The sequence below is a fragment of the Nelusetta ayraudi genome, unplaced genomic scaffold (assembly GCF_046127955.1).
Source record: "Nelusetta ayraudi isolate G7.1 ecotype Tasmania unplaced genomic scaffold, CSIRO-AGI_Nayr_v1 ptg000007l, whole genome shotgun sequence".
Lineage (NCBI taxonomy): Eukaryota > Metazoa > Chordata > Actinopteri > Tetraodontiformes > Monacanthidae > Nelusetta > Nelusetta ayraudi.
In genome coordinates, this window is record NW_027466057.1 from 3,730,772 (window position 1) to 3,792,565 (window position 61,794).

General features: G+C 43.9%; 8 protein-coding genes and 4 non-coding genes across 18 annotated transcripts; 3 read left to right on the forward strand and 9 right to left on the reverse strand.

The window, feature by feature from the left end:
* Positions 1-16,939: 16,939 nt before the first annotated feature.
* On the reverse strand, positions 16,940-19,646 carry rpl13a (ribosomal protein L13a). Its single transcript, XM_076017948.1, has 7 exons — positions 19,559-19,646; positions 18,818-18,890; positions 18,492-18,557; positions 18,188-18,289; positions 17,719-17,804; positions 17,467-17,526; positions 16,940-17,194 (listed from the first exon to the last, which is right to left on the reverse strand). The coding sequence occupies exons 1-7, from the start codon at positions 19,577-19,579 to the stop codon at positions 16,985-16,987; spliced, it is 618 nt and encodes a 205-aa protein (XP_075874063.1). The 5' UTR covers positions 19,580-19,646; the 3' UTR covers positions 16,940-16,984.
* Positions 17,351-17,426, reverse strand: LOC142883486 (small nucleolar RNA SNORD50). Its single transcript, XR_012926058.1, has one exon. It is a non-coding gene; the product is annotated as a small nucleolar RNA SNORD50 (small nucleolar RNA).
* On the reverse strand, positions 17,903-17,976 carry LOC142883485 (small nucleolar RNA SNORD50). The gene has a single exon (XR_012926057.1). It is a non-coding gene; the product is annotated as a small nucleolar RNA SNORD50 (small nucleolar RNA).
* Positions 18,365-18,447, reverse strand: LOC142883483 (small nucleolar RNA Z195/SNORD33/SNORD32 family). Its single transcript, XR_012926055.1, has one exon. It is a non-coding gene; the product is annotated as a small nucleolar RNA Z195/SNORD33/SNORD32 family (small nucleolar RNA).
* On the reverse strand, positions 18,628-18,707 carry LOC142883484 (small nucleolar RNA Z195/SNORD33/SNORD32 family). Its single transcript, XR_012926056.1, has one exon. It is a non-coding gene; the product is annotated as a small nucleolar RNA Z195/SNORD33/SNORD32 family (small nucleolar RNA).
* An 884-nt stretch (positions 19,647-20,530) lies between the features above and the next one.
* On the reverse strand, positions 20,531-21,673 carry atp5if1b (ATP synthase inhibitory factor subunit 1b). The gene is made up of 3 exons (XM_076017949.1): positions 21,514-21,673; positions 20,986-21,098; positions 20,531-20,806 (listed from the first exon to the last, which is right to left on the reverse strand). Exons 1-3 carry the CDS (start codon positions 21,577-21,579, stop codon positions 20,665-20,667), a joined length of 321 nt encoding a protein of 106 aa, XP_075874064.1. The 5' UTR covers positions 21,580-21,673; the 3' UTR covers positions 20,531-20,664.
* A 749-nt stretch (positions 21,674-22,422) lies between these two features.
* Positions 22,423-26,773, reverse strand: zmpste24 (zinc metallopeptidase, STE24 homolog). Its single transcript, XM_076017961.1, has 9 exons — positions 26,390-26,773; positions 25,792-25,938; positions 25,500-25,703; positions 25,190-25,342; positions 24,878-25,019; positions 24,574-24,749; positions 24,303-24,407; positions 23,831-23,974; positions 22,423-23,750 (listed from the first exon to the last, which is right to left on the reverse strand). Exons 1-9 carry the CDS (start codon positions 26,495-26,497, stop codon positions 23,526-23,528), a joined length of 1,404 nt encoding a protein of 467 aa, XP_075874076.1. The 5' UTR covers positions 26,498-26,773; the 3' UTR covers positions 22,423-23,525.
* rlf (RLF zinc finger) lies at positions 26,519-38,233 on the reverse strand. Of its 3 annotated transcripts, XM_076017954.1 has the most exons (9): positions 37,744-38,233; positions 35,906-36,060; positions 35,032-35,113; positions 34,244-34,379; positions 33,933-34,135; positions 32,845-33,005; positions 32,599-32,740; positions 31,537-32,347; positions 30,687-30,893 (listed from the first exon to the last, which is right to left on the reverse strand). In XM_076017954.1, exons 1-9 carry the CDS (start codon positions 37,921-37,923, stop codon positions 30,823-30,825), a joined length of 1,941 nt encoding a protein of 646 aa, XP_075874069.1. In that variant the 5' UTR covers positions 37,924-38,233; the 3' UTR covers positions 30,687-30,822. The 3 variants fall into 3 exon arrangements, with proteins under 3 accessions (XP_075874067.1, XP_075874068.1, XP_075874069.1); XM_076017952.1 differs by having other exon boundaries at positions 26,519-32,347; positions 37,744-38,207; XM_076017953.1 differs by having other exon boundaries at positions 26,519-32,347; positions 32,845-32,981; positions 37,744-38,205.
* A 523-nt stretch (positions 38,234-38,756) lies between these two features.
* Positions 38,757-39,788, forward strand: znf593 (zinc finger protein 593). The gene is made up of 4 exons (XM_076017950.1): positions 38,757-38,923; positions 39,019-39,227; positions 39,346-39,408; positions 39,496-39,788. Exons 2-4 carry the CDS (start codon positions 39,037-39,039, stop codon positions 39,620-39,622), a joined length of 381 nt encoding a protein of 126 aa, XP_075874065.1. The 5' UTR covers positions 38,757-38,923; positions 39,019-39,036; the 3' UTR covers positions 39,623-39,788.
* Positions 39,789-40,450: 662 nt separating this feature from the next.
* selenon (selenoprotein N) lies at positions 40,451-45,559 on the forward strand. The gene is made up of 12 exons (XM_076017959.1): positions 40,451-40,859; positions 41,468-41,585; positions 41,686-41,816; positions 41,928-42,140; positions 42,217-42,341; positions 43,010-43,147; positions 43,230-43,311; positions 43,491-43,679; positions 43,758-43,863; positions 43,990-44,102; positions 44,192-44,293; positions 44,395-45,559. The coding sequence occupies exons 1-12, from the start codon at positions 40,671-40,673 to the stop codon at positions 44,560-44,562; spliced, it is 1,674 nt and encodes a 557-aa protein (XP_075874074.1). The 5' UTR covers positions 40,451-40,670; the 3' UTR covers positions 44,563-45,559.
* On the reverse strand, positions 45,125-55,246 carry LOC142883239 (oxidation resistance protein 1). 4 transcript variants are annotated; one of them, XM_076017956.1, is made up of 16 exons: positions 55,104-55,246; positions 54,176-54,392; positions 53,101-53,297; positions 52,762-52,844; positions 51,531-51,677; positions 50,939-51,112; positions 50,351-50,482; positions 50,069-50,253; positions 49,664-49,971; positions 49,414-49,564; positions 48,296-48,506; positions 48,076-48,192; positions 47,238-47,390; positions 47,053-47,148; positions 46,836-46,909; positions 45,125-46,536 (listed from the first exon to the last, which is right to left on the reverse strand). In XM_076017956.1, the coding sequence occupies exons 2-16, from the start codon at positions 54,274-54,276 to the stop codon at positions 46,401-46,403; spliced, it is 2,265 nt and encodes a 754-aa protein (XP_075874071.1). In that variant the 5' UTR covers positions 54,277-54,392; positions 55,104-55,246; the 3' UTR covers positions 45,125-46,400. The 4 variants fall into 4 exon arrangements, with proteins under 4 accessions (XP_075874071.1, XP_075874070.1, XP_075874072.1 ...); XM_076017955.1 differs by having other exon boundaries at positions 50,939-51,115; XM_076017957.1 differs by lacking the exon at positions 55,104-55,246 and having other exon boundaries at positions 50,939-51,115; positions 53,101-53,341; positions 54,176-54,389.
* A 589-nt stretch (positions 55,247-55,835) lies between these two features.
* Positions 55,836-60,175, forward strand: mtfr1l (mitochondrial fission regulator 1-like). Of its 2 annotated transcripts, none has more exons than XM_076017962.1 (8): positions 55,836-55,995; positions 56,847-57,009; positions 57,179-57,286; positions 57,398-57,507; positions 57,716-57,927; positions 58,284-58,671; positions 58,935-59,092; positions 59,256-60,175. In XM_076017962.1, exons 2-7 carry the CDS (start codon positions 56,995-56,997, stop codon positions 59,050-59,052), a joined length of 951 nt encoding a protein of 316 aa, XP_075874077.1. In that variant the 5' UTR covers positions 55,836-55,995; positions 56,847-56,994; the 3' UTR covers positions 59,053-59,092; positions 59,256-60,175. The 2 variants fall into 2 exon arrangements, with proteins under 2 accessions (XP_075874077.1, XP_075874078.1); XM_076017963.1 differs by having other exon boundaries at positions 57,200-57,286.
* Positions 60,176-61,794: the final 1,619 nt, after the last annotated feature.

Here is a 61,794-nt window from a genome sequence, read left to right on the forward strand (position 1 = left end):
AACTACAGGTCAAAAAGCCTTGAGGGATCATTTAAGGTTGTTGAATGTTGCTCACTGGGATGTCTGAACCCCAAGGAGGCGGCGGGCAGAAATGGGATTTGTACGTTCCCGCCGGCTGTGCGCCTTCTCCAGAAGCATCTGTTGCAAATTTGCACTTCTAATTATGAATAAATATTCGACTCCCCCGTCATCTCTCCAGGCTGTTTCAGTCTGCGTCACCCGGGCCGCAATTTGCATCACATACGACTTTCCAAGAGCCCACACGTTAGCATGCGACCACTGCAAAAGATCAAACGCGTGTGCCCATAACTCGTCATAACAATAACGTGAGTCGAGGCCTGTCGGTGGCTGCCACACGGCCTGCAGACAGACGGGCTCCTGGTGTCCCGTTTGGCTGCCTGAATATTGTGATGAAAGGAACTAATGCAATTTGTTGTGACTCAAGGTCACATCACGCATTGAAATCGATTGGTGCAGCTTACATCGCATTTGTATGGATGCCCTGCCGCAGACTTTTTTTTTTCTCTTCCCCCCTTTTGTGCCAGCCCGTGTCCAAATTGCACATTCACCTCAGCGATTCCTATAATTTGCCGGTCATGCATTTGTGCACTCCCTCACAATGTGCCTCCAGTCGACCACGGTGCCTTAAATGCAATGGGAAAAATGAGCCAAATGCACATATTTAAACTTAAAGGTGCCACATTATGCAAAATTTACTTTTACCAATGTTCCCCATGGGTCTCTACTGTTAAGAAAGAGAGATTGAACAGAAATAACCAGAAATAGGAAAAGTCCATCCAATGTCTCATGTCTGCTAAAGTTTTGAGAAAATGTTGGTAAAGAGAATCTGGTAAAGAGATTATATGTGATGTCCGACAGGGCACTAATACCTCATAGTTACAGTCAACTGATCATCAGTTTCAACAGTGTTGGAACAAAGCATTTAGTTAACTTTTTTTCAGCAGGCTGCAAACAGAGGGTTAAAGCTTTTTTTTTCTGAAAATCAAGATGTTTTCTCCAAGGTTTCCCCGTGTTGTGGTGTGGAAAAGAGAAAAAACAAATGCCTGAAATTGTACATATGTATGTTTAAGAGACATTTGACCTTTAACCTCTCCCTGTAGTGGCGATTTTTTTTTTTTTTTTGTTGAATCTCTCATAGAGCTGCAGACGATCAGGATTTTCTCCCAACAGCCCTAAAACCTCAATCACGCGCTGACGTTAACATGCAGAGCCCTGGCCCAGCTACTTTTTTAACCCGAGTCCTTTTCCCCGGTGAGATGGTGATTTATAGTATTCTAAGGTCTTTTTTCTTCGCGGAGCAGCAGATAATCTGCCCTGCTGCCACTGCCCATTCTGAAGTCGGAGTCAAGACCGACGGCGGCGCGAGACGCAGAGGAAAGACAGACGAGCGCGAGCGGAAGGTGCTAATGAGAATGTCTGACACCGGGAAGCAATTTGAGATGTTGGCACCGCTGGCCGCAATCACCAGTCATGATTAAAGGGCCAAATTTGTTTTTCCTCTCACCTCATCCTGCCTCTCTCCAAGCTCATCTCTGGCCCGGCCCGGTCCAAAGCTCAGACTAATAAGTTTCATCATGGGAGCACGACGACGCGTCTGCTGGTCAGAGCTGGCAGCCAAAAGAACACTCAGGAAGACGCAGAGACACAACTGCTTTAACGAGAAATGGGATATTTTCTTTTAAAAGCGGCGACTACAAGCTGAGCGCCAACGCGTCTGTTGCAGTTGTTCCGGCGAATTTCCCAAGGGAGATTAATAAAGTATTCCAATTTTGGATTCTTGCCTGTAGTTTTAATTTTGGTTGCTCGGGGAAGTTCTGCAACTTAAGAAATATGTGCAAAAGCGGAGAAAGCACTGGCGAAAGCACAGGAAAACGGACCGATCGATGAGCGTACAGTAGACACTCACACAACGCATTATCGCACTCGAGAGAATTCAATTATCAACAGTCTTGCAAGTCTCACCATCGATTTGTGGTGTAATAAGGCGACTAATGTGCCACTTGCCAGCTGGCAGCTCGTCTAGCGCTGCGCCGCGGTGTTTACTCATTTTCCAGCTTGACGAGCCTGAAAAGATTCAGATGTTTTGTTCGTGTTTGTCTACGGCCTGTTGTTAAACTGCTTTCAGATCGACATTTAGATTTTTATTTTTTTTTTAGATGATCATTTAAAAAAATGCTCGTAATGTCTCTCTGAGGAGCTCTGGGGATATTTATGCAGCAGCTGTTTGTGCAGGGTTATTTTTTTTTCACTGTGGCAGTTGAAAATAATTCCGTTCGTCATATTAACGGATTTTAAAACAATCTGTCGTTGCCGTTATAAATCAAATTTGCAGTTCAACACAAGGTAAGAAAACACAATGAGTTAACATTGTTTTAAAGAGCGATTTTTGTATCACTCTGTGAACCGACTGGTTAATGATAAGCAAATGGTTTTGGATTGGACACGGCTACGGCTACTTTATCAGGTACACCTGTACAATTGCTCGTTGACTAATCAGCCAATCACATGGCAGCAACCCAGTGCCCTGAAGCAACATCTTTTCTCTGTTTGAAACAACCAGCCTCCTCTTTTTAAGGGTTAAAGCAAAAAACCAACAAAGCTGAACTTGTCCGTGCTGCATCTCCTCCCTCCCCACCAAACCCTCTCCCCGCTGCCTCGCCACTCGCCTCCAGATCACACAAGACCATTATTTTTCTCTCACCATGAGGGATTTTACCCCTTTTAAATTGCCTAAGGATTAAAACTTTAAGCGAACCCTGTACTGTAGGAGGTATGGGGAGAAAACCTGCGCACCAAACTGCCCATTTACAGTATTTCGGGGATTAATTTGAAAAGTAAATAATAAACGCTACAGAGGGAATATCTGCTAATGAGGGGAAGGCTGAGCTTTGCACAGCTGCGTAGGAACAAATACTGTCTTCTTTTCTTTCTTTTTTTTTCAAAAATAGTTCACTCTCCCTGCAGTGTGTCAGACTCGAATCCATCAGTCAGTGTTTCTGCATCTCTGCTCGGTGTTTTATTTCTACATTTTTAAAGGTAGAGGGAGGGAACCAGAGGCAGTGGGTGAAAGAGAACCTTTAACAGAAGAAGTCTGTGAGCGTGTTTGTGCACCTGTCACCATCCCCTCGTTTGTTTATCCCCAAATCCAACAGAGATGAACAATAGATCTATTCAAGGCCCGTCTCGCGTTCCTCACCTCACAGTCGATGATTAAAGTAAGCCGCACTGCCCGGAGCGCCCCGCTTACTCATTTTACTTCCCCTCCTACCCACGCAGGCATGAAAACACACGCAAGCACACACGCACACACACACACACACAAAACAAAAAACACCAGCGGAGTGTTTAATGTCTCCGGTGTTTGCTTTTTAAGAACAAACTCAAGAAAAGGAGAAGAAAACATCGATATTTCATGTGGATTTAGTGAGAAACAGTCCTGACCTGTGGACTGAAACCAAAGCTCCAGTGGATGTACAATTCTGCTCTTTGCAAAATTCACTCACACTTGACCGCAGAGAGAATGACAGTCATTCACACCTAGGCTACAGCTGCTCCACATTTGATTTATACATACTTGTTTTTTCACGTCGAGTTGTTTACTGGCACCACTGAACTCCCAAAGGTTCCCATCTCTGAGTGTGATTTTCTAGTGTTGCCTTGCACAGCAACAAATACTGGAAAAGTGAAGAGCTTGATAGGGGTGCCTCTTAATTTTACTGGTCCTCCATTTAACAAGACTTTCATCCATATTCAACAGCAGGCTTTTGACTCGGTGTTTTGCCTGCTTTCACAGGAGCAGTAAGGCCACATGGGCAAACCTTACTATTAAAATGGCAAATTTTAGGATGCAGGTAAGGGACAATTAACCCAAACAGCTCATTGGATTTGCAAAGACCAACATGTAATGCAACAACATTGAAACCAGACAATAGAATAACTCCAGGAACTCCCCAGGATCTGGAGAATAGAATGTCTGTACGCATCCAAACTTGAGCCAGGTTCAAGAGCCACTTTGTTGGTGCGAGCAAGGTGTTCCTAATAAAGTGGCCACTGAGTGTACTTGGAAAAGTCAGCAGCTGAACAGCAGGTAGAGCTGTGCTGATGGGAACAAAGTGCCCCCACCTCAACAGCTGATCCTCTCACACTTCCCTCTCAGTGATTCCTCAACCAGCTGTTCACGGGAGCAATCACTGCCGACTTGTGTGTCGGGGAGCCCCAGATTTAATATTCGATGACTCAGTGCACTCGCCCCCTTGTGCTTCTTCCCCACTTTTTTCTTTCTCTTTTTTTTTTCCAAGGCTGTCTTTTTCTGACCTGAGGCGCTGCTGGCCTGCCGCAGGGAGCGTCAATGCTGGCGCACGGCTCCTGCCTTTGTGCTTGTTTAGAGCCGGGTAGCGGGCTCTCAGAGGGAGATCCTCTGACATGATGACATAAAGCCTGAGGAAAGACGGACGGATGAAGGGCATAAACTGCACTTCGAGGCTCCTTCGCTCCCCTTGCCGTCCCCACGCCCAGAAACACGCACAGCGGGATGTTTATGGATATCCGTGTTGCCCTGTAATCATGCAAATGTGTTGTGCCCATCGCATGCAATAAAACGCAAGTCGTTTCTAGCATCCGCCCATCCCTCGTTCTCAAATGGGCCCCATCCTTTCCCGCTTGAGTGTCTCTGGATTTCAAACCTCTGTGTGTTTGATGTCATTAGACCTCAGCAGATTCCTCCCACACAGTGGCCGTGGTTTAAAGAGGGGTCTTGCGACAGGGAAACGAGAGTGGGCTCACAGGAGACAACCGCAAAGACACTGGCGCTTTAAAGTGTTAAACTAGTAACAAGTCACGCACTGACACTTCTTATTATCCGCCGCTCCCGTAACAGTGAAGCTAAATTGCTATTCCTCTTTTTTTTTAACCATCGAATAAAGTTCCTGTCACCCCGCAACCCTACCCAGCAGCTAAATGGATCAATTGTGGAACATTTTTCGATTCTGCATAATTGGCTACCCGAGGTATGTAACACTCTAGGGGAGAGCACTTTAGACGGAGGCAACCCAAGACCTCTGAACCCTACGCCTCCCCTCATGGAGACACTAAAAGGGTTTCGCCGTGAAGTGTTCCCCTCAGTACCCTCATGAGAAAGATTTAATTGCAATGGGAATTAAGTTAAAGTGGTTGGGAACTAATTTCCCCATTTTAAATAAGCTCCAAGTGAACAACTTCAACGGACAGGACATGCGTGTATTATGCACTGGGCAGAACCCTTACCAAGGCCACGTCCAACGCACCCGGAAGAAAAATTGGGAAAGAGTTCATCCTCATCCAGCAGCGTGAAGGATCTGTCAGCCCATGTCAAGCACATGCCAGAGCAAGAGGCATCCATTAAACTTTTGAGAGTGATGGGCTACGGACAGGCTGACAGATGAGGTTAGACAGGAATCTCTGTGGACGGCGAAGATGATGTTTGCAGATGACGCTGTGGTCAGCGGTGAGAGCAGGGAGCACGTGGGGGAAACTAGAGGGACGTTTTACCCGGACAGCATTGCCACCTTCAAAGTCAAGGCCGAGTGAAGGCGTGGCTCAAATATAATCAGCTAGGTGGCTACCATGCACAACAACGCAGAAAGTTTGTGTGCAACAAGATCACTTTAACGACATTTTTGGTAAGTATCACCCTAAAACGTTGTCTTTCAATATTGTTTTTGTCATAATTTGTGATTCCTGTACCGTTCCTGAGCTATATATCTGTGCCAGGGTGCCAACTGTGCAGTGAGAACAAAGGCGCGGTGCAAATGGCCAGACCTACTGTGGAGGACACAGTGGACTTGCTCATCAAAGTGCGATAATATCCTTCTCTTTATCCAGCGTGGTTCCATCTCCCCTCGCCTGCCTTGCTTTTATCTGCAGTTGTTTTAGGAAACAGCCGCGGTGACAGCCAAATCTGTCGCTGGATCATCACCGCCGCTTGCTCTGAAAGAAAACGTTCAGTCCAAAAAGACAAAAGTGTTACCGTCAAAAAACAACATCCTGTCTAACGAGTTCTTGTTACCAGCGGCATTAACGTGTCTCCCCACTGAGGGGAACTTCCTTTCTTTTTATTTCTTTCATTTATATACGATTATTTATTTATCACCCTGTGCTATATATCTCCCTTATGTCTGTCCCTCTGCTTACTGTAAGTGTACTGTACAAATGGGAGTAATTCATTAGTTCTGCATGAGTTTGCTGATCCGACCATGAAAACTTTTTGGAATTAATAAAAGTTTTTTATTTTAGTGATTGTTCAAGGATAAACAGGAAGTCAGCAAAAACTTGAAAGCCCAACAACAGTTTGCCAAGCAAAGTTTTGGAAAGATTTAAAGCTTTTTCAGTTTTTGTAAGGAACTATTCAAGTTCACCTCTTTTGAGTTGAGTAGACAAAAGTTAACTTGGCAGCTTCTTAGAATGTTGTGAACCCATGTTGCTGCAGTTTTTGTTTGTTTTATTCATCTCGCTTATTGTTATGTAACTTAATGTGTTCACTGTATATCTTTTGGTATTCACGAGAAAGGTCAGGGCTGGATATTAGTTCTAAGCTAACCTCACAGACATGAACACATTTCATCATCGAAGCCTTACGACACCATTTTTTCCAAATGTGTCTCCACTGTTTTAATCTATTTTTAAGATAAATGCTACCGCATCGCTATGAAAAATCGAAATAATAGCTGGCATCTGCGGCCGCTGCTCCGCAATGGAGCCAGCATGCTGTACTAGCTAACTAATTCCACCTCCGAGGGCAGCGAGTTCTCTCGTTTTCTCTTCCCTGCCTTTCCTCCCTCTCTGCGGGAGGACTGGAGAAATGAACAGGGACGAGGGCCACAGGTCTGTGGGAAAGAAGTGATTTATTCCCAGGCATTTCCAGGGAACATCATGAATAAATTCAGACGGAGGTAAGCATTGAGGGTTGTCTGATTATTTCATATTGTCCCTCTGGAGAAAAAAAGACAGAAAGATAAAAGATGAGAGGGGGTTGGTGAGGTGCTGCTGTCTGCAGGTGAAATGCTCTTGGAGTTCTGAGCTTCAGCATGCATTTAACTGTGTATATACCGATAAAAATAAATATTGGCTCACTGAAGGGTAAAAATACATGCAGGGCATTTGTGTTACAATGTGTCGTAAATATAGGCAAACAAGAGGGAGAACGCATTTGGATTCAGAGCTCGCAAAGGAAATTAAATATAGAAAGGCAGAGTTGTTGAGAGAAAACAATCATGGGGTCACATTATATCACAGCAACAGCATTATTTTTTTTTAAGAAATGTGAGTATTTTCACTGGGAGAAATGCATTGATATTCTAATCAAGTTCCAAAAAGATCTCAGGTGTCCGACGAGAACTAAAGTCAAGTTCTGGTTAATGTCATGTAACGTAGTCTAACAGATAACCCAGAAGAACTTCCACAAAAAAGTCCCAGAAGATCAACAAAATTAAGGACCTGTGAGAAATACTTACAAAGGTCCAAGAAACAAAATGGCAAGAGCAACAATGAAGCAAACACAGAAGCTGAAATACACAAGGGAGGGCCAACGACACACGGGTGGAAAAGGTCAGCTAATCACAGCAGGTGTGTTTAACGAGTAACAGTTGGAGTGAGGAAGAGACTGACAAAATAAAACTGGGAACAGATATGGGACACAAATCACCATAATGTTGATTAAAAAATATATACATAAATGACTGAAAAAATGAAAAATAAAATCAATCCCAATAACACCAGAATGAAACTCATGAAAAGATTGGTGATGAATGTTTCCAACAGGTGTTTATTGTTATGTTTTATTTCATCTAATAACGTCGAAACTGGGTGAGCAGAAAGACTCAATTATGCATACATACAAGCATCTTAACATTTGGCACAAAAGTGGCAGCGATGAGTCAGTTAGATGTCAGAGAACTGGAAATAACTCCAGAATGCCCACGCCTAATTACAGCATCAGTTTTCCAGCTTACAAGGCCTTGAAAACTTTTTCTCAGCAGAGCTTTTTTCCCCCTCTGGAGGGTGTTACTGACACATGATGTTTTTATTTTGTTATTATTGACAATAAAGAAGGTTCTGTTTCATTCAGCTGGAAAACAATGAGAGTCAAGGTTTCCTCTTGCACCTGTTGACTCAACGGACAGAAAATCTTTTCCACGTGAAATGAAACTTTTTCTCTGTTTCTTTCTTTCCCTGTAAAAACAAGGTTAGCCTCAGTTTAACACATACTGCAAAAGTGCTTTAGCCAAATTTGTCTTGCAGTGAGTTTTTCATTTCATGAAGGTTGAGTTTTTTTGGGGGGGGTTCTCAGGAGTGAGGGTCCTTCATTCGTCAGCACATATACTCTTGCAATTATTTTGTTTCCAGACACAATTCTCCATTTAATCCTTTTTAAATGCATCAGCAAGCACAGGTGCAATAATTACACTATGTGTCCCAGTCACCCAGGTGACTGTTTGTTTGTTTGTTTTTTTGTTTTGTTTTTCCTTTTTGAACAAGCAACTAAAGGGGGACAATGGCTGCACGGGGAAGGAAAGAGAGGAGGGTACGAGTGGCTCTTGAAGGCTTTCTGCACGACAAGCCTCGCGCTTACTGGCGAATTGATTAATGGAGCCTCAGCGAGAACATGGAAAAAGCCTGCGGCCGCGCTGCAGCACACTCACTGGCAACAGACACGCACTTATTAGCTTGTACAACCATAAGAGATTGTCAAGCAGGAGGCTCAAATACGACGGGAAATGACTTTGTGCGCTGTGTTACAGGAGAGAAAATCAATACCGAATGCACGACTCAGTGGCCGTCACTGCGCTTATCGTGATCAATTCATAATCCCGCGAGCGCTACCGTAATTCTGCCCTATCTGTCTGTGCAGATGCCACACACTTGCAGTGAATAAGGGCGGGACGCTGGGAAAAATGGACTTGCACACTGGTTTTCTTCAGATTGTGGATGTGGGAGTACAGCATCTTGCTCCGCTGTGCAGCGCTCCAGCAACACTGCGCTCCTCGCTGAGATGTTCATCAGTGTGTGGGCTTCGCTATGCAAACAGCTTCCTCTGCCTCTCTCTGTGCTCTGTGTTCTGTGTGTGTGTGTGTGTGTGTGTGTGTGCGTGCGTGCGTGCGTGCGTGCGTGCGTGCGTGCGTGCGTGTGTGCGTGCATGCGTGTGCATGTGTGTATCATCTAAGATCCCCCACCAAATAAGGCTTTTTTTCAGCTAAGAGATAAAACTTCCTTTCACTGCAGCTTGAAATTGGTTAAACTCTTCCCTCGTTAAAGTGCAAAAAAAACCCGCTGCACACAGTCTTTATCTGATAGTCAGTTGGCTGTCTTCCCTCCTCTTTTGCCTCAGCATCTGATCAAATGAAAGCCCCCGAACAGGTTTTGTGTATACATACACGGGGTGAAAATTAATTTTCCAGTGGCTGCCCTCACTCAAAACAGGATTTTGGGGGAACGCAATCAGCGATAGCGCCTAAAGCTAACACAACAGGCCATTTAACAAAGCTGAAGGCAGTTGTTGCAATACATTTAGGCTAACCCATATTGATTCTGTAACAGTATCATTAGCAACAACCTTTGCATACAAATAAGACAATTCAGACACTTATGCATAGCTTTTATCACAAATATTCCTTAATGTTGTAGGTCCGTGACACTATCATCGAGATTCAGGAGTAAAGCAGTGGTTCTCAAACTTGCTATGTCACGCCCCACCTTGGAGGAAGAAAAAATTTTAACGCCCCGCCCCCAAATTTGACGTGGCTGTGTCTTGAGGGATCCCGATGAACCTGCAAGTGGTCCCATGTCTCTAGGACTGTTTTTAGCAAGTGTCCAAATGGGATCTGGCTCTGTTCAGACTGGGCCACATGATTGACCGATCTGACAGGTTGCTGTAGCAACGGCGTCGGAGCAAAGGCATCGTCCAGCGCGTGTAGTGTGTGACGTAAGACAATTGCGACAGCATTACTTGTTGATCGTTGCCTTGGAGCTTCGCTTGAATGGAGCAATCTCCCCACAGACTGACGAGGCAATCGTTTCCTCCTCTGTCCAGGGACTGCTTTTTTCAACTTCTTCTGTCATTACGTCACAGCTCCGAAAGTCTCCCTCTCGAAAGTCGCTCTCTGGTCGCGCAGAGTGACGTCACGGACAGTCAAAACTGATCGGTGTGTTTGGAGCTGTTCAGATGTACAGCTGTACAAATGCGATCTGAAACTACCTCCTGAATGTGGTTTCAATCCGTCTTGCAAAAATCGGATTTCATGTGGTTTGTGACTGTTCAGACTACAAAAGAGCCATCCAGTTTCAATCTGCATGGGCTATAAATCGGATTTTGGCTGGCAGTCTGAACAAGGCCTTAGTTCCCCCGGGCGCCCCGTCTCCCTCCTGCACGGTGATTCGCGCCACCCACTTTGAGAAACGCTGGAATAAAGGGTAACTTGAACATTTATGAGGCTGCCAAATCTCCTACACTGAGCGTTTGCAATCCTGCAGTCGTCATTCTATAGTGACAACTGTTTATGCAAAAGCCTTGAAAGAGACAAAAAATCTGACACTCACATTGATTTGTAATTATTATTATTTTGACTATGAGGAACCCCAGTTAATATGGGCGACGTACATAGCTGGATAAGCCATTCAGCCCTTGTCACGCATCAGATTTAACCCATACAGAATAATAAATAGCCTCAAAAACACTGTATTGAATGCGAACGCCCGCACAAAGCGTTTGCGATTAACTGAGCAACAGTCTGCTGCCAAAACGCATCACGCACTTGTGAACGTTATGCAAATGAGATGCTTCTATGAGGCTGCGCTCCACTCAGTTCCGCCTTTCAAAAGGACATCTCTCTCCTAATACCCCACGCGCTGATGCCGTGGACTGGTGTAAGCTCAGAGACATCATCATCATCATCCTAGCCAGTGAGCCCAGGCACAGCGAACGAGGAGACAGATGGTGGGGAGTTGTTGAAGGGTGGTGGCGGGGGGAGCGATAAAAGAAGTAGGTGCATCTCAGCCGGCTTATCGCGACCTCTGCGTAAAGGAAGTGTAAAATTGGCAGAGGTGGTCTCATAGCAGCGCATCACTTGCGCACTCAGGAGGATTCTCACTTCGACTCCTCTGTAGACGATTCCATGTACAGTGTTTTATTCCCCAGTGTGTTCTTGCACGCTGTGTGTCGGTGGAGCAGGATGGTTGGGATGCATACTTGTTTTTCTATTTTTCCCTCCGGACTGCTTATACACGGTGGCCCACATAGAGACCCGTCGGCTGGTACTGCACGTGCAGAAAAGTTTACTTACTTGGCATCTTCCTTCGTCCGACTTCTGTCAGCGATAAAGTCGAATATGTGAAAGGCATCCGCTCTCGCTCGGCGTACCGCCTCATTACTCAGTGATTATTCATGCGCAGGAAGAGGTACGAATAAAAATGAATGACTTAAAGCGTTTCCTGGCGGTGGCCCTGATTGAGCCGTTAGGGGAAGAATTGCAGTGGATGAGCTCCGTCATGGCTGCCGCAATCGTGGGTTTTGTGCCGAGTCCTTTCTGATGGCGTACAATGGCCGAAATCGATGCCCATGCCCCTGCGCGAACGCTTTGCAGAGCTCAAGCTAATACTGAGCTAAAGCTGGCTGCACAAAGGTAGCAGGTCAAACTCACAGGGGGTCACTCGACGCTCCCACATGCGGGGCCCAAACATTGGCCGTGCGACTCTCGACGCGCTGAAACCAATTAACCTGCGTTCGCTCATTTAACGATAATCCAATGCGCATCGCCTCCGCTGTCGCTGCTCCCCAGAAGCGACTTGCCGGGAATCAATACGGAGCCACGGCACCATTGTCCCAGCGAGACCGGCAGTTGAAAATAACTTCTTCACATCGGCTTTAGAAATCCCGCGTTTAAATTAGCGCCACCCCCCTCCCCTCCCCCGCCCTCCTATGGAAGAGCCGCCTTGCATAATGGGCAGAGCTGCGAGCGACTCACAGAAGTTAATAATTTCAAATGAAGAGGCAAGAGTGCAGACACCATACAGACCTGTTTCTGCGCTTCCAGGTAAAAAAGACTCCGAAATTGATCCCAGTGATAGAGCCCTAAGCCTAACCCAAGCAGCCGAATTTCGATACTCCTCTTGGTACGACGGGCCAGCATGAGCTCTAGGTCACTGCCTTGTGGCAGCCTCAATACGCCGCAAGGCCAAAAGCCATACGGGATCACAAAGAACACGCTGGTGATCGACAGAGAAATGCTCTCAGAGTAGATTTTCCCAGTTTGGACTAAACAGGGTTGGCAACTGTGTCCCGTTAACCACGGTGTTAATCTATCCCCAGGGACTTGACGTTGACAGAATCACAAGGTGACACTTGACTGATCCGAGATCATCTGATGCTGCCATCGATGATACCACATCCAATCACATTGTCCCAGAGCGAATCTGCCATACCTACGGAATCGCTAGCCCCAAATCCCGCTGGAATGAGTTTTGTTGATGGATGGATTTTGTGTTTGTTACCTCGCCTGGCACAAACGTGGATTTCAGATTGGGATGAAACTGCATTAAAAGAAAGGAGTTCTGCCACCATACCAAAGAAATGGGAGTGAATGAAGCTAAAAGGCGGCCAGCGGCCGACGCTTAGCTCCTAACGGATTGCTGCGGCACTAATTGATGAACTGACAGATTTGCTGCTACTGTAATATCCTAGCTAACCTCTCGAGCCGCCTCATTGCCCACCCCGTATCTCTTCAGGCTAACTGGACAAAAAATCAGTTTCAAAAATACTTTCTCATCGAAGCTGGCACGAAAGAAGATCCAGATCCCAGATTTGATTACCAGCCATATAAGCTGCACAGGGGTCAATCAATGTTGTGACACTTTCGATACACAGGCTGCAGTTCTTTGATTTTATATAATGTACATTTTCTGCCCTTAAGGCTGATCTATTGAAGATACACTAACTTTTTTCTTCGTCCCCATGGACCACGACTAGAAGGTTAACCAATACATCAGAGGATGGTGGGTGCAAGATTATTCATGCTCCTCAAACGGTTGAGTCTTCCATCTGAGGTGCAAGAAATAAAGAGAACAGGGGAAAAAGAGTTTCATAAGTTTAACTGCTTCAGCAAATGTGTATTGTACTCGTTTTATTTTGGGGGGTTTTGCCAACCATCTACATGTACCGAGAGTTTTTTTTACCCTGCTCAGGGACAGTGTGACAACACACTGTGACTGACACAGCAAATAGAACCGCAGCCTCACCAACTCTTGACTTAGCATCACGAGGTGGCGTGACCAAGTGTTCTGTGCGCGTGTTCGCCTGCAGTGGTGCTTCATTAGGCCTGACAACCAAAGGTTTTGTGGGTTTTTCTGTTTTTGTCCACTGCTCTGTCCCTCTTTGCTGAGGCTCAATCTCTGAATCCAATTTGTGACCCTCTGTGGCCAATATCAATCTCTCTTTTGTGAATTTCACAGCTGCCCTCGTCGCTAAAAGGATAATGACTTTGGCATTACCGAACGAATCGAGTTGTCCCGGTGTCGTTCGAAATCATTTCAATTCCACTCGCAGGTCAGCGACTATAAATAAGTCGTGCTCCGCTCCATCACATGGATATAATCAGCATCAAAGTCAATTCATCTTGTAAAATGGATATTTGAAAAGGTGCTTAGAGCCATTATCTGTCTACATAGAAGTGATAAGCACCCTACTCATATAGATTTATTTATCTGCTTTTTTTTTTTTTTTTTACTATTGAAAGCAAAAGGTTATTTGATATCAGCCAGAATGTTTAAACAGACAAAAATAATTGTAGCTTGGGTTTGAAAAAACACTCACAGAGGGACAACCACTGGTTAAGCGGCACAGTTTTTCAAAATGGTATTAACCAATATGAAATTTTAAGATGGAACTAATATTTTGTATTGAGTCCATGACAACACACATCTCTGTTTCTCACTTGAAGTTCTTGCTGTCATGTCAATGTCAAACACAATTAAAATAATCCCTCTCAAATGATGTTTTTGGTTCCATAACTGTCAAAAATCCAAAGGTGGCTTGAGATACGACCAAAAATACCTACATTTTGTCGACGGGGGGAATAAATTACACAAGGCTCTTACACTTTCTCTTTTTTGCTCATTATTTGTTAGCTAAATAATGACCGAATACCAACAGAATGAACACAAATTAGACATTGCTGGGGGAAAAGAAAAATCAATAATTAGATTTAAAAAATAACAAGTTTGTGTGGGCATGAAGGCTCTCATTACCTTCACACTGAGTTTTGAACACACGCTGTGGTAAATATCCTCTTGCGCCAGGGAAATAGCAGTCGGAACGCTCAATTATTTTTTGAAAACTTTTTTTTTTTTTGTACACACATTTTTACTCAGTCAGGCTCTGGCGTTACGGAGCTGTCGGGTCATTTGGATGCAGTTGGAGAGCGTTTACACTTTAATGTTGAAGCACAACATCCGCTTAAAGACTGGCTTGAGATTAGCCCGGTGGTTCCATGCACCTGCTTCGCTCCTCAATACAGCCAAACGTGAAATGGAAGGGATGAATGACTTGTCGCAGCTTGTAATCCAAATCTATGAAATCCCCTCAAACACCGTGCGTTCTCTCCCAACGGATAAACAAGCAGCGTTTAACTGGATTGACTGGGGAAAAAAAACAACAATGATGCCACGTGACACAAACATTATGCACATACATGGGTGACTAATCGCCTTAAAATAACACAGCGGGGCTTGAGGCAGAAGATGCCGGGGGAAGATGTTTTTTTTTTACGTGGGAGCGGGTCTTTGAGCCGCCAGGGTTTGATGAGAAAGTCCATCACACAACAGCTCTGGTGTGTTTGAATGAGATGGCAGATCAATCATCAACAGGGCAGACACTGAGACACTTCGAATGGGTTTTAAAGCCTGACAGGGAAGTCAAAGTGTAGTGTGTGAGTTGTAGAATTTAGACAGAGGGAACTCATTTATTCATTTCACTAACATGCATTTCAAGTTTTAGGAATGTTAGGTTTTGTTTTTCTTTGTTTTTCTTTTCTTTTTTTCTTTTTTAGTAAAAGCTCATGTTTAGACTAAACATACAAAACAGGGAGCAAAAGGTCATAATCAGAAAGGAGCAGCAGCTGTGTTCCATTCAGGTGAAAGACTCAAACTTAGCATATAAACACTTGCCACAAGTGCAACTCAATCCTCAGTTGATAGTGAAAAATTCCACCCGTGTCTGCATGCCTGGATCGGGTTTACATTGTGGGTGTCTGACAATTCTAGGCTACAGTTTTTGTCGTGAGGATAAATTTTAATGAAGAACGTTAAAGGCAGGTAAGTAATTGTGCTCCGGATTGTTTAATATTCTCCTTAACTGTTCGAGCATTGAAACCATTTCACATCACGTCACTCCTAGCCACCCTGCATCGTTGGATTCGCTGTTCACAATGTCACAATCTGAATGAAATAATGTTCACACACACAAAAAAATACCAAACAGACAAATCTGACTTGTAGGTTGGGAAGCAGCACCTCAGCAGCTAAATGTATGCAGCTGCCTGCAGGTCTTCTTTTTCCTCCATGAAATCACATATATGGCCAACAGGGGACATGATTAGGTTGATCCATATCACTGATGTTCTGCAGTGGTTTCTCCCAGGCTTTGGCAGAGCAGTATGTCAGTCATCTTTCGCCAGCTCTCCTGACCGACTGTACAGGGGAAACGATTTGAATTGCAATAAACTGACAGAATGTGACCTATTTTAAGCAGAGAAGGGTGAGAAACCAGGACAAAACAGAGCGTTCAGCAGCAGGTGTGAAGTCAATTCCATTCCTTTGCTGCTCGTTGTCTCCCCCCCATCACCGCTCCCGCTGTCTTGTTGATCAAGACACACTGGAGCCCGAACGTGCCAGTGGAAAGTCAGGGAGGGAGCGCGTTTTATTGTTCGGAAAAGTCTTTTGGCTGTTATTGCAATCCAGAACAATCTGCAGGGCACGGCATATAGCAGGATTAAGTCAAATTAGTCAGGAAAATTAGCAATTGGTCACAAGTCAAGTTGACTTACACATGACAGTTAATGCAGGCAAACTGCAGATACATTTGAAGTATTTCAAGTTAGATATTTTAATAGTACATAGGTGACGAAGAGGAAAGGCAGCCTATTGATATATTTGAGTCCGTCCGTTTCTGCAGCAGCAGTAATATCTAGAATACTGTTCTGCTTCTTGACACGGAGTTTTGCGCCTAAAGCGCCGAAGCCCAACACTGCCCTCTTCTGGTCGACACGTTTGGATTTTAGTGCAGTAATTTCACATCCTGTGAAACAATTTTCATTTTAAAATTCTACAGTTACCTTCAAGACACATAAGGAAATGGGGAAATGCCGTTTATTAGTGGTATCCCCTTTTATTCTCTTTTTTTAAATTTGTTACAGCAGCAGATAGTGATTAATCATGCTGCAGAGAATGAACAAGCAAATTCTCAAAACTTTTCAAGTATTTACACAGCAGCTGCTGCACTAAAACAAGGACTAATACAATTTGAGTGGTTTTATCAACAAAACTACATTATATGGTGATCAAAATTTGAGGGTAATTTTAATTTTAGGCTAATGGTGACTTTGCAAATTAAAAGTCACATATATTATGGTACTGCGTCTAGCCCAGAAACTGACTGGGTTTGGGTGACTACAAATATTTACCATTTTATTTTTCCAGTATTTGCATTTGAAACGGCTGTATGATGGGCAGTACATTATGAGGAACAAAACCAAGTCACTCAAATACCAAATCGCAAAACTTGGGCTGACTGAAAACAGTTTGAACAAGATGTAGTTAATTTGTCACTTATCAAACCATCTTGAACCGGCTTATTTATTTCCAAAGTGCTGTATACAGTTGAGGAATGAAGCAAACACTTATTATAAACATTTATTCACTTTATTAGCCAGAGTTGACCAGCTCAGACAAGGATTCCATATTGTTTCAGAACGTCTGTGTATTTTGCAATCTTTGTCTCGACGTTCTTCTCTGCGACCTTGGTCAGCTTCTTGACCGTCTTTTTCCTGACAAAGCGGATCTTGGCTTTCTCTTTTCTCTTCTCCTCCAGGGTGGCTGTGATAGCCTGGTACTTCCAGCCAACCTCGTGCGCCAGACGTCCCAGCACAGCAAACTGAAGCAAGAGAAAAATCCCACTCAACATTTGAGGTTTTAACACAATCATGAGTCCTCAAATTACAGTTTACAGCCATAGTCAAGAATCGATACAAGTAAATGTGTCAATAAAGCCCTAGGTATTTTCTTTTAAAGCACAATGTCTGTCAGACTTGACTCAGCAATCGGATCCGAAAAGTTGTCTCATCAATACGATGATCAGTTTCGGGATAAAGAGCTCATCATTGTCAAGCTTAGATTATTGTAGATTAAAATGAACCTAAATCTTACCTTGCGAGTGGGCTTCAGACGCACAATCTTCAGAGCAGCTGGAACAACCATGCGCTTCCTCTGTGGAGGAGAAGTCAATGTCAGACAAAAGAAACAAACAGCACATCCAAGATACTGTGCAGTGGCATGTCTCAGATTTGATTTTGATATCAGAGTCTTTACTCAAACAAGGCATGTAAGGGAAATTGTTAACATCATCGACGATGCCATTAAGGCCACACAGTGTGGTTCCACATGTTTGACTTCAATCACCTTGTCATAGGGTGGGGGGATGCCGTCAAACACCTTCAGCCTCTCCAGAGCAGCCTGGCCTCTCTTGGTTTTGTGAGGAAGCATGCCTGTCAGGAGGAAACAAATAGTCATGTGACGAATTTCAAACGGTCACCCATGGAGCTGGATGTGATGCTCATTTATAAGAGCGCATAAAGCCCCAACTGACTCAGCAATCGGATCCATATAGGTTATCTCATCAAACGGATCAGCTTCGGGATAAAGAGTTCATCACTGTCAAGTCAGGGAGAAAGCAATCAATCAAGAAGAGACTGTGCTTTCTAAGTTTTGAATGAGTTAAAAAATGTATACGTATAGTTTGATATAGTTCTTGCATTTTCTAAATGGTCCTTTATCAGGAGAACAATCTTTTCAGCCCATTTATTAGGTCAGGTTATAATTAAATTAGCATTAGTTCTGCTTTGCAAATTCAGAGCGGTCAAAGTCTCACCCCTGACAGTCCTCCAGAAGATCTTGCTGGGAGCTCTGAAGTGGTACGGTCCACGGGAGGGGTTGGTGTTCATCCTCTTGCGCAGGAAAGAGAGGTACTTCACTGTGGAGAACCATGTGATGCGCATTAATCAAATGGTAAACCAAGGAGAGTTAGCCAAAGTTAGTTTATTGTGCCAATGTCTCAGATGGTAGTGCATGTAAGTTTTCTCACAGTCAGTTAAACTCAAATAATAGAGTTACATTAACATCACTGACAAGCGTAGCAATGGGTGTAAGGTTTGTTGGCTTATTTAACCACGTACGTTTGTTGCGGTAGAAGTTTCCAGAGATGTTGATACCCTCGCATCTCACCACAACCACCTTGTGTCCTGGAGAAGGAAAGAGAAAACATTGTTCACCACAACTTAAACTCACTGGAATAGCGCCCCTCTGACCCTGCCGTCTCAGATGGTAGTGCATGTGAGTTTTCTCATCGTCGTTTAAACTCAAGCAAAAAACAAATCATCATCACAGACCAACGGCCTAGTTTACCATTTCATTTAGTACAATAACTTTTGTCAAAGAGATGGGGCTTCACCGAACAACTGCCCTGCAGTACATTTGAATTTACCTCAAAAGGTTCACTTACCGAGCAGAACCTGCTTAGCCACAATTGCGGAAAGCCGGCCCAGTAGATGGCCCCTGCCATCAAGCAGCAGAACCTAAAACATTCAGGGAAAATGGCGTATAAATATACTGAACCCAACACTTCGATAACAGCAAAGTCTGCGTTAGCACGATAGTGGGAGCTCAAAAATCTGACGAATACACCAAGTACCGATGGCAGGGTCGACATATGTGATTTGCTGATGTTCGAAGCAGTGAAACAATAGTACTATATATTTGGCATTTTAAAAGCTCCTTAGTTCCTGATAATTATTTAATAGCAGCACGTGAATGCGGCGCAAATTGACCCCGGCCACCTTAGCATCAACGTCAGAGCACGTTAGAGCACATTAGCAGTTGACGTGACGTAGCGCAGCCTTAACTTGTATTCCAACAGGGGCATAATAAAAGTGTTTTTTTCGGTGACTAACTTTAATCGAAATATGTGAGCGAACACGTCAGAACAACGGGAATAATTCAAGCAAAATGCATTGACTAAAGAGAGGGCGCTGCCATGATGAAGGCATGTTCGCTTAGCTTAAGCTAGCTACAGCTAGCGGCGTCAAACAAGAGCCAAAAAAAGGCATCAAGAGAAACGCCAAAATAGACAGACATATCACAACTTGTCTTATGTGTTTCTCCCACAGTATAGCATCAAAATGCGATGCTGTAGTTCAATTAAAACACAGCATTAACAGATAATTATTCCGCAGCCATTACCCACCTTATTGAACCGGTCCGCCATGATGTGCGAAAAGAAAGATGCACGGGGTTCCTCGTGGTAAAAAGCAGGGACAGACGGAAGTGACGTAATTTTCATGGCTGTGTCACGTTTTAAAAAGTGTTTTATCGCCACCGTTGTACCGGAGGTGACACAGCTTTACGTCCAGTCTATAATTTTTCATTTAATATTACTATTTATTACAATTATTTAAAGCTATTTACAAATAATGATTTTTACCCTACTCTATTATACCCTTGCTTTAAAAAAAAAAAAAAAAAGTGCATGTTAAAATGCACATTGTGGTCGCACTAACATTGAAATTCACAACGGATGACACAACACAGTTCATTTTGACAAAATGGACATTCACAAAGACCCAGACCAGGAATCATGCCGCAATTATGTGTTTCCTATTTCCCTAGTTGTTGTTGTTTTTTTTGCCCTAAACGTGAAAATTATATATACGTTGTTTTTGGAGGAAAAAAATAAAATAAAATAACGTATCCAGTTTAAAACAATGAAAACTTAAAATGTACCCATTAAGACCCACATTCAATAAACATTACTAATTATTTCTTTGAACATTTGTTCAAAACTTCCTGAACAAAGGTTATGTTGACAAAAGGTTGTCGTTACTGTATGTTTCTTTGGATGCGTCCTTTAATTATAATTCACCTTTTGTATTGATAATGTGAGGTTGTTACCTAATTAATATTACTTTGCTTTTGAATGTGTCCTCCTATAGGTTTTGGTGGAAAAACAACTAAATAACCACTACCAATTCCATTTACTTTACAAATGTATTTATTCATCACACAGAAAAAGGGGTTGATGTTGTTTCATCAAGCATTACAGATACTTTATTATTATTATATTATACAGCTTTGGGGATATAACTGCAACACAGAACACACTGATCAATAGCAAATAGAGCTTTTCAGCTTATGTCACAACATGCCAAAGCTACACAGATCATTTCATGATCTGTTTAATGAACTTTATGAAACATTCATCCACACATTCATGATTGGCCGGGTGACATAGGGCACGCAGAAAACTGAGGCTTTAGCCGTCAGAAAAGCAACTCTTTGAAAGACAGCTGCTCCTCAGTCATCATGCTTCAGCTTCCTGATCTTTCCCTTGTGGCGGTCAATTTCCCGCTGCATACGTTCAATCTCCTTTTTGTGGTGCTCAATCTCCTCCCAGTGATGCTGCTTCAGTGCAGCCAGTTGCTCCTGCTCTTTACGCCTTGTTTATAACAAATACACAAGGGAAAACAAAGGAGAAACAAGAGAGAAAATAAGAGGAGTAAAAAACAGGAAGAAAAGAATAACATGTGAATACAAAGCAAAATTAGATCAGTTCTTGTGTGTTTTCTGAAGTTAATATCAAGGGGATAGTTTTGCTGTCAAAAGTGATATACGTACTTGAAGTACATCTCCTCCTCTGCGGCCTGTTTCTTACCCATGGCTCCACCTGCCTCTCTGATAGACCCTCCTCCACCACCACCTTTACCTGCACCTTTACCCAGCTCACCCAGCTAACAGAGGTGTGAGGAAAGGTCACAAGAGAGAAACGTTTAGTCTACACATTCCAAGAAAAAAAAAAAAAAAATCAATCAGTCAATTCTGTTTCGGTGGGCATGCAACTGAAATGTCACAATTTAAAGCTTGCTAATTTGTTGCTCATATTAAGGATTCCATAAAGTCTGTGGGACACAATTTTCCAGGAAAGACTATATTTCATTTAATCCGGGGGGGAGTGAATGGCACATGTTTTGCGAACGAAAGACACTGGTGAACACACTAGAAACTTTTGAAACAACAATGCAACCGCAAACACAAAAGCACTGCTGATATGGTCAATCAATACGGTATATAAGCTACCAAGTGGAATCAACGTCATCAATAATGAAAACTTTGTACAGGTTAAGATGTCAAACGGGGGGTCATTACCTGGTCGGACGCCCTCAACTGAGATGTGACAAAACTCCTGACACTAGGCCTCAAGAATCTCGCCATGTTTGATTACAATGCGTGAAAGCAGCCGCGACAGTGACCGAAGCAGAATAACATGCCCTTGTCCTTAAAAATACGCTACAGGACGGCGCCATTACGTGTCACAGGGGTTCCAGTTAGTGCAGCACGAAACCCAGAACAGCCACATATATAACTATATATGCGGTTGTTATGCAATGTTCGCTATGCACTGAAAAATATGGCAACAAATGTTTTGATTTAGTTTTGTATTTTGGCTAAATACTGTTGTCAGCTCAAATTTAAATATTATTCACACAATGGTATGGTCGTCGGAAGCACGGAGTGACGGCGCACGTTTTTTTACGTAAATTCCAAACCACCTGACTTACCGTCTGAAAGCAGTAACAGGAAGATACGTTTCAAAATTGTGCAGCTTTTAAAATTATGCAGCATTGCCCCATTTTTATTTATTTATTTATTTATTTGTCTATGTAAAAGCTATATTGCGTCACTGTAATTGTACAAAGGAACATTTCCTACTGCCTTATCTTCGAATTAAAAGTAGCAATTTTATTGTGAAATTAGGGCAAGTGTAAATGCGGCTATGGAAGGTGTTACCCGTTGCTGCTTGAAACGTTTTATTTTTCTCAAATTTTGTTTCACGTGCTCATCTTTTACGTCCGCCTAAAGTAGACTTTTCATTTAAATTATTGGGGTGCTCCCTTTTAAAGTTTAACAATAACTACCATACAATCGATAGCACAGCTTTGCCCTGTACTGAGAAACACTGGCATACTGTAAAATCCTTCACTGTAATTATTTACTTTATTATAAATCATCTTAGAGAATATCTGAAATGGTTTGAAAACAAGTGAGGAGAACCGATTCCAAATGCTCTGAAGAATTTTATTGAATGCTGCAAGACTAATGCAAGAGTATACAGTCTCCTTATTAAACACAACAAGCACTGGCTTTTTGTATTGACAGAACCCTTGAAGTTCCCATGCCCAAGAAGAAATACTTTGCTGCAGGGATACTCTGGGCTCACTCTGGCCCCAGACCAGGTGAAAAAACTAAGAAACACAGAATCAACCTATAAGTTCCAAACTACATTCAGTCTTGTTAAATATTCACCTCGTATGCCATTTTACTCTACTGGTCAAAAATTACATATGTACAGGTTGTTTGGAAACGTGATGCCATCCAAGTGCTTAAAAGAAAAAGGTCCCCCCAATAAATGTTTGATTTAAAAAAAAAAGGAAAATTCAAGCGTAATAGTAATAGTGAATTTTGCTTTCTTGAGAAACAAGGAAAAAGTTGACTAAAAAAAGTTTGCACTTTGAAGCTTTATTGAAAAATTTCCTAGAAGAAGCAACAGCTGCACTTGAGAGACAAATTAAATTTTCTGGCCTGTGCATTTCTGAAAAGCATTGTCACGAGTCCACATTTGTGCAGTTTGTCTACCCAATTTGAGGTTTGCTTTAAAAAAGAAAAAAAAATATATATATATATCCAGACTGAATTAAATCAGTTTATAGTCATAAAACAAATCTCAATGTCTCAACATTTACAACATAAAAAAATGTTTCTGCAATTGAAAACAATTTCATGTTTAAAAATGGCTATTTTATTTTCCCCATTTGGAATAGAGTTGAAATTTAACTTTAAAGAACTTAAAACTTAAAGCTATAATCTGCAAAACATGTACTGTGCTCTGACATTAGCTTTTTGATCAGTGCACATTGCTCAGAGATTTTGCTCTTTGCAAGTGCATTTGAAAGGCCCCCAGAAAAAGAACATGCAGGCTTTTTAGGCTGGCTCGAGCTGATATGTTTTCAGTTGTGTTTAAAACAAGGGAACAAAAGAGAAGTATGGCAAGTAGAGAAATGGCTAAAATAAGATAAAACAAGATTGGGGGGGATAGAAAAAGGGTCTCAGAGGGCCAGGAGAGGTCTGCGGAGGCGCTTCGGCTCCCCCTTCCAGGCCCGTCAGTCCTGTTTGACATTGCCCAGTGCTCTCAGGCGTTCCAGCAGGGGAGGGTGGGAGTAGTGCCACATGGAAAACAACCAGTCTGCCACAGGGAAGCCCAGGTTGTCCTTGTTGAGCTTGATGAGGGCCGAATAGAGCTGCGAAGCTTTGCCCATGTTACGTGCAAAGGCATCTGCCTGGAACTCAAACCTGCGACTCAGCACCGTCAAACAGAAGGACAGCAGCTATGAAGAGAGAACATAATTTTGTCAGGTCACGGGCAGCCAGACAGCAACGCATGCAGGTATTTGTGATCGACGTTTACCTCGTTGTATGGGGAGAAAATGAACTGGAAAATAATCATCAATCCAATTAGCGTGGGCTGGGAGTCATTGAAGCCAAAAGCCACAAACAGCTCCTTGCGTCCAATCAACGCAGCGAAAAGGGAGAAGCACAAAAAGGAGTTCATCTGGAAACACACAACCATGGTGTCAATACTCAAGAACCATAAATATTGTTTATAAAGCAAAATAATATTTTGTTCACTTTCAGAGTGAGAGGTGATAAAACCACAGTAAGCAAATCAAACCATCAAACCCACATCTCCATGCCTCCCGTCTCATTCATTTCATAAAGCCAGACCTTTGTCAGTTTTCTCGCAAAAATAATGAATGAAATTCATGAAACGATATTGCATTTATGGTTCCATACTTATTGTTTCTGTTAACATAACTGCCACTCTTAGCATAGATGGCCCTGCTTCTCCCTTATTGTTCAGAAGGGAAACAATCAATCACCTGACTGATGACAATATTCTTGACTGTATGGCCAAGCTTCCAGTGACCAAGCTCATGTCCCAGGACTGCAAGGATCTCAGGGTTGTTGCATCCTTGTTTCTTGTTCTGTCAAAAAGAGACAGAGGGAGAAAGTAATTCAATTTAAAACAAATTACATCAAAACAAATATTAACAGGGCATTCATGATGGTCTGAAAAATGCATTTCATGCGCTTTCATTTGTTTGCCCGTTTCAGCTCAAAAACAAAATGTTCTGCTAATTGTCATGCCACCTTGGGCTTGGATTTTGACTCGTTTGATGTGTCATCACTCTCGGGCTGCTCAGGCTGATGCTCTCCGGACTTGTTCAGAGGCGAGTAGTCTTCAATGAGCGTGTCGAACAGTACAATGCGTTTGTTCTTGAAAAAGCCGTAGAAGTAGGCATTGCTGTGGGACGAACGCTTTGACCCTGGAAGCAAATAGAAATGAACCTCAACAGTGTAACATTCAAAACGTTAAAATGTTTGGACTTTTTTTTTATGTCTAATTTTACAAAGCGATAATGTGAGCACCACTGATTTAGTGGTACTGCTTTACCTTCGACAACATAAACCTTGGTGAGGGGGAAGCTTATACTCTGTGCCATCGTCTCAATATCAGTCTTCAGATCGCCTTCAGGCAGAGGCGTGAACTTGTCAAACAGTGGAGCAATGTAGTCGGCATAGATTGTAACAAGTACCTGCAGTAAATTCATTCAATGAAAAAAATCAACTTCAATGTTTAACACAGACAATTTGCAGAATGTAAAAAGTGCATAATGACAATAACATATGTCATTTTGAAACACATGTCGTCAGTAAAGGCAAATATGCCTTTGTTCACTTGGTGCTTTAAGAATGAAGCACTCACCAGGGAAACAGCCAAGGTAAAGAGCCATGCATAAATGAAAAAATAGTCTCCACCGATCTTGATGATGTACAGGAGCAAAGAAGTCACAGGCAGCAGGATACACTGCGTCACAACAAACTTCTTTAAGGCATCCTTGAGGAAGAACCTCAATGTCTGAGAAGGACAAAATGTAAAGTAAAATGGCAAAAAGCGTTCAAAGAGAAGTGACAGCAAAAAACGCAACTTGTGGTCAGACGATCACCTTCTAGAAGTCCTCCGACTGCTAGAAGGTGACCATGTCTCTCTGAAATGGATGATTGGGCCTGTTTACCTGCTGGTTAAAACCATGTTTCTCCTCGATGATAAAGGTGTTGTACAAACTCCAGGGTAATCCAGTCAAGGCACTGAACAGAGTGGCGAGCGTCAAAAATACGAGTGACTGGGTGATCTCGTACTCTGAGCCAAGTCCAAAACGAGCTGTTACAGTGCCGGCAACACTCCACAGAATGGGAATTCCACCCAGGAGAAGGATCAGCTGGGGTAAGGTTCAAATACACCGTAAACCTCAAATGTCAAATCAACAATGCCAACGTGAACACAAAAGAATTGCTCGGCAGCCTTACCGTCCCCTCAGTCTCAGAATAGAGTCCCGACCAGAAACTGAAGTTACTTTTATCAAGCTGATACAGACGTGACTTCTCAAATGTTTCAGAGTCCATGATCTTCCCTAGTTCGTGAGGCACATGTGTTGTTGATCGGTATATCCTCCTCTGGAGAAGGGAAAGGTGTTAGCAAACTTAAAATCCACATATTACAGGGAAATAATAAAGATCAATGTTTTATCCAAACATGTTAAATAAATATTCGGTAGTTTTCAAACATCTTGTCAATATTAACTTCCAACCACCTAAACCACAGACAATTTCATCATCACGTTGTTCAAATCGTTTATCAAAAGGTCGACTCCACTGGCACAAAAACGCCATTTTAATTTTTTTTTTTTTTTTTTTTTTAATAAACTTACACCATTAGAATATGCATGCCCAATTTATTAAAATACATTAATACACAATTTGACCCGTGAAGCATGCTTTACGCCCACTATTTAACTATATAAATGCGGGGGTGATTGGGAAGGGTGGACGTGTGCACGTCAACGCAACAAAGTAGCACCAACGAACCACCTTCAATGTTTATTTTCCAAAATGTTGGTCAACCTACCTGTCTGTAGGAGAGGTATGCCTCCCATAAATACACTGTCCAAGAAAATCCTAGAACAGCGTAAAAAATCTGCTTCTCCACCGGAAGGTCAAGTATAGTTCCAATCATGTTGGCTGTTTTTGGTCAATATTCTTTAGAAAGCGAGGACTAGCTGGCTGGGGTGACACTATAGAAACCGTCACCGCGGCTGACTGGTAGTTTTATGCTAGCAGCTACTTGGCGTAAAGTCTACACAGGAAACAGACACTTGAGTTTCTACAAAACGGAAACTGTCGCCGTATTCTTACATCAACAGACACAGACAGAATATGTTAATTTTGAATTCTTTACGTCTAGTTCCCATTCCGAGAGCCAAAGCTTTAATGGCTAATATCGTTCCATTCATGTGAGATGCAAGGCGCACGTGTCACAACGTATTTCTTCCCCCAACGAAACAACAACGCAACAATGGTTCCGCTGCTGTGCAGTTGATTTAAACGTTCATAGCTTGTTACGCTGGAAATGTCCCTGTGTGTTATTCATAATAAATTGGGAGAACGCATAACAGGTTTAGTATCCGACTGTGGAGTTTAACGAACAGACTAAACATACATGTGGAATTTATTAATTAGTTATGATGCAGGTATAAAATATGGAAAGCTTTGATCCCTCTGGACACACAAGGCTTTGTGGTAAGTGGATGTACTATATTCTCTTTCTTTCTTTTGATTACATGAATAAAAGTCATGACATGATAGGAATTTAGATTTGAACATTTATTAAAGCGTTACATACATCTGTCAACTGTCAACTGCATCCCATGGCTGGCCTATTATAAACCGAGGTAAGAAAAAAAACATTGTTCACTCTAAAGAAAGGAAATGCCTTTTCAGTCACACTTTCACACAATTTGAAAAGCTTTGGAATGCATTACTGACCATTTCTATCAATCGAAAAAAATCTGTACATTTTCATAGAACTACAGTATATACACATCTCATTTATATTATGTCAACAGGTATTATACATAGTATAAAACCTATACATTTGGATCACGTGTGCACAGTTTATCCATGTTTTTATCGCAAGTCTTTAGATTGGCTAATTAATAAGAAGCTAAAACTTAATACCATAGCTTTAGAGGAGGAAATACTGTAATCAAAAAAGACAGAAGTTTTTCTTTTTTTTTTAATATGTATATTATTTTTATTTATTTTTGCTGAAGCCAAGGTAAAGAGGCATTTATTTAAATTAACTTCCAAGTAGCAGTTTGTTGTTATTTGAGTTCGGTGGGATGTTGATGAACGTGGGTCTCTCCAGGACCACCACTGGTCTGAGATACTGAAGCTGCTTAATGGCAAGGTCTCCACACCCAGCCAGGGCTTTGTCCAGGATGGACTTCAAGCTTTGGGCAGATGTCCAGTCCCCAGTCATAGCATTAGATTTCATCAGAGAGGAATGACTGCGTCGGCTGCGGGTGTGAGAGATTCCCAGCTGGTTGTTCTCCTTTACAGAACAACCACGTCGAAATGTATCTCGATGTTTTGTTTGTGCTGCAGTTTTGTCTTTTGGGGCCGTGTCTTGTATAAACCTAAGAAACGACGATTCAAAGCTGGCAGGCTTATAGGTTGTGATGTCAAAAGTGGCGGGAGGAGGGTTAGAAGGCGGAGTGTCTTTCAAGTTTGCCGGCTGTCCAGACAGTTCATTTTTCCGCTTTAGTGGCTGGCGGACAGGAGGAAACGACAGCAGAGCTGAGCCATTCAACTTTTTACTGCCATCCTTATAGCTTGCCATTTCGTGGAGGCCCTCCACAGAAGTTGTGAGTAGCGAACATGGCAGCGAAAGGTCAACAGTGACGGGACGAAGAAGAGGTTTCAGTTTTTCCCAACTCAATCTCTTCTCCGATTTGTGAACAGTCTGCGTTGCAGCAATGGAATCGCTGGTGGGCTCACCAGTGCTCAGCTCGCCGTAGAGCACCTCGTCCGCACCTAATAGAACACCATTTCGCTCAACAACCGGCGCCTCCTCCTGTGCCTCTTCTGGGAATTCCAGAGGATCAGTACCGCTGTGGATCCTGAGAGGATCGGTGTTCTCTATCACTTTGAGAGAATCAGTGCTCCCAGGGACTGCGAGGCAGTGAGTACCATCCGCGGTTTCCGAAACATCAGTACCATCACTGACTCCCAGAGGATTGTTAATATCCACATCTTCTGTGTCTGAGTCCAAGTTAACAGGTGGAGGTAGTTCCTCTGGGTTTTCCTGCTCTGCCTGCTCCTCCATTTTGGGCACTTCGTCAGGGGTAGCATCTCCTGTCGCAGTGGGCCTCGCCGACTTCCTCTGGATCACCTCTTCGAGCTGCTCTGCATTCAACACTAGTTTGTTTTCGTTCTTCAAAAGGTCAAGCCGGCCCATTCTGTGGACTTTCAAGTAGTGTCGATGCAAGCTTCCCATGTATGTGACAACAGAGTCACAGTCCTGCACCATACATGGATAGGCCACACGTAAACAGCGGTCTTGGCACATCTGCAACGCTTCCTCGTGAGATCTGTAGATAAAACTGCTGAAAGGTTTTCGATGAGATTTCGACTTGGGCGCCTTATCTGTCAAACTACCTTCCTTGGGAGTTTCCGTTGAATTCACAGACTCTGCAGGTTCGGGACTTGATCGTTTGGCCTCTGGGGCGTTTGAATCAGGTTCATCTTTTTGGGGACTCAGAGGTGCGACAATAAGCTTCTTTTGACATCCAGTAACAGACTTGTTATGGGTGCTCTGCAGCCGCACCACCAGGGAATTGTAGTACTCGCAGTGATTATAAAGCATATGGTTTCTAAGTGCCTCATCGTGGCTGAACACTTTGGCACAGCCCTCATACTTGCACCGGATTGGCTCCGGCGGTTGTGAGTGGCAGTCACGGGTATGCCGAACTAGGCTGCTTTTGAGGTGGTAGGAAGCTTTACACTTGACAAAGTGACATCTGTGCTGGGGCTGAGGTTCGTCTGTGTTGGGAAGAGGCCTCTTCTTGGACGTCTCTTTTCGGGTTTCTGCACTGGTTTGCTCATCAACATCCGTCTCCAACAAAAGCTGGGAGCGGTTGTAGTGGTGCACCAGTTGCAGGTGGCGCACAAGACCTCCCTGGGTGGAGAAGGCAGCGTCACAGTTTTTCGCGACACAATGAAAGGGTTTGCTAAATTTGTCCAATATGTAGCAAAGGTTACTTTTGGCTACCAAACGTCTTGTCCGAACCTGCTGCGTTGCGCTTTCATCAGTTTCTTCCTTCGGCTCACCAACTTCCTCTCGACTTTCTTGCTCACCCTCCCCGTCCTCTTCAGATGGAGAGTGATTGTCACTGTTTTGTGTGTTTTCAGCATTTGTTTTCAAGTCCTTCTTGTTATGTTCTCGTGGCAGCTCAGGGTTGTTTGTGGTGGATATTGTTGGATCACGTGACTCTGTTGCATGCTGAGCAGATGCATAGCTTATTTTATCCACCAGAGACTCACTCAGGTTATGTGCATGAATGTAGTGGGCCTTCAACACATGCTTTTCTCTGTGGCTCTTGGGACAAAGGTGGCACATGTACGGCTTGAACGAAGTTGTTTTTAAAGATGTCAATCTTTTGGCCTGTTCAAAAGTGCGTCCGTGTTTGGTGCTATAGTGACGCAGGAGGCTGTAACTCTGAGCTGTCCTAAAGCTGCACCCTTTCACCTCGCAATTATATGGCTTAGCATTAGCTAGAGATTCGATGGAAGTCTCAAGGTTAAGTTCTTTCTCTTCAGAGTTGGCTTCAATCTTTACTTCCGGTACCTTCTTTTCTCCTTCTTCAGACTGCTCAGGAGCCTTCTGCAGTACAACAAAAGAAGGCTCAGCCACAACAGGTTGAGAAGGAGATGCCAGAGATGCGTTTGATTCTAGGCTCTCAATCGAGGGGGTAGTTCTGCTCTGCCCACTGTGAGGTGATGCAGAGTTAAGGTCCAGATTACTGAGCCCAATAAGAATTTCTTTGAGAACATCATTTGTTTGCAGGCTGAGTGTGTTTGCGGCACTGTTTTTGGTGTGAGTGCATTCTTTTCTGTCTTTGCTTGACTTAACAAGCTGTGAGTGAGTTGAGAGCTCACCCTCAACGTTACCTTCAATATCTGGCTCAGTTTTGGCCTTCATCCATGTTGTTTTTGTGCCCTGCCCTTTGTCATTCACGTGTTCTTTGTTCTCCAGCTTGAGGTGCTCCGGGTGGGCACATTTCAGGTGTCGCTGGACATCTCTGGCTCTGGAAAAACTCATGCCACACTTCTCAAAACCACAGGTGAACTTACTCCCATCAAAACAAACGGCCACCAAGGTCATTGTTGCTTTAGGCTCCTTGCAGTCAGACACTTGCAGTGCAGAGTCACAACTGTCCGTGGAAGAGTTTTGGACTTCGTTATCGGCGCCCTCTGCCTGGACTTTATTGAGTTGAGGTGTCACTTCAGCCTTAAAACGTTTTCGCTTCGCCTTCCTCTGAGCCTCAAAGTCCTCTTCAGAGAATGTGATGCTGTGTGTGGATAAATGCTTGATGAATTCTTGTTTGGACAAAAAGTATTTTTTACATTCTTGACTGATGCAGGTAAATGCAGCATCTCGAAAATGCTGTGCTTCGTGGTGATAAATCTGTCCCAAATCAGAGCACGTAACGTAGCAGCCTTTCAGCTCACACTGGTAGTTTAGCTGATAGCCGTGGGACTGTTTGTGTGAGACAAGCTCTTGGGACGTGCCAAACTGCGCGCCACAACCAGTGACTACACATGCGTATGGTGTGTCACCGTAATGTGCTCTTTTATGTTTGCGGTGATGGTAAGCTGAGACGAGATGACGTCGACAAAAAAGACACTTTTCTCGCTTGTCTCTCATCTGATGAAAATGTTTTACATTCTCATCTCCTTTGTGCTCTGATTTTAAGTGGACATACAAGTACTTGGAATGTTTAAAAATGCGAGGACACCCAGTACCGGGACACTGATATTCATCCCGGTTCTGGAGCTTGAAGTGCTGGTGTATGTATTCAAATGTTATATGCTCGTCATCGCCTCCGTTCTTGTCTTTCACGCTTTTAGCTTGTTGCATGATGTGCTGGAGCACAACCGGATCATGTGTGGATTTGTAATAAAGCATTAGAGAGGGGTCGACTGTGATCTCACCAGGTTCGATTTCATCGTCTTCTTCCACCCGACTTGGCACATCCTCTTTTTTTATATTGTTGTGAAGTTGCATGTCGCTCTGAATGTGTATTTTCATGTGAGGGACCAGATCTTTCCGGCTCTTGAACGTTTCCAAACAAACAGGGCAGGGGTGGCAATTGACTCCTGCATGTCTCTTGGAGTGGTGAATGGCTTGAGTGAGGTCAGTGATGGACCTCCGACATATCCGGCAGCAGAACCTTTGTTGCTTTGTCTGGGATTCTCTTTGGCGTTCCGGTAGACTGGGACACTCTGTTTTGTACTTTTGCTGATGATCTTCGAGACTTCCATTCCTCCTCTTCTGATGGTCTGATTCTACTTTAACTGTGACTTGCTCTGTTCCAGGTGATTCAATTATTTGCTGTGTTTCTACAACCTCTTCTTCTTCACCCTCTGACTCTGGTATTACTCCAAGGAGGGAGACGCAGTGGTACTTGAGAGTTTTCCAGTCCCAGAATTCGGGGTCAAAGGGCCAGTACGCTTTGAGCGCTAGCAGCAACTCACAACGTAATGAGTTGGGAATCACCTCGTTTTCCTGATCAAACTTTTGATCTGGCCGCAAATAGAGCTCCTCGAGGCACCCAAAGACCTCCTGGCAGGGGCCAAGCAAAAACTCTGTGAGCAAGCAGGCACGGATAACTTCGAGATCATCTGAAAGAAGGCAAGACACTGTTTTGCAGACTGAGATTCTTGTTTCTGAATCCTCCTGCTTTGGAAGCTGCAGTGCTTTAACGCAAAGTTCCACTGAGGCTGGAACACCAATTTCTTTTGCCTGTAAAGAGACAAAGAGAAATTATTGAAAGAAAAGAAATTTCCATACAATCCCACACAAATTCATCACAATTTAAGACTGCTTAGAACATCTGCAGTATTAAGTGTTTGAATTTGTATCAAACTGAATTCACAGATAAGCATTTTGGGTGGAATGGTTTGTTGACTGAGTATTTGAACCAAATGTACAAAAGCAAACCCGGAAGATAGACCCAGGTCCCCAAAAATGGACCGTGCCACAACTTGGCTCACCTCTGACTGGATGACACGAACAAAACAAAGCAAATGATGCACTGTTGTGGCAATGGCACCAAGCTGAAGGCATCGTTCTAGAAGAGATATCAATGAAGGGTCGATCCTCTTCTGGAGCTTACTCCACAACAGGATCAACTCCCTTTGGATCAAACAGGAAGGGAGGTTGTGATTTCCAAATGTTGGCAAGTGGAAAAGGGATGCAATGGAATTCAATTAATTAGTGCCTTAAGAGGAGCAACTTACCAAGAACAATAGAGGCTCTGCTGTTGGAGCTGCTGTGTCAGGAATGTTGTGCACAGGATGAACGCTGTGTTCTCCTCGCCCTCCGTCTCCAAATTACAGGTGATCTCCAGAACATCCTTACAGTCAAGTCTGGATATCTGTTCAGGCATCAGAAGTTGGAACTTGAGAAGCAACATTTAAGCACAAAATCAATAAAGGCAATCAGTGAGAGCCCTTGTAAAGTAAACAAACAAGCATTGTGTTTTTATTTATAGTTTTCACAATATTGCAGCCTTTTGAGAGGTTGGTTTTCGTGTATTAACTGTGTTCCAAGTCTCATTTACCCATCGATAAACACAGATAAAAGATTTGGGGATTAGTATGAAAAGGTCGTTCAAAAGCCCAATGCAGGAGGTTACCAATCTTTGAACAGGAGCATTTATTGCACCCATTTTTTTCTGATGCACTGAGCTAAAATAATCACAGTAAATGCTTAACTTTTTTCTAAGACTCAGCAAATGGAGACGAGGTTGAGAACAGGAGAGCTACAGCTGTATGAGGAATTATTCCTGAGAAACAATGTGCTCTGCAATGCCTGGAACAACGAGGAAAATAATTAAAACAAGAATCACTTGTTGTTTTTTTCTCATTTGTTATGACGTCTCAGTACAAAGATACAGTTCAATGGGTATGAAAGTTGGGAAAGGAAAATTCATTGTCCATTTTCCTCAGTATGATGTAAATTCTGGAAACAGGAGGCTTGGAGACAGTCAGCCTTTGAATTTGGAGCATTATTTATAGACACAAAGCGTCTTTCACAGGAGAAAATACTAAAAATAACAGCTGTTCACTCCAACTAACTTCTACAAAAGGTGTCCTGGTTGTTGCTTCTCTTATTTAAACCTTTCAACTGCCAAAACCTTGCTTAATATGCGCTATTTATTCTTCTCGGGCAACGGCTTTATTATTTAATTTAAAGTTTATCAAGTGTGTTTTTTTTTAATACTCTTTGTCGTAGAATCTGTTTCATTTTCCTCTACCTTGTTTTAGCTGTAACCTTAGAAGTTGTAACTACTCCAATGTCTCCACAGTTACAGGTGCAGTCCTACCTCCATGATGGCCTCCTCATTAGGAAGCAGGTGGCAAAGCAGTGAGACATAGGTTTGACGAAAGGTGGCCTGGTTGGAGACGAAGCAGCATTCAGTGCAAGCTTTAGCCAACACCACTGCCTTGGCAAGTTCGCCCATCTTCTCCAGGTGTTTCACTCGCATCTCCATGAAGCCCTCACCCTCCAAGCTGATGTAAGCATCAACTAGCCAGAGGGGACAAAGAAAAAAGAAATCAAAATAATAATAATTAAAAAAACAAAAACTTAATGAAATCAGAGGACAAATTGCTGATAAGCATAAAAGACTCTTACCTTCCTCTGTGTTGGTGGGTTGGCCGGTGAGGAGCGACGTGAGGATGGGGCTGCTCCATGCTCCTCCCTCTCCTGTGATTTGGAGCAACGCTTGTAGATCGGTGCTGCCAAATTGCACCAAGGTTTCATGAGCAACCTGCAAAAAAAGTCAGTTTGAAACGAATTACTCCCAGAATCCTTTTTAATCCCATCTCCCGAAATCTTGTGTTCAACACTGCTTTGACCATAAAGTGTGAAAAGTGCATATGCAGTGACAACTACAGCAAAATGAAAAAGACTATTGGTGCACCTGGTGGTTTGAAAACTGAGAACAAAAGGGCACGCACACCCTCAAAGATGCCATACTGGTGACAAAGCATTCAGGAATCCTGTAGGGAATGTTGTCAATGGCAGCAGGGCAACACCCTGCCAATTAGCACTTTGGTAGGGTTTTGTTAATATATTATATCCATATCCACAACTTTCAAAATAGTTGCAAACAAATGACTGACTGTTGCCCAAATGTCACTCAATTACCAATTATCAACTTTAAGACCTTTACAAAGGTGCATATGTTGGATGGTTGCAGTGAGCTCTGGTAATCTAAGTCACCTGCATCCACTGCTTTTCATTTATCAGTCGTGGAATCTGAGCACATTGCAATAAGAATTACGAACCAGTAAATCCAAGTTTAAGAAATACATTTTTGCAAGATTCTGAAAGTCACATAGCCATGCACCTCATCAGCAAAGAATGCTTAAAAAAAAAAAAAAAAAAGAGAGAGAGAGAGAAAGAGAGAGACACTGAACCTGTACAGAGTGGTGAAACTGAACCCAGGCTTCGAAGGGGATTTCATTCTCAGGCACTGAAAGCAGAAGTTCAAAACAGCTCCTGCATGAAGAAGAGTCATGAATTAGACTTCCAAAACATTTCTGTGAATTATGACCATTCTGCCCTTAAAAATGGAAAAAGACAGTCATGTCTAGACACAGGATTTTTTTTTTTTTTTTACAATCTGTTAACCAACCTAGATTACTGATTGTTATTTTTAGATTTCAATTAGACTGCCACGTTTCAGAGGCTGAATCAAATATAACTTTGCCCTTGATGGATGATTACATTTTATAAGAAATGTTTTTAATGCAGCTGAAAAAAACCAAGACCGACGACAAAGTGGGAACAGCAGCAGACGTGAGTAAATTGCTGGTGCTCTGGTTTGCAATTTTGAAATCGAGACAAAATAGAATAACTGTAAAACAAGTCATGCGTTCCTTCAAACCCGTTGTCATTTGCATTACAACACCTTTAATGTTTCTTGAAATAGAACAAGAGTCAAATCTAACCTGTCGCTCTAAGTATTTTATGGGGGATAAAGATATGGCTGTGTGTGTGTGTGTGTGTGTGTGTGTGTGTGTGTGTGTGTGTGTGTGTGTGTGTGTGTGTGTGTGTGTGTGTTGCAAGAATGTAGTGAGTAGTTGTCAATCAATTGCAGCAGACTGGAATTGTGCTTTTGAAGCGTTAACGCAGACTATTTGAGGTTATACTCAACTTGAATACAGATGAAGAAATAACTGGGCATCAAAATGAAATGGTGCCCAGGTTGTTTGTTGGCTGCCTAACCTCTCAAAGTAGTTAAACAAATGTTGTCAATAGAAAGGGTCATGCACCAAAGTCAATACTCACAGTGCAAGTCTCTTCAAAACAAGGGCCACTCTGTCAGACTCAGCTGTGAGATGCGATCGGGCCGCTGCGAAACAGTTTATGGACAAACAGTAGACCTCCAGAAGAGGCAGGCCATGCTCAATAGAGTTCCTGCTCCCAGCATAGTGCATTAGTGCCTGGAAAAACACGCACGGACATGCACACACACAAAGGGAAAGAAAATTAAGTCAAGAGAAGCAAGAACAGGAAGAGTTGACAGTTAAAGTTTAGACAAAAAGAATATGATATTTTGGATAGGACAGGGGTTTCCATCCTGGGAGACCTGAACTAAACCAGAGTATTCCCAGGTTGCACTGTCAGGTGTTTTACTGCCCTGATTGGGTCCAAAGGGACTTGACTGTATTCTGAAAGAGGTCCCCATAAACTAGGATCAAACTCTACTTCAAACAGATGACTGGGCAATTGGCAGTCAATTCAATGAAATGATCTCACTCAACCCAGACAGCAACCTACGGCACAAAGAGGTACTACTGGTGCCTCTGCCTAGATGGCATGTGAACCGAGGTGACATCTATTCTGCACGAGCTGCAAACCACCATCATTACTACAAATGTCCCAGGAGTCCCATCCTTCCACCTGCAGGAACCCCGCAGGTTGACGCCCATACCTTCCTCGGAATCAAATCGATTCCCCTCAGCTGCAAGCCAAGAATAAGGCCCCTAGAGATCCCCGCCCTTGAGATGTAGATCAGTGCACTAATTACATCCTCCCTACTAACCACTTGAGCAGAAAAGACATCTGGAAAAAAATAAAATATATATATACACACACACATATATATATATATATATATATATACATACATATATATGAATAAAATATTAAATATTAAAATGGGCATAAGACAGCTATAAAATTAACAGTTCAAACAGTGCCAAATAAATGAATTGGGGCTGCACTAAGGAAACTGGTAGAACCGCTTTAAGTCGGGTGGCAAACCAGAGAGAGACGTACCGTCCAAAAGTAAAAAGGCACAGCAACGTTGAACACACTTAATCGCCTATCACGTTTTCTCCATCTTGCAACTCTTTTTGCTTTGCAGTTGAAAAACTACAAATGATAGAAATCGATTACTAATTGTGTACAAATGCATTTACCTCTACAAAACGTCAATGTACAGCCCGCGAATCCACTGACAGCAGTTCTAACACAAGGGAGTTAAGTGAAGCTACCCGATATATTTTTCCCTAAAGCCTGAATGCATCATAGAATGGGGAAATGCTTTTCAAAGGTTCAGGGACTGTGAATATTGTACATAAATACGACGTGTTGTGCCATTATCTTCTTCAAAAGCCAAAAATGATGTTATAAACGGGCCATAATTACAGCACTGTCAGCTTCCGAAATCTTGGTAAACACGCCGCTGGGCCGCTCCGCCCCGCCCCGTTCATACGCATGACAAGCAGAGGTTGACAATGTCATGTGCAATGCACGACATGTTTTAGTATCATTTTGGAAATTCTAAAAACCGCCCTCTTTATCAGACAGATGCTTTAATGACACTGAATCGGGTAGAATGTAGACTGCATCAACAGAAAACTGCACGGTATAACGGACAACTGATTTCCTTGAGCGACACCGAGTGAAATCCTTGTTATTTTGTATGCTACGCATTCGTGGATGCGAGAAAAACAATGCACACCGTGTGCCACTGGACCCAGGGTTGCAGATTAACCCTTCACTTGGTCGAACAACAAGCCGTGAGATAAACGAGCTGGCGGGTTGCGCGATACAGCGAACAGTTTTGGACGAGCTAGCTTTAGCCTCGCTGTAGCTTCGGTGCTGCATGTACACAATACCTGGCAGAAGTTGTCGCAGTACTCCGTGGAGGATTCCACAGAGAGCTCTTGTTGCCTGAGGACATCCTCGAAGGCTCTCAGTGTGGCCAGCAGGGTTTCCATTGCGACCAGGGTGTCCTCGGCGATGTCCAGGGCCCGGTCGCTCCATTCGTGCTCTGGTTCAACATTATTCTCCGCCATCTTCGCTCTCCGCCACGGCGCGTATGCAATGTAGCCTGGTGAGGCGTTCGCGTGCCATCGGAATATCTTTACGATTTAGTTGAACGCCTGATAACGTGACAGGGGCGCGACTTCTTCATAACACGTGATTGCAGCTTCTCCTGTGGGCTGTTCTTGTTTAGATTTTGGAATGGTCTTTACTTTACTTTATCAACTGACGAAAGAGAATTGCGGCGTGCTAAGTTCATGTAAAGTTATTTTCCTCAGTGTTGATGTATTGCGAAGGTTTTTTTTTTTCATTCTGAAATATGTTTATCTGCTCTTTCGTCTGTCACCTATAATAGTGTTTAAAACACATGGTCACCTGCTAGGTGTATAGAATCACCTTTTATAGTGACGTTGCACTGAACTCACTTGTTCAATCGTGTGTTAAACTGAAGATGGCGTTTATCAATAAACACTCCTAGACTGTCCAACAACTGTGAATAAAGTCCTACAAATAATTAAAGAAAAAAAAAAAAGTAGTACATTTATGACAACGTCGTAAATGTAAAGACCAATATTTTAAATCCATAATAAAAAGCCGTGGAGTATATTAACACTTTAAAGTAGGCCTACTGAGTTCTGATGTATCAGAAAAAATAAAAACAAAATGGATTTTTCATTGAATTATGACATTGATGTGTTCCTGATGTCTCAAAAAGAGGGACATTTTTTTTTATTTATTAATAACACATGTATGACCATATCATAATATTAAGACACTTAACAGAATTTAATATCAGGCTCAAGTACCCTGTTGTTGTTATGGGTTAACGCCCCCTACAGGCGAACCTATTAAACGTGACGTTTTTAACCCGGAAGTTGAAGTCCTCCTTCTCCGGTGCACGTGTGAATAGTACGCGAAAGCTAATGCTGATATGCGTGTGTTTATGATAGAAAGTGAGGTTTGTTGCTGATCAGCCTGAACTAAGAACTTTGGTAGGGGACTTGTTTTTGTGGAAAAGACAAGTCTTGAAAGGTAAGAAGACGTACTTCAGATTTTAATCGTTGTTAACTATAATAACGTCATAATATAACCACTCACACGCCTTATCCATGTGTAAAATGTGACAGGTACTCTTCTAAACAACCATGGGCAAGTCCAAACAGACAGGAGGCCATAAGAAAAAGAATAGAGGGAAGTTGTGGAAAACAAAGCGCAGAACCAAAGATCTAGACCAGATCCACTCGGATATGAAGCCTGAGACCGCAGCCAAGCTTCTGCGTCAGGACGTGGACTACGATGTGACTGGCTGTGCGCAACACTACTGTTTACACTGCGCGTAAGTTTGTGAAGACGAGGCTAAAACGTGACTGTTCTTGTTACCTGGCTAGTAGAAGTGTAATTTCTTTTAATTGTAGTTGGTGTCATTAAGCGTGTGGCACTGGGTTTCTTTCCAGGAGATACTTTGTGGACATGAAATCCTTGAAAGATCACTTCAAAACGAAAGCGCACAAGAAGAGGTAAGACATAAATCCCATCCGTCGCTGTAACGTCGTTAAATAGGTTTGCCATTATGAGTGCTCACTACGTCTTCTCCCTCTCCTCAGGTTGAAAGAGCTACGGGAGGAACCCTACACCCAGGCAGAGGCTGAGAGAGCTGCTGGCATGGGCTCCTACATCCCTCCAAAAATTGTTGAAGTGAAAACACAGCCGATAGAAGAGGACATGGATTAGTCGATCACATCAACAATGGACTGAGAAACTTGGGTCTTTGTTTGACTTTTGTCATTCACCATTTCACCACCTTCTTAACACACAAGATACTCATACAGTACCTATGTAAATAAAAAGTCTATTAATAACTGTGTGGAATTTTAAATAAACTAGCATTGAGACCTTCTCTGTTGACCATATGTTCACTTAGACAAGTTGTATTAGTCGTAAAAGCATACAATGTCAAAAGAATTCCTACATATATATATATATATATATATATATATTTATTTTTTTTAAATGCTTCTCTTGCTCATCATTATTGGTTCTGGTGCTGTTTACCAAAATCGGTTCCCCTTTGATTACAGACCAAAGAACTGTCTTTGGTGCTCCATAGCATTTTTTGTTTGTTTTTTAAACTGTATTTAGCTCTGCTAAATAAATTGGACATTAACCATAATGAAACCCGTTAATGTCCAATTTAGTGATTTTTCTCAGAGCCCCAACATGTATAAACTACTTTTATTATATAAATCAAATTGAAACGCCTAATTTCCCTTTTAAAAAAAAAATTGTTTCAACGTGTCACTATACTGAACCAGTAGATGTCACTGTATGGACAAGGTGAGAATCCAACAAAGCAGAAGTTGGCATTTGATTGAAAGTTAATTTTAGGCTGTAGTGCGTGAACAACTGAAAAACATTTGACCTCTTGTACATTCACTTTATATTAAATTTCAAGTTCGAGTCGATTTTCTTTTTTCTACCAGTGGAGTAGTCGCTGTAAGCTGTCGGGTGCGTCAGAGGTCAAAAAAAGATGTCCGAATCATATGCGCATGCGCAGTTCAGATTGTGAAGGCGCCGTGCAGTTTGGCAGCGAGCGACGAATCTGTGCCGCCTGCTGCTGCTAACGTTCCCCAGCTGTTCCCAGCGACTTTAACGGGCGGAAGGGACGCTCCGGCGATCCTGGCAACCAAGCACAGGAAAACGGGCAGGGGAGCATTTTTGGTGGGGTTTATCCCTCCCCATGATTACGCTCTTTACAGAATAGCTGCCGTGGAGGTCGAGGATGGCCGCAGACGTGGATAAAACAGCCGCCGAGAATGGGCGCAACATTTCGAACCGGACCGAGCGTCAGAGCCCGGGCTCTGGATCCTGGATGTCCAGGGGCTTGTGGACCGTGCTTCTCGTCGGTGCCGTCCCGCTTCTTGCCCTAGGGCTCAAGTATTACCAAGATGCCCAGCTCATCAAACGTCATGTAAGATCTTTTTTTTTTGTTTGTTTTTTTGTTTTTAAATCACAATTTGCCATTGATCCCTATTGGTTTTATGTTGTACTCATTTCAACAATGTGATCGTAGATGAGATGGATGTTACCCTTTTTTGTGACAGTTTCCTCCCCTCCCCCCCAAAAAAGAAAAACCCTGTATTTTGAACGTTGCAATTGTTTGTCAGACATCACGTCTGCATTTTAGCACCCAGTGGTGTTTTATTAGGGGGTGCTGGGTCTGTGCCACAGCTGGTAAAACTCTACCTCATGTTTAAATACACACTGGCTTAACTACAAAGGGTCCCAAATTGTTGCCGTTGCCGCCCACCCCCCACGGACCCTCCATTGCACAAACACAAGTAGGCACGCATCTGAATGAGACAGTGAGAGTCTGACTTGGAACACATGTCTGGAATCCATGGCCTCTGGGGCTGATCTCTACGGAACAAGCAGGCAAAGCAAATATGTTTGTCGTTCACCGATAGGATGCGTCTGCAAGGCGCCTCGCTGTCCCAGTTTTGCTGCTGCATTGAAAATTCCTGAAGCGTATGACGCTGGCAGGGTCAGCGTGACAATTTTACTCTGTCCATCCAATAGGAGGAGAGCGTCCAGACACTGGGCGCCGAAGGCCTTTTTCTCTTCTCCTCCTTAGATGCCAACCATGACTTTTATCTCAGTCCAGAGGAGTTTAAACCCATTGCTGAGAAACTCACAGGTACGGCACTTCACGTTCTAATGAGTCGATTCCTGATACTCAGTGCCTGGACAGTTTATGCAACTGCAGAAAAAAATAATCCTCTGTGGCTATCTTGTAGGAATTGCACCCCCTGCGGAATTTGAGGAGGAAGTGACCCCTGACCCCAGCGGAGAAACCTTAACCTTGGAGGCCAAGATGCAGCCCCTGCTGCTGGACTCTATGACAAAAAGCAAAGATGGATTTCTTGGGGTTAGTCAAGGTTCACTCTCCCCTTCCTAGGGCTGTTTGCTAATCAGCCAATAAGATGTCCCGTTACATTTGAGCAATTCCTTCTTCTAAACCTTCAGAGTTGTATTGCAGGTGTCACACAGCTCTCTGAGTGGTCTGCGCTCCTGGACCAGCCCCGCAGTGCCTTCATCTTCCTTCTCTGCCAGCCAATTCAGGGTGTTCCTGCCCCCAAAGAATAAGGGCGCTGTGGGAGACACGTGGTGGGTGATCCCCAGCGAGCTCAACATCTTCACCGGGTACCTGCCCAACAGTCGCTACCACCCTCCCACGCCGAAGGGCAAAGAGGTATCTTGGAACGCCTCACTGTCTGTCCCGAGACCGACCACAGGGTTGATTAATACACCGTCTTCTCCATCTGCAGGTCCTTATTCACTCCTTGCTGAGCATGTTCCACCCCCGGCCCTTTGTCAGGTCGCGGTTTGCTCCCCAGGGTGCGGTCGCCTGCATTCACGCAAGCAGTGACTTTTATTTTGACATCGTCTTCAGGTGAGGGAAGCAGCACGGCGCAGCTCTTGTCCCCTTAGCGCCGGCCGTCGTAGAATCCCGCATGATGTTCAGTATTGCTGACTAATGTCAAGATCGGGGTTTCACTTTTAATGGTAACATGCCCCCATGGCAGACAGCCAAGCTTCCATTGTGCAAATTTGTAGGCAGAGACTTGCACAACAGTATGCAGAGGTTTCTTACATTGAGCCTAACAATTCTTTTTTGTATTTGTACTTTGTATAACTTTGTTTTCACTTTCATATTGTGTATCGTGCAGCATTTTTGCCGAACGAGTTGATTGGTCAGAGTGATCACATGACACTTCATTGGTTGATTTATTCCAGGTCATATGTAGAATTCATTAAAGTGTGATTCTTCTATTTAAATCTTAGAAACGCATGCAGTTAGTGAAATTATTCCTGCATGCACACGCCTCAAAAACAGACAGAGACTGGGCCTGCAAATTCTCCACATACTCTCCTGCCTGGCTTCAACCCTGCTGTTTAAAAGCTGCGTGTCATAAATTCTGTTCCCAACGAGACCCTCGACAGCCTTGGGGTTTGAAAATTAATCCAGCAGAAACAGCAGTGTTGCAAAGCTTCTGTGCTGTGACTGGTCGTACGCCTTCCCAAAGTCTCACGGCACCGTTCTCATTGTTCTTTGTGCAGGATTCATGCCGAATTCCAGCTCAATGACGTTCCCAACTTTCCCTTCTGGTTCACTCCGGGTCAGTTCGCCGGCAACATTGTCCTGTCCAAAGATGCCTCTCACGTGCGCCACTTCCAGCTCTACGTCCCAAACGACAGGTGAGGCCCCTTCAGTGTTTGCTCTCCCTCAGTCTAAGTGTCGTCCCGCAGCTCTAGCGTGACTCCCTGTGCTGACTTCCAGGTCTCTGAATGTGGACATGGAGTGGCTGTACGGAGCCAGCGAGAGCAGCAACATGGAGGTGGACATTGGATACCTGCCGCAGGTAAGGCTGCTGTAGACGCTGCAATCTAACATCTAACCACTTGATGTTGCTGTTTCTTCTTCAAAATCTCCAATTATTACACACTGAATCCTTAAGACTGAAATTGAAATTCCACATGAGGTCACTGCACTTCCTCTGGAGCCTGCCATGTGTTCATGGGAACTGATCACTGTCCTCAGCTGGAACTGCAGTCCACAGGCCCGTCCACGCCCGCCATCATCGTTGACGAGCAGGGCAACGTCATCGACAGCCGCGACGGAGGCGGTGAACCGATCCAGTTCGTCTTCGAGGAGATCAGCTGGACGTCGGAGATCAGCCGGCAGGAGGCAGCACGTCGCCTGGACGTTACCTTCTACCCCTTTAAGAAGGTAACGTCCGTTGAGGACTCGTCGGCTGCTCAGTCAGCTGCAGCGGAGGAGTCACGGTGCTGTTGTCTCGCTTCCCAGGTGTCCTACCTGCCCTTCTCAGAGGCCTTCGAGCGAGCCGAGGCAGAAAGCAAGCTGGTGCATTCCATTCTGCTCTGGGGAGCGCTGGATGACCAGTCCTGCTGAGGTCAGCTTCTTTTCTCTCTCTTGGTCCACTGCAGAGTCGCATCTCAAATTGTGAGGAATAAGCTGGAGAAATGAACACAGTTTCAGTTGTAAACACCAGTGTCTGCCCTCTTTTACGCCTCTCTAGGTTCGGGGCGAACTCTCCGGGAGACCGTCCTGGAAAGTTCGCCCGTTCTGGCCATGCTCAACCAGAGCTTCATCAGCAGCTGGTCTCTAGTCAGAGAGCTGGAGAACATGCAGGTGAGCAGAAAAAGCAGCTCTGCTGCTAAACCATCCCGTAACTACGTCTGTGCACGATTCATTTGAAATTAATTTTTCGACTCCAACAGGCTGACGAGCAGAACCTGTCGTTGAGCGAAAAGGCCCGACTGCACCTGGAGAAGTACAGCTTCCCCGTGGAGATGATGGTGGCGCTGCCCAATGGAACAGTTGTGAGTTGAACAGGTCACGTACGGAAGAACTGACATGGAAATCTGTCGCCAATCATCTCATTTCCTCTGTCTACAATTCCAATTGGCTTCTGTCTATCAAGGTCCACCACATCAATGCCAACTTCTTCCTGGACCAAACTGCCATGAAGCCAGAGGAGGAAGGAGCCACTTTCAGCTTCTCTGCAGGCTTCGAGGACCCGTCCACGTCCACCTACATCAGCTTTCTGAAGGAGGGACTGGAGAAAGCCAAGGAGTACCAGGCTCAGTAACTTGCACCTGAGGAAAAAGACGGAAAAACCCTCCAATTATTGCGTAGCTTTCTTTGGGTGCTTTCTCCTCTTTTCTCGTGTTGGCAGCTGGAAAATATTTTTGCCTTTTTTTTTGTCTTTCGTTGCCCGTTACATTTGCATTGTGTCGTGCATCTCAAGCGTCTTCCCAGATTAGAAGTAATATGTTTTAAAACGTTTCCAGTTGCGCCCTCCAGCTGCTAATTTAACTCTCGTGTGAAGTGTAATTTATAAGAAGAACATAGGGGTAACACCAAAACATTCTGAAACACTTCCCCTTGTATCTTGGTCGTTGCTGTGCAACATTGAAATGCTAAGTGAGCTCCGCTGCTGCTGGATGTGCCAAAGAGTCGTGGCGGGCGGAGTCGCTGCCTTTTCCAGTTGCGCTCTAGCAGTTTGTGAAGGCGTCGCCTGAAAGCTCTCACGGAGCCGGGCGTTGTCCGATGTTGTTGCTGGAGCTGCTGGAAGGGGGCGCCGTCCTCCAACTCAGACAAAACCAGCCAGATTATTAAAATTGAGGCACATTAAAGGTCTGGCCCACTCATTTAATTTTTTTGTTTTAAGAGCGACGTGGTGACACCAAAGAACCTTTTATGTTCATGTTATTGAAAAGACAAGCGACTCCAAAAATGTTACTGCTTGTTAATGTTGTGTTTAGCCTGTATCCATGATGCCATTTGCTTAGGATGTGCTGTTGATTTGTTCCAAGTAAACTCAATATTTTATAACTTTCATACATTTGTAGAACGCATTTTACACAAGTTTTTTTCAGGTTACTTTAAGGTCCCTATGTGTCTGACATGTCAAACACATTAACTTGAAAAAAGAAGTTATAATTTTTTTTCTTCTAATGGTTCAGTATTCAAGGGTCAACCCATTTCAAATATTCAACTGCTACAAAGAGATCAGGCACTGTCTGGAAGCTTAAGAGTGCCATTTTTCACCAAAGTGAAATAAATGTTTTGTTTTACAAAATGAACCCGTCTTTCGTTCATCATTCACACTGCAAGTTAACGACAGATTACGCCGATCTTTCAGTCATTCATTTTATTGACCCATCTACAGTGCTGTACAACGTGAGCAGAGCAGACCGAGCACACACAAGATAAAGTTACACCACCAAACTCCCACAAACTTCTTCTCTTCCCTTTAAAACTCAGAAGCCACAGCAGTGCCCGAGTCGGCATCTGAGGCAGTGATGATCTAACACGAGCGCAACTCTGCCTCAAAAATGTAAGCGTAGAGTGTTCTAAAGTGAAATTTTTTTTTTCAGTGTTAAGTCACAGGAATGACGAGACGTCTGATAAAGGCAGCTTGTATTTGTGAGAATGTGCACGTGGAGCCCTCGGGCTAAAAACCTATTGATTAGACGACTGCTGTACAGGCTCAACTTTCAACAGTTAGTAGTGGGAACATGCACTACTGACGTACACCATTGTGTCGGCGTCGATGGGTAGTAATGTGAAGCAGTCTGACACTCGGACACGACTCTGAAAGTGCTGCAGCTTCAGCAGGTCCCAAAGTCCAGCTCTCAAACCCACAGTAGGGGGCCAACCAGGAAACCATCCACCGCAACCAGGCAACCATCCACCGCAACCAGGCTTGTGCTTGTTTCAGCTCTCCAATAAGCAGATGAATGCAGCAGCTCATGAATTACTTGTTCGCAATGGACGTCACAGTGAAATGTACAAGAAGCTGTTGTGTTTTTTCTTTCGCTCCATCGTCATGGCGAAAGCTGATCGGCAGATGGATGAAGGGCGAGTCTCAACAGAGGGTCGGAGGGGGATAAAAGTCGGAGGCCGCTCGCGGTCTTGCCGTCCTCAGGCGAACTTCCACACCTCCAGCTCCATGATTCTGAAGTCGTCGGTTTCCGAGAGGCAGCAGTTGTTGAAGGTGTGGCAGGGGCTGCTGCGGCCGAGGTACAAGTTCTCATCCACCCACAGTCCAAAGTGGCCACTGCAAGGGGAGAGAGATCTTTGAATCCACATCCATCACATGCAATGAACACTAAATACACTGAAGTTCTCTTCAGCATCTTTATATTAAAGAGTGCTTTTGCATAAACCATAGGGCTAAACAAGGTGATTCCAGGATATCTAGAGGGTTGTATTTGTTGTGAGGATGATGGGTACAAAATGACTAATATGGGACTTTGACAGATGTTATTGAATATTTGTACTTCATTCCTATGAACTTGATTTGACAAGTAGTTGAAACTAAATGAAAAAGGAAAAAAAACTTCATTGAATAATTACCTGCCTCCACCAATGGCAAAGGAGTCCAAGTCTCCCTTTATAAAGAAGGAGTTCTCACCAGTCCATCTGAAGCACTGCAATAAAATTTAAAAAAAAACAAACTCCAATTAATATCATCACTGAAACAAACTGAACAAACTTCCAGATGTTTTTTTAACTTTAACTAAAGGGTTCAGCCGAAAAGCACAGATTTGTACGTCGATATGTGTCGGAGCACCTTGAAGCGAGGATGCAACATGAAGAGGAACGTTTCTCCTGTGCCGTAAAACGTCTCGCTGATCTTCAAGGAGTGGGAGAGGAAGGCCCCAAACACCTGCCCGGACATTGTCAAGACGTAAAATTTTGCGGTTAATTCGTTAAAAACCATCAGGCAGCGTGAGACACGACGTGCGCGCTTCCAACCTCGTCGAGGGCGTCCTTGATGACGACGAGCACGGGAGATTCCGTCGCGGCCAGCTTCCTGTAGAGGGACTTGAGGCTGGTGCCGTGACGGGACGTGCTGTAGGCCAGCTGCCAGACGCGGCCGACCGTCCGGGGAGGAAGCTCCTTACATAGCTGGAAAAACGCATTGATTTAATTTAAAATCATTTTAAATAAAAAAAGAAACTGCACAGCAACTAGTTGCTGCATGGCAGAGTGTTAAATATTTACGCCACCTCCCATCTCTTCAATAGGTGACTCAATAAATTTAGACTTGCTAATATATAAGCACCACTGAAGGTTACTGTATGGTGAAGTCAGTTTTATTTTCAAACATGGACGAGCAGGAAAGAAATTGAAAGGTTTGGACAAAACTGGGAAAAGTGACTCAGCAACTGCATGAGTAAAGGCTTTTTACACATACAACTCCTGAACTGATACTGAGGTAGTGAAAGCCAGTCAATTGTTTGTTCAGGGCACACAAAAATAAATAAATAAAAGCTGACAAGCAGTGCGATAGTGGGTCTCAACTGTGAATACATGAGCTGAATTCTTTACTCAGTTTCTTTGTGTTGAATGGCATTTGTTTGCCAATAGGTGTTGCAATTGAGGCGGCTCGCAGGATCGCCTTTCATCACAAAATGATACATTACTTAAAACATCCTGGAAGTTCCCTAGAAAATAATTTTCTAAAATCTGTCTGAAATTCAAAGTTGTCACCTGTCCCCATTAAATTCTTAGCTCGTCAATGATTTATGAACAAAAGTTTGATAAATGCAGGTCTTTAGACTTCAGACTCATTCCCTTACGCGTCACTCACTTCTCTGACGTGCGAAGCCTCAAAGATGTTGCTGCTCTCCACGATCTCTGCAAGTCCTTCAGGGTCCCTGTCAAGTATCAGGGTGGGCTTGTCTCCGCTGTCCTCCATCAACACCATCTGCCCCAGAACAAGTGCCGACAACTCTCCTTCAACATCGCCGAAACGGGTTTCACTCCTCCCGTTTGTCGCCTCCCATGCGCTCAGATTCAAATCCACTCACCTCCCAGTCCTCCCCTGAGCTGGGATACCTGTAACACACCTCCTCTACTCCTCCTCCTCCTCCTCCCTCCTCGTCCTCCACCTCTTCTTTGTCCTCAATGAGCACAAACTCCTCTTCGTCTCGGTCGGCTGCTACCAACTCCTCCTCCCCGCCCTCAAGAATACACAAATCTGGCCGACAGTGCGTAAGGTAGGCGTGAAGCTCATCAGAGCTGCAGGAAGGACGAGATGACAACAGGAGACCTTTTAACGCTCACACACACACACACACACACTCTCAAGTTTAAAACAGTTTTCAGGCCCATCTTGTTGAGGGAGGGAAGTCACAAAATTGCACAGGTGTAACTGTCAGAAAACTAATTTGAGGCATGTTTTCTGGGCCAACAAATCAATAAAACTATCCAGGCAACGTTAAACAAACCACAAAGAAACAAAACATTGGATTTCTATTTGTGGACAACTCACATGAAGACCGCCAAACAAAACCCCACCAACACCCACCCCAGTGGTTAAGTGATTTCTGAACGCAGGTGCCACTTAAAGAACAGAACAAATACAGAAACCAAAAAAACCTAACAACCAAAAAAAAAAAACCCTGCTGAACTGTGGTGGCAGCCTTTTAAAAAGCTTCCTCTGATTGCTGGAAAACATTCACAGGTGCGTATGCTGCTGCACCAATCAGGCTCCAGAGTGAGGTTACAGCCATGATGATTGAACGCATTGGCGGAGTCAGGACACTGACAAACTATGAGCCAGACCCAACTGAAGACAGTGAGTATGGCGGTGAGAGAATTGTTTGTTTTTGTAATGTTCACTGAATGACAAGAGGTCAGGTTAACAGATAGTAAATATTTCACCAAAGGAGGGATGTTGGGAAAATAGTGACAGGTGTCACAAGAAGGAGATCCTCCCTGAGACACTCTGCTGCACCTAAAAAGCTTCAAGAGTCCCAGAGGGGGGAAACTGGTGTATTTTAAAGATAAAATAATATTTTAGCCTGCATAGGTCAGGCCTCGGTTGACCACGGTAAAAAAAAAAATTCAAACATGAACATTTGTAAAATGATTCATAAAAACCTTGAATTATCATTATTTGTCTACTGGTTGCTTGACAGCGCACCTCTCTTGTGACAGGACGAGCCAGGCATCCCGTATGGGCAAAGCCTTGGTGGCCCCCAGCTGAAGGCCTCCCGCCGCCTTTTTGTTCGGCTGAACCCGCAGCCGAACAAACATCACACCGCCCGGACTGGACGCGGACAACGTCCCGGGACCTGGAGGGCAAACGGAGAGAAAAAGGAGTGAACTCTTGCGCAGGTGGAAGATGCGCGAAATCAGAGATGTTTCTAGTAGACCAGGTTTCACAGACGTACCTGCGGTGCATGACTTCTCCGCGTCGCCGCCGCCTGGCTTGTTCATCACCTCTTGACCTCCGCAGCAGAACGTGGCGGCGCTGCTCAGCACGCCGACGCCCAGGACGGACGGCTCCGGCGGGCTCCCGGTGGACTCCTTCGTGGTCTCCACCGAGTCTCGGCTCCCTCCCTCTTCTGCAACCTTCTCAGTCAAACTGGACAACTCTGACAGGGCCGCAGACTCTGGAGCCGGGGCCGAATCCCCCTTGTGGTTGGGGAGGCCGCCAGTGCGTTTCTTCAACTTCTGGAAAATTTTCCGGCCTTTTTTCCTGAAACGGAATGAACACAAACACACTGTTATTGACTTTGTGCATTCTTCAGCATGGTTGTGGTTGTGGCTGTGTGGTGCAGCGAGTGAGCGCTGACCTCTGCTGGGAGGTACTGAAGTGAACGTGTGTGATGTCTGAGAAGAAGGAGACGGACTTCAGGTTGTCCACAGAGCAGGACAGCAGGTACTCCTCACAGCCGTGCTCCCTGACCAGAGGGTGCGTCTTGCACGGGTCGAAGAAGATCTTATTGGACGTCACCAGCAGGATGCCTGAAACCACACCCTGACAGAGAAACTAGTGTGAGAGCAAGCAGGTGTCTCCGGGAGTAGAATAAAAAAAAAAAAAAAAAAATGCATTAGCGCCACTGTGTTGTCTTCACCTTACAGTCTGTGATGTAGCGGCAAAACAGTTTGAGGTACTGCACGGCCTCAGGCCCCTCCCCCTGACAGCACTCTGGAGGCAGAGCCAGTAAGCAGAGCTGTCCGTCAGGCATAGGCACCGCCTCCACATCCTGTCAGGGGCACACAGCAGGGTGAGCGAATGAAATGTAGCATCATGGAATGACAGCAAGCGGTACTTGGATCATGCACATTATTTAAGGTGATGCCATCTAGTGGAGTATTGTTGTACTTTGTCAGTCAGCTGGTAGGTTCTTGTTTTTGTTTTTTGCTTATATTAAAAGTCAGTGCTGAGGTGCCAAATAATTTTTTAATATACATATACATATATATATATTTTTTTTTTAAATGTAATCCCTATAAGAGCAATAACTGTTACCCACTGCACAAAGGGAAAATATCATAAATTTATGTGTGAAATGTTATGCAGCTGCAGACACAACAGGCCTGCATAGCAGTTGGACAGTAACAGTAGTGTGAATATAAACACATTGTTTTCCACCAAAAATCCAATTGTTCAAAACATCATAATACATATGAACATGTTAGGTCAATTTTTTTCCACTCACCAACAGTTTGTCATAATCTGCCTCAGGTAAAGGGGACTGAGGCTGGGCAGTCAGCGTATCCAAGGAGTCCAGAGTCGCCTTGACCTCCTGCTTCAGGTTCGGGTCCGAGCCCAGTTCAGGCGGCTGAACTGATTGCTGACCAGTAGCTTGAGTTCCACCATTAGGGACGAGCAGCTGCTTCAGAGTAGAAGCCATATCAAGAATAGCTCTGACATTGAAACAGATACCACCTGGCAACGGGACTGACTACTTCCTGTTTCTCTGGGCCTGCATTTCCCTGCAACCCTTTGTTTGTACTGACATCTTCGCTCCACGTCACACATGAGGGTTGTAAAATAGAGTTTTGTTTTAACAAAATATGGTGTTTAAAAGGCTGAAAGTGACAGTCACAAGGACATACAACAGCACGAAAAGACAAACACGTGGGTGGATTTCCGACCACGCACTGGTCTGCTACGGCCCAACACAGGCACGTCTCACTTTGCATTTCGCGTTTGAATACCAACAACATTGAATTCCATTGTTTCAAATGTGTAAAATGTAAACTGAGCATGCAGCTGGTGTCATCAGGTCACTTAGAGCGGTCCCTTACCTGTCTGGCGGAGTGGTCGTCGGAAGAGGAGGGTCTATTTGAAGAGGAGAAGAAGACGCTACGGCCCGACGCACCCTCCATCGCAGAGGAGACGCCGCCGCTGTGAAACTGCGATGCGACGCTAAACACCGTATCCCCTTGGAGACCCTGATGCAAAATAAAAACAAATGAGCAGCGGCTCCAATCTGATCACACGGAGGAGTTCGGGGAGCGATTCTCGATTTGGCTCTTCATGGCTTCACTGCTACTCAATGTCTCTTCAACATAACCACTGCATTACAATGTCCAGGCTGAGATATGTGCAAAGATTAGCTGTGCATCAGTGAACAAAATGTCTCAGTGCAATAAAAAAACAAAAAAAAACAGCAGTGTCATCCACTGACAGATGGATCCATTGACCTAAATTAGATTACTGCCGTCTGGCGGACAACATGGCCGCAGTAAATCTGTGCGTAAGCATGTGAGTTACTCCAGGGCCAATCCGTTGGTGCGTTAGTCCAAATGCGTATGGATGAAAATTGATGGACGAATCGATCCAACTTTTATTTAGAAAGCACTAAATCGTATCCCGAGGTATCTCAAAGCACGAATCGAGAGAGAAACCAACAGATCCCTGCAGAGCAAGCGTGAAGAAGCATGAAGACCCGCTCTGCTCTGGTCTGTAGAGGGTGGGCCAATGCTTTAACCATTAGGGGTGAAAAGGAAATACAAACAAGGCTAAGACAGAAATAAAAATTAACTTTACTTCGTGGGAAACATTCTTTCAAGATACTGCTAAAGACCACTGTTAAAATCAGATAAGTAAATGTTTTAGATCACTTCTGCTCACTTGATAACATTTCTAAGTCAGAGAGAAACACAAAACTGAAAAAAATAAATAAACAAAAATACCTGACTGCTGACATTCCTTCGGCTGTATTTGTTGTACAGGGTGTGAAAAAGATTCTGCTTTCCCATGGTGCGGTTCTGCTGTGACAACTCTGACTGTGACCTGTGGACACCTGTTATCCAACTACTTTTACGACCCATAATTGCAAAGTCATTCGCCGGCTTCAGATTCATACTACGGACGACACCTGGCCATGTAAAAACGTGCCAGCGTGTCTGTTTCTGTGCACTTCTGACCTCCTTTCCACCCCCTTCCTAACCGCAAGGTGTGAGATCCTCGGGGCATTGAGAGAATTGCGGTGAAGTTATGAGGAAACAAAAAAAAGAAGAAGCTGTGACTCACTGTGACGCCTCTGCTGCTGTCAACTGAAGCTCCGCCCATGTGCTTGTGCTTTGCCGCAGCATTGTTTTGATCCCAAGAAGTCCCTGAAAGTAGGAGAGAGGGTGCTCACTGTGGCGTCTCATGAGGAAACAGAAGCACAAAAACAGGGGGGATGGTCTCTGCTTTTCGCCACAATATTGCAAAATTGCCTGTCTTCCCTCTCTACATGTGACATCTCAACAGCTGCTGCAGACATGCTGGCGGGCCCAGCGTGACTCTCTAAAAGAATAAATAAACACATTTCAAGCGGATCCCGACCGCATGCTCCCCATGTGACCCTGTGACAGGCTGCGGGACTACCTTGTAGGTAGTACTGTCGTAGCTTGGGGTTTCTGATGGTAGGGATGTGGTTGAGAGGCCGGCCCCCAGCCGACTGGCTGTGATGTTGGCTCCAGGCTGGAGGCTCCGACATCCCTCTGGACTGAGGCTGAGTCTCCCAGGGCCGCTTGGCGAACTGCGGCGGCTGCGAGACCCCAGGTGGGAGCTTTGAACCCAGCCTGAAGCAGCAAGCAGAAAACATGGAGGGAGTGGCATCTTGGTTCTGATGACGATACAGTGGGGGGAGGGGGGGGCATTTTAGAGGTAGTACACATTTGTCTGTTCAAAGGCCAAAATAAGATGAAATTGAATTTGTTTTAATTAAAGAAATATACACCAGCCTGTCAAAAACTGCCAATTAAGGCTACTAACATTAAAATGAACAGAATAAGAAAAAAATGATTAAAATACATTCATTTTATTTTAATCTTCATTTTAAGAGGTAAGTCAACTGAAGACTAGTTCTCACATACAATGACAGATGGGCAATGGCAATTATGCTTAATTGCAATAGGTTTACTAATGCTACGATGCAGCACACTGAATGTGCACTTTGCAACAGCAAAGTGTTATCAGTCAACTTTTTAAAATGTTATTTCTTTTTTATTCTTTTGCATATTAAGGTAAAGTGGGACAGATTTAAGATATAAACTCAAATACAAAATTCTACATTAGGGCAGATTTCCTTTAGCAGGAATAGAGGGAATTCATAATGTAGAATAAGTGAAGTGTGAGTGTTAATGCAGTGCTGCATTCACCATGACAGTTATTTATAGGGAAGTGGGTGTTGCTTGCAAAGGCTGAGCGGGAAGTGATTTTTTTTTCTCCACATGCTGAGGGCTTCTGCCCCCAATCGGCTCTGATCCTTCAGTGACAGCATAGAGAACTGGCTGGTGCACATATTCTGGCAATGAGTTGAAGTGATAAAAAAAATACCAGCGACAGCATGAATAAGTCTACCAGATACTGGCCAAGCTTGTCACATGTCCGCTTGGCTCCCCACACCCCAACACTATTTAGTTTGTTCTCCAGTAATCCCTGCAATTAGAGGCCTGACCTGGACTTGACATTGCCAAAGTAGCTGGTCCTGGTCCTGTCCCTGCAGGGCTCTTGATCCGGGGATCCCAGAGTCTCGGGCCGTCGCACAGACTGAGCCATTTTCTTGTTTCTTCACTTTAAGGCTGGCAGCGCTTGCACTTGCAGATGGATGAAGGGCTCAGCTGGCATCCTTCCTCCTCCTTTTAGTTCCCATGTTTCCCTCTTGACCCAGTTACCTGCAAAAGACGGCGACAGATAGACTTGTTTTTTTTTTTTTTTTAAACAAGGCAGGGGGAAAGCTGACAGGACTGGTGACAGCTCTTACATCGAGCCAGTCACATGATCCCACAAGGAAGGGAGTGAGAAGTGTAATGCAGTAATGAAGTCCCAGGAGTTCTAAAGCCACTGAACTCTCAACAACCCATGTCATGAGCTTGTGAGATATGCTGACTACACAAGATGAATAACACATACTCTGTGCAGGGCAAAACATTTACATTTTAGAGTGCCTTTGTGATTGATATAGAACGTTTATACACATGTAAAAGGTGTTGCTGCGTCCTATTGTTGCGTCCATGTGGCTTGTAAACATGTACTCAGGTAATGTTTACACAGACGTGATTCTGACGGAGTGATCATTATGGCATCTCATGACACATCACAGCGGCTGGTAAATTGGCAACCCCCACCCCCACCCCTTTGCTCCAGCAACGGGGTTAGCTTAGCACACACCGCACCCTAAACATTAGCTTGTCGCATATCGTAAGAAACGGAGACGTTGTTCCTCTTTATTTATGAGAGGGAGCCAGCCACCGCGGTAGGTGAGGTGAGCGTTTTTTGGACGACACCACAGGACGGAATCGACAAGGAAATATTATATCAGCATCTTGACGGAAAAGAGGAAATCAATGCGGCGTCAGGGGAAATGGGCAGTGTGTTGAACTGACCTGTGTCTTTCCCAGGGATGGAGACGACTGTCGGTCATATGAACGCATCTTCATGTTGCAGTGTTGTCGTATCACGGCAGACGGCGGTAGCAAGCTCAGGAGTGAAGCTCCGCCCATGGCCGAAGCGCTGCCATTAGCGCCTGTCAAGATAGTTCCTCCCCGAGCCTGCGACAGCGGAAGTGGGTTAACGTGACTGCTTTGCCTTCTCGGATGTATCGATTTTCTCTGAGCATAAAGGCAACCATTATCATTTTTAATGTTCAATATATTTTTTTCATTATATTTGAAAAAAATATATATATACATGTGTTGAATACATTATTTCATTTTTAATGTTGCACAGTGTGTTTTTAATGCTTATTGTATTTAATGCATTTATTTACTTATTTGATCCTCCTTTTATGTTCAATATAAGCCACGATATATGTATATTGCGAGCTCTTTTTCAATTTGAAAAGGTAAAATAAGGAGGAACGTAAGAACAAACATATCCCTGAAGGCTAAAAACAAGTGAAAATGCAGTGCAGTGATTCTATGCAATAAACGTGTTGATTCAGTAATTATATATTTTTTTATTTTCTAATGTAAACAGACAGTAATTTGAGTGCCATGGTCGTGCTCTGCAAATATACTGATAAGCCTAAGGGTTTTTTTGGTTTTTTTTAAAGAGTACTTTAAAGAACATGTTTACTTTGCAATGCTCTCCCTCTACCTCTAGGGGTCACTCTTGTAAACGCATGGACGTATATGTTCATGGTGCTCCAGCCAATCGAAATTCAGTGAGTGGAGACTAGTTTCCGGCCTAATAAACTGCAACACAACAGCCCCTGAAAGACGAAGAGGAGACAGCGCCGTATGCTCACTATTTGACGGCATATCTTTGACACATATGGTAATTATGAACTCCACTTTGCACCCAACCCGGGGTTGGTTGAAATTTATTCGACACCATTAAGGGAAACAAGGAAAAGTTTCAGCGGTCGTACGCATAGAGGGTCAACTAGGGGGTCGCCAGTGGGGTTGCTAAAGCTAGCCCCTGTGTGTGTGTGTGTATTTACCGTCTAAGCTACCGGTGTGCGCTTTGAATAACAACTTGTCTGACATAATTCAACATCGACAATTGTGACACGAAAGATATTGCCCTCGCTAATCACTCGGTCTCACCAAGTATGGCATTTTAGCTGTTTTAGCTGCATAAATTGTAGGCGCAGCTAACAAGGGACGCTACACTACCACTCCTCGGAACTGCTGCTTCGTTGTGATGCAGTAACGTTGTGCCATCATCAGCGATTACTGTTGGGGTCACCTTTGATATTCTTGAATTTATTTGATTTATTAACTTGTGACGCAAATTCAGCAGTGAAACCTCGAGCCTTGCACTTTTTGAATAACGGGTTTCAAGGGATATTTAAATAAAATATTTTTTTCAAGTGATTGATTTTAAACTTTCCTGTTTCACAATTTTTTATATTTTTATTTTTTTTAAGCTAATGAAGACAATCCATGTAATTTCAGCCTAGCTGCTGTTTTAGACTAGCGGAGGAAAGGCTCTAATGATACACAGTAAAACTGCAATTAACATAAAAATTCTGATAATCTTATTCACCGCGTTTTACGTAATTTTAAATCAAATATCAACAACACAATTGAATCGTCAGAACTTTGAACCAGATTATTCAATAAAAACTGAAATATCTGTTCTGGGTTTGACTTCATTGCTGATTGTTTTGTTTCTCTCAACAGATGCTCTAAGCCACTGGCTGTATTACTTTGTAAGAGTTAGCACTTATTGTGACATGGCGTCTGTTTGCTGAACCGCTCTGACTTAAGCAGCCGTGAGCACCAACCAGTGGTGTGCAACTACCCAGGAGGAGGCTGACCTGTTATCACCATGGAAGCAGAAACTGTAAGTCTGCAGCCAAGCTGTTTGTTGATGTCTTTACAGAACAGTATTCAATGTTACACTGCATTTCCTCGAAAAATAAAGAAAAAGAAAATAAATAAACAAAGGCCAACTGTTACAGTATAATACCGTCTTCAGAAATTTTATATATGGGAAAAAAAAACAATTGCAGGAAGTTATTCCTATCTGGCAGAACAAGCCACATGGATCCACCCGTAGTGTCGTGAGAAGAATAGGCTCCACTCTGCCTCTCAAACCCCCACAGAGGGCATGCTTCCAGGTAAATATCTCCAGAGACTCTCCATTTCTATTTCAGTTTCTGTTGTGTTGTTTTTAAGAATTTACAATTACATTTTTTGTCAACTATGTTAATTTGGGTCTTTGTAAATAGGAACTACCTGGTCTGGCCCCTCTTCGGCCCACAGATGGTCCAATGGTTCCTACCTTGGCAGACATAGCCTGGATTGTGGCAGACGAAGAAGAAACGTATGCCAGAGTGCGGTAAGAGACAAACACTGAGGCTGTGGGGCCAGTGCCAAGTCACCGCTCCAGCACCTTGTTATTCTGGTCTGCCTCAGGTTCCAATTTATTAGGTTCACATATGCATTTAAGAGAAAGGCGGCTCAAGGTTATGATGCACTCTTATGGATTTGTGTATGTTACTGTGGAGAGAGACACTAATAACTCTTAAAAACTCTTTGGTTTTCAGGAGTGACACTCGTCCTCTAAAGCATGAATGGCGCCCCACGCCCCTCCTGGTGCTCCACAGAAACTCCTCTGTGCCTAACTTCCGCCGTGAGGGCAAACGGATGGAAGGGCTGAAGAAGCCCGGTGTGACGGCACTTAACCGCACGACAGCGCTGCAAGATGAGCTCAGCAAACTGCGCGCGCAGATCGCCAAGATTGTGGCAAATGATACTGGTAGGAGAACCAAAGACAGAGCTCGCCGTCTTCCCGGGGACTGTGATCCTTTTGTTGCCGTGTCTGCTGCCCTGATTCCCCTTAAGCTCTCTGGTGCTTAGACGTCTTGGCATCAGTTTCTGGGTCACTGATAGTACGTAAGCTCTGTGGTTCACGTGCACATCGGCGTCACTCACTGAGCGAGTCAAAGGACGTCACAGGGAAATGTTGTGTATTCAACAGCAGCAGGCAACATATTGATCAGACCCATTCTTGACCTAATTATTAGCATTAGCATTAGCATTAATGTCATAGTTCCTCTTGCATTGTCTGTTTTTAGTTAGCGTTTTTTCACTTCACTCACTTCTTCTTGGCAGGCTCCAACCCTCTGACCCCTGACCTGCTCTCCCCCGACGACACGAGCATGAGCTTCTCGATGGCGCCTTTCGAGGCGGCGTCATACCAGCCGGCCGCCACGGCGGCCGCCTCCTTCGTCATCAGCGACGTCACAGAGGAGGACGAAGAGCTGGAGGAGGAAGAGGAGGAGGACGATGAGAAGGATGTCGTCTCCGTGGTGTCAGAGCTGGTTCCTGACCCTGTGCCCAACGTCTCCATGACAGCATCAGCGACTTTTGATCTGGACCGGCCCAGCATGGACTTCCGGGAGGCGGAGGAGGACACGGTGTCGCTGTCGAAGTCGACCAGCTTTGCCGATGTGATGGACATCCTGAAGGACATGAACCGCATGAAGATGAGCAAAGACAGGTTGGAGTTGTAGGCGCCTCAAACGCTTATTCTATCTTAGAATGATTGTTTAGAACTTGCACCGTGTTTCAGGCAGAGATAGAACTGTGGGGTTGCATTGCTGTAGACGGCTCAGGTCTGAAGAGAAACTGAGCTGGAAGAGCAAACAAACCTTTACATAACGCTCTACTTGAGTAAATTACAAGATGACAAGTAGCTTGTGAATAAACCTGAACAAACCTCTTGTCTATGGTTTTGCTGTAATGTGCTGGGCGTCTCCACAGGTACAACAGAGGCTGCACGTCCCTCATGGAGGAGGACTCGGCCACTCTGATTTCAGAGGCTCTGAGGAAAAAGTTTGTCCTGAAGGAAGAAGATACGGCTGCTGTGAAACGGAAGTAGCCCCATCAGAGGGCTGATCAACCCAGTTCTGCTGATCCATGTAAGTCAGGATAAGAAGGCAAAACCTTTCATTTGGACATTTTGCAGATTATCAATGGTGATGCATCTACTACCAAAATGTTTTAGTTCACCTGTTGATTCTGAGTTGTTGTTGTTTTTTTTTTCCTCTCGCTCTCTCTATCTCACCCTTGCATGTGTTTTAGGCCTCTGCCTGTGGGTTATGTACCCACGGTACCATAATCTTGCGCCGAGTCGCAGAGACAAAAAACAACCTGCCAGAGTTTTTAGAAGCAAATGTGAACTTCACTGTCACAGTGCAATGGGAGGAGGCAACAGCCAAGTCTGCATAACTGAACCAAGAGTCAGCATTGCATCTATTATCTCCTCTGTTTCTCCATGTCGAAGCAGCACCATGTAGGTCTTCCACCTTGAAATCATAGTTTCTTATTAGTTCCTTAGAATGGCATCTCTGCCACGGACACCTTGCTAGTCTGGTTTAGGTCTATAGAAGTTCCCTGCCTGATGAGAGCACGTCTCACTTCAGAGCACGACTCAACACTCCTGGCCATGCTAGAAGAAGCAACATCGTTCACTTATTGTTGGAAGGAGGAATTACAGGGATTGTCACAGGCACTTATTCAGTGGCAGACATGCCATTCTCTTTGTTACAATTCATTCAACCTTTAATACTTATTTTTGAAACTATAATTTTAAGTAAGAACTACATAGTGTTGCGTCGAATATGGGTTCTAGTTGTTTAATTTTGAATGTCTCCATCACCGTTGATAACATAACTCTAGTTCCTCAGATGTTTTTTTTCCAGCCTTTTTGTCCCAAATGAAAGAATGTCCCTTTAAAAACTCATTCTATACACTCTTTAGCCAAGCGACAGCTCGCCACAACCAGACCAATTTACAACACACAACTGAATCGATCCATATCCTTTTTTTTTAGTTACACTAAAAGGGTGGAGTTTGGACCACAGTGAATAAATCCAGAACCATCCTGGTTCTGCCAGTTGGTCCAGCAGCCCTTCAGCACTCCTTAATGACTTATCGGCTAAAGCTAAGCTAGGCTAAGATACATGGCTGCAACCGGTTAGGATGTTTCCTGCAATACCACCTGAAGGAAATCAACAGCGCACTTGTAAAGTGAATTGAGTCTGGCTGTGGCTGACTGTTTGAGAACCTGTTACACAATTTTTTTTTCCCATTTTCCACTGGCAAATTCAAATATTTATTTTGTTTGTTTTTTTTTGCAAAAGAGAAGTCTTCAAACATACTTGGAACATATTTTGCGTGCAAATTGAGTCAGATCTAGCACACATGCAGTGTAAGTTATCACTGCGTGTGCAGGGAGAGAAGTACCATCAGATCTTTGCCGTTTAGCATCATCTTGTTTGTCGCTCTCTCTACTACACCTCCATGCCTGTCTTCCTGTGATTAACACATAGTTTCAGTCACTAAGGCACAGGATTATTATTATTTTTTAAATCCAAAGCACGAGATGCTTATAATTTAGTTTGAGGTTAAATAAACAAGAGGAGTTTATGACATGTTAAGTGAAATCTGCAATGCGTCTTGCAGCACTTTGTGTATATACGCTCAACAAAAGCAAGCATGTACAGATGTTTTTAGACACTGCTGTGAGTGGAATTTGCTAATGTGTTGCTGAAGTACCTTTTTGTGATGTTTCCGAGGTGATTTCATTGTGTGTAGAGACGACTCACCTTTGCGGAGGAGTGCATTTAAACCCCCACATAACAGTTGTGCGTCTCCGTTATATGTTAAATGCTCCTGTTGACGCCTTACCGCATATATTTTGCCTGTTTTCACCCTGATGTTCAAGTGCCACGGGTTTTTTCGTTTTAAGTTTGTTTTTGTTTGTTTTTTTGAGCCCGCCACCGCTCGCTGCCTGCCCTCTCCTCAAAGTGCCCTGCATCCGTTTCTCTACCCAGAATTCCACATCTCAAAAAACAACACACAGTGCTCAACTACTTGTCTTTTTTTCCCATCATATTTCCACTTTTTTTTCCTGTTTTTATGTCTATGCCTGGAAAACCTTTACGTTTTTCAGTGTACGGATGGAAGGGTTGAACAACAATGGTTTGATTTGTGTGTTCGCGACGAAAGTGAATTTTAAGTGTGTCTCATTTTGGGAGATCAGTACAATGACTGACTAGGGGGAAAAAACTTGCTGTATGCAAATATGATGTTGTTGGTGTTCTTCTTGACGCAGCAACATGACTGCTGGTTGCAGTGTGTTTTTTCCACTGCCTTTGGTTTTAAATTTTTGTTCCAATGTTGATTTTTTTCACTGTTTGTGCACCTACCACCCCCATCTGTCCGCTTTCCCCCCCCCCATGTGAGGATATGAAAATAAAGATTGGCTGATGTTTTTGAAACAGAACACGCCCGTTGTTCCTGTAGCGTTTATTGTCAATGCAATACTAAAGATGGCCACTCGGGGGCGGTGCAGACAAAAAGAATGAATGGAGAGCCATTTGTTCACTAGTTTATTTTTTACTGACCTGACGTTCCCTCGAACTCACACAATGTCAAGAGATGCAGTTTGAACCAATTACGGTTTTTAGCAGGAAGCTGAAACTGTTTTTCTGGAGGTTTATAAATTAAAATGTAGAATCTTTCATAAAGAGCTTTCTATTACGCTCCTATGCAATACCAGATTCCAGACCAGTAACATATGCAATACCAGAGAGAGACTCCTGTTTTAGCTAATGAA

What these genes read in the sequence shown, in the direction of transcription:
- rpl13a (XM_076017948.1), bottom strand. Translation starts at nt 19,579, where the DNA reads ATGGCGGACCGGTTCAATAAG. An exon ending in CTTCTGGAGGACTGTCAGGG is followed by an intron (nt 17,805 to 18,187) that starts GTGAGACTTTGA and finishes TCCTCCTGACAG; the next exon opens with GCATGCTTCCTCACAAAACC. An exon ending in GTCTGAAGCCCACTCGCAAG is followed by an intron (nt 17,195 to 17,466) that starts GTAAGATTTAGG and finishes CTCTTGCTTCAG; the next exon opens with TTTGCTGTGCTGGGACGTCT.
- LOC142883239 (XM_076017955.1), bottom strand. Translation starts at nt 54,276, where the DNA reads ATGGCTCAGTCTGTGCGACGGCCCGAGACTCTGGGATCCCCGGATCAA. An exon ending in ACGACCACTCCGCCAGACAG is followed by an intron (nt 51,116 to 51,530) that starts GTAAGGGACCGC and finishes TCTACTCTGAAG; the next exon opens with CAGCTGCTCGTCCCTAATGG. An exon ending in CTCGTCCTGTCACAAGAGAG is followed by an intron (nt 48,507 to 49,413) that starts GTGCGCTGTCAA and finishes TCCTTCCTGCAG; the next exon opens with CTCTGATGAGCTTCACGCCT.
- rlf (XM_076017952.1), bottom strand. Translation starts at nt 37,923, where the DNA reads ATGGCGGAGAATAATGTTGAACCAGAGCACGAATGGAGCGACCGGGCC. An exon ending in ATGAGGAGGCCATCATGGAG is followed by an intron (nt 33,006 to 33,932) that starts GTAGGACTGCAC and finishes TTGCTTCTCAAG; the next exon opens with TTCCAACTTCTGATGCCTGA. An exon ending in CAGAGCCTCTATTGTTCTTG is followed by an intron (nt 32,741 to 32,844) that starts GTAAGTTGCTCC and finishes TTTGATCCAAAG; the next exon opens with GGAGTTGATCCTGTTGTGGA.
- zmpste24 (XM_076017961.1), bottom strand. Translation starts at nt 26,497, where the DNA reads ATGATTGGAACTATACTTGACCTTCCGGTGGAGAAGCAGATTTTTTAC. An exon ending in ATTCTGAGACTGAGGGGACG is followed by an intron (nt 25,704 to 25,791) that starts GTAAGGCTGCCG and finishes ACCTTACCCCAG; the next exon opens with CTGATCCTTCTCCTGGGTGG. An exon ending in AACATGGTTTTAACCAGCAG is followed by an intron (nt 25,343 to 25,499) that starts GTAAACAGGCCC and finishes TGTCCTTCTCAG; the next exon opens with ACATTGAGGTTCTTCCTCAA.
- znf593 (XM_076017950.1), top strand. Translation starts at nt 39,037, where the DNA reads ATGGGCAAGTCCAAACAGACAGGAGGCCATAAGAAAAAGAATAGAGGG. An exon ending in CACTACTGTTTACACTGCGC is followed by an intron (nt 39,228 to 39,345) that starts GTAAGTTTGTGA and finishes GTTTCTTTCCAG; the next exon opens with GAGATACTTTGTGGACATGA. An exon ending in ACGAAAGCGCACAAGAAGAG is followed by an intron (nt 39,409 to 39,495) that starts GTAAGACATAAA and finishes CCCTCTCCTCAG; the next exon opens with GTTGAAAGAGCTACGGGAGG.
- mtfr1l (XM_076017962.1), top strand. An exon ending in GATTGTGGCAAATGATACTG is followed by an intron (nt 57,928 to 58,283) that starts GTAGGAGAACCA and finishes TCTTCTTGGCAG; the next exon opens with GCTCCAACCCTCTGACCCCT. An exon ending in ATGAAGATGAGCAAAGACAG is followed by an intron (nt 58,672 to 58,934) that starts GTTGGAGTTGTA and finishes GCGTCTCCACAG; the next exon opens with GTACAACAGAGGCTGCACGT.
- atp5if1b (XM_076017949.1), bottom strand. Translation starts at nt 21,579, where the DNA reads ATGGCGAGATTCTTGAGGCCTAGTGTCAGGAGTTTTGTCACATCTCAG. An exon ending in AGTTGAGGGCGTCCGACCAG is followed by an intron (nt 21,099 to 21,513) that starts GTAATGACCCCC and finishes CACCTCTGTTAG; the next exon opens with CTGGGTGAGCTGGGTAAAGG. An exon ending in GAGGAGGAGATGTACTTCAA is followed by an intron (nt 20,807 to 20,985) that starts GTACGTATATCA and finishes GTTATAAACAAG; the next exon opens with GCGTAAAGAGCAGGAGCAAC.